This window comes from Gnatocerus cornutus, chromosome 4 (genome assembly GCF_029298725.1).
Source record: "Gnatocerus cornutus isolate USDA-ARS CGAHR chromosome 4, icGnaCorn1.1, whole genome shotgun sequence".
Taxonomy (NCBI): Eukaryota; Metazoa; Arthropoda; class Insecta; order Coleoptera; family Tenebrionidae; genus Gnatocerus; species Gnatocerus cornutus.
In genome coordinates, this window is record NC_142236.1 from 17,802,523 (window position 1) to 17,874,611 (window position 72,089).

The window sequence follows — 72,089 nt, forward strand, 5'->3', positions numbered from 1 at the left end:
ATTCAATGTTAATGTTTTGTTCAACGGAAAGTTTTAACATGTGTTGTGTTGAATTTTAAATTTTTAGTTTTTTCTCGAGTTTTCTTCAGTTGTAGTGTTGAAGTTTATTACGAACGGTTAAAGTTACACTGGACATCTTGTTTTGTTGTTGCAATAGAACTGAATTTATTTAATAATTAGCTCAGGAATGACCATATTTAATACCACGCCAAGATCGGTGAGTATTATTAATCTAAAATGTATATACAGATTTCATTTATTTATTAATTTGTAGAATTATTTACACTGGAGTCTAATAAAGAGACCAGTTATTCTCATTTTTACCATAGAAGTATCAACTTGCAACACTTTTATTTTTATTTAAAAATTATTTGGTAAATTTAACATTGTAAAACTTTAGTAAATATTACAAATAATTGTATTTTAGATACAATAGAAAAGATGCAACAACCATAATTAAAAGTTCAACACAATTCAAGAAACCTTTATGAAGAGTATGTGGAACCTTCAAAATTCAGCTCTTTTTAAGTGAAAACATTCCAACATCTTAAACATCAATGTTTGGGGACACTCTTGTGAAATTTTGCTTCTGCAATCGTCATTGAAACATACGAGTACGAGTACTACAAAAAAATAGGTATGCTTATGAATCGTTGTAATGTGTATTTATATGTTGGGTATTTATTATTATTTATTTATTCTTATTTATGTCTTTATGTATAATTGTATAATAAATATGTTACACTGAAATAGGGTTTTCAATTGAAATTAAATTATTACAACCAGTGGAAAAATACTCACAGTGGTTCGTGTCTTAACTAAGGTAGCTGGTTTGTGTCTTCGGGAATAAGTAAAACTTCTGTGACTGCTTTATAGATGTTGCCTCCGCGCGTCATTTCCGAAAATTTACTATAGAGTGGGCTATCTATTTATTTACTCCTTAATGATATTGAAAGATATTTGTTGTAGCAAAATAGTATGTCTACATGTATAGCGTTTAGAATGACTTATACTCCAATGATTTGCTTCACGAAGTGCAAAATGGTCATTCTAAGCGTGTTTGAAAACAATAGAATTTTTCTACGACAAACAATAAAAAACTGTTACAGAATTTCAATATCCTGGAATGGTCCAAAAACAAACTTTATTTTCTAAAATATAGTTTTAGTTACTAAAAACATGTAGAGACAACAACTAAGACCACAAAAAAAGAACTTCTTGTATTAGATTCAACTCTGCAAGCTTTTGGTGCAGACGGAAACTGAACAGTCGCATTAAACTGAGGACACTCTCTTGTCATCAATATTGTCTTCGAATCCGCCCATTGAAAAATAAAATCAGATTCCAAACTATCACAGTCAATTTGAAGCAAATAAATACTGCAATTCTCGGAGCAAAACTCGTGCGAAATATAAATTATCGGATTATCAAACAAACTAACTATTTCAAAATTATGATTATCAAAAACACGAATATTAACTGCTGAAATTTCGTTACAAATAATAGTTAACGAAATTCTTTTGCTTTGAAGAAAGGCAAAAACGCCCTCTTGTAGAAGCTTTATTCGGTTTAACATCACATCGAAAACCGCCAAAACCGGTAAATTGACAAAAGCTTCCGGATTTAACATCACAAGTTCGTTTTTGCCCAGCTGAAGAAAAGTCAGCTTGGTCAAATTGAAAAAAGCTTCTTTTTCCAGAACTTTTATTTTGTTCTCTTCTCAGTCAATCTTTGTCAGTTTTAGGTTACAAAAAGTACCTCTTCTAATTGCCCCAATGTCATTGAATTGTATAATCAAATCATTTTCGATGTGCATAAATTTTTCTGACAAGCATTCAATTTCCAGCTCTTTGACTTGAAAATTTACAATATAAAGATTGAAAATCTTAGTGGTTTCAAAAATGTTGCAACACAGTTTTGGTATGTTTTGGTCTCGAATGACAAAGTCTGTAAAGTTTAGAGCAACATTGACAATTTTTGATTTCCAAACTGTCAACGGGTTTTGAGTGTCCACGGAATTTACTGTAAAATCGACAAAGATGTCGTCGTTACAACAGGAATAGTGTTGAAATGTGTTGCAGGTGGTTAAAATCAGTAGACTAAACGAAGCCATTGTGGCACAAACTTGCCGTAAAAATGATAAAAATTTCTCTGGAAATGTAAGAAATTCATTTATAATTAAAGGTTCTTTGTGCAATGCATGGGAAATATTACCGAATGTCGTGTTATGTTTTTCTCGCTTTTCCATTTTCTTGGTTTATTTTTTGTCTGCATTTTAATTTAGTCCTTGAAATTTGAATTTTTTGAATTTTTAAACTCTCTTTAGGTTTTCAAACCATCAGATTCTTAGAAACTGACAAAAAGGAACCCAAGAACTACGCTAAATATCTGAAGAAAAACTTAAAATAGTTATTAAGGTTGAAAAATACAAAACTTCCTAAACGTGATAGTTGGCAATAGTGGTAATTCAATGGGCGTTTCAAAATCTAATGTCAAAAGTACAATTTCAAAGCTTGAAATTCGACTTGAATTTTACTTAGTGCGAGAAAAATTAAAGAAATTGATAATTTCTACCCTGAGAGGTATCGACTGGATTTTTAACACTTTCCTTAGGTAACTTAATAGTTATTTAAGCATTAAGAGCGGTAGGTGCGTTTTACCGATTGAGGGCAAATTGAGGGCAAATGTGTTGTCCGAAATCGGACGCACCTAACGCTCGTGATGCTTATGACGTTTTTTGCACGAGGGCATTAATTTGCATTGTTTTAAATAATAAAATTGGTGAAAAAAAAAGGCATTGCAGCTTTTAAAAGTTGCCTTTGATTCGTTGTTATGGATATACAATTTTGATTTCAAACAAGCTCCGCCATATTAAATTTTTGCTGGTTTCGGCGTCGTTTGCTTCAAAAAATCTAATTATATTATCTCCTGCATCAATAATGAGTGAAAGTGAAAGTGAAAACAACGAAAACATTGAATTAGAAGCTGCATGGAAGATTGGTTGCAGTGCGGTGATCCCAGAAAAGTCAAAAGATCGTTATCAAAATACTTACGATAACTTCAAGCAGTGGTGCAACAAAAAGAAGCTAAATGTGTTTAATGAAAAAGTGCTGCTGGCCTATTTCGTTTATCGCAACGAAAAGCTAAAATCTCCAGGCAGTTTGTGGTCGGAATATTCGATGCTGAAATGTACGATTTTCCTCAATAATTCTATCGATATTTCGAAGTATGCAACATTAATTGCCTTTCTTAAGAGAAAGACATCTGGGTGGAAATCAAAAAATTCGAAAATCTTCACTAAAGAAGATCTTTTAAAATTTTTGACTGAAGCACCAGTTAACGAATATTTAATTTTAAAGGTTAGTTGTGATTTCATTATTAAATATCTATTTTTAAATAATTTGTTTTATTAGGTCGCCATGATTTTTGGGATTGCGGGTGCTTGTAGACGAGAAGAGCTTTACAACATAAGAGTTACGGATATAGAAGATCAAGGATTGTTAATTATAGTTAAAATACCTTTCACTAAGACAAACACTTCAAGATGCTTTGCAGTTACCAATAGTAAAGATGAAATAATCGACTATCTCGAAATTTATCGTAAATATGCTCGTCTTCGCCCAAAGAATGCTGCTTGTGACAGATTCTTCATGAAATTCTTCAACGGAAAGTGCCACAATCAAGTTGATGGAAGAAATACCATTGGTTGTTGGCCATCAAAAGTTGCAAAATATTTAAATCTGAAAGATTCTTCTCTATACACTGGTCATGCATTTCGACGAAGCTCGGCAACACTTCTAGCTAATAAAGGCACAGAGGTTTTAGGACTAAAACGTCACGGAGGATGGCAATCGATGAAGGTGGCAGAATCATATGTTGAGGATTCTCTACAAAACAAAATCGAATGTGCCGAAAAAATTTTGCACGACGAGAGCTATAAGAGCATCAGAGAAATTCCCCAAAGCACATCAAATTCTGTTGATATTTCAACAAATGTTTCTTCACTCCTTACGGTACCTTCTACTTCTAGTGCTTATTGTTTAAGTAATACTAATTGTAATACAAGTAACGTCCCTGTTGTTTATAATAATTGTACTTTCAACATTAATACAAATAAACAATAATTTCTTAATCAACTTAGCCTTGCATTTACCGCCCATAACAAACAAAAATAGTTACCGATCAGTCGTCGGTAAATTTATTCTACTGCCTTCCTAGCAACCCTCGTAAATATGCAAAAATGCCCGATCGTGCAAAAAAGTATGTGAAACATTTATGAGTCAGTTATAAAATTGGTGTTTTTTTTGAGTCTACTATAATTTCTGTACTTTGCTTTCATACACTACAAATGTTTGAAATGTCTCAAAAGATCATCACAATCATAATTTACTCACCGTTAGGATCCAAGTATCTAACTAACGGTGGACCGCTTCTCGACACTCTTCGCGAAGTTGACGGTTCTTCAAGTTCCCCAACCTTGTTGGTTTTCTTCGACATCATTAGGTACCGCTTGTTGCTGCTCATCTGAGATTACCTCGGGTTTCTTTGGAGGCGGAGGAGGCATTAAACCGTCTTCGTCACTGGCCGACCAATCCGTAAAAAAGTATTATTCATTAAATAGAAAATTTTATTTTTAATCTCCGTATTTATAACTACCTTTGCTCGACCGGTGGTTATTAATGGTCCCCAGGTCGGTCTTACACGTTGAGCCGACAGCCGTTTTCATGAGTAGCATGGGTGATCCTTCAGCTTCTCGCCGCGAGACAACGCGGCGCAATAGCGCCGTTTTTTAATAATATGGTTACTTAAAGTTATCATATTATCAATAATACCTTAGTGTATTGTATTATCTAATCATCTCTAATTCTTTTTATTTTTACTAATTTTATTCGTTGCCTTTTATACGGTATGACAAAAATTTCCAACATATTTTATTTGTATTCCTAAATCATACATGTTATACGAATTATTATTTAAATACAGGTGTCCGGAAAATGGCAAACAAAAAAAAATAAAAAAAATCACACTCTGTTTTCGCAGTAGAACCAAAATAAAATTAGGAAGATGGCAACATTGCTGAACTGTTCCTCCAATAATAATAATTTAAATTTTAAGTATTCAAAGCCATAGTAACTTTGTTGGCGTTAGTCAAGTCGGCTCATAAACGTGTAATGTGAATATAGTTTCATGTGAACTAGAACGTGACACTGATGATCGACATTGTTGATTTAAAAATTTTGTTAACAGTTTTCAGCTATTTTTCACCGGATTGTTTTAGGATTTTTTTGCAAAACTAGTTGTTTAACACTGTTGTATTTTTAAAATAGGAATTATATTGAATTACAATGTTTATAAGTTTTTTAATGCTGTTTGAGACCAGGGGTGCGATTCTCGAAATGTGCTGATTTGATTTAGTGCACTAAATATCCATATTTAGTGTGAAAATTGTAAAAGTGTATTCTCGACGTTCTGTGAACATTTAGTGTACTGAACTTTCAGTTTGAAATTATTAGTGTGGGCGATAGTAGACTAAATTGCATGCTAATTTATTTAGATTGGCAAAATTTTTGATAAAGCAATGAAATTAGAAGAAGAATCTAGACGAAGGTCTTAACTTAGCTGTAGTAGCAGCAAATTTACATGAAACCGAAATATATAGAAAATTCCTTAAAAATGTGGAAGATAGAAAACTCCGCAAAACTTTTCGATTTACTGAAGACACATTTAATTTCAAGACCATGCAAATCCTAATCCAAAAATTGCTGTGGTTTTAGTGTTATCATGATATTTTTCTTCTGCAACAACATTGATTGGAAAAATCCTATTTCTTTAAAATCTAACACATTCTGTTTTACTGGATCATTTCGTTCTGTTGTCTGTTGGTGTTTAATTATGCCTTATTTTAAATTTTGAGCTAAGCTTTGCCACGCCTTTTTTCTTGTCTCCAAAGTTATTGGGCATTTTTTCATGTAAAGATAGACATAAACTTGTCTTGTACAAGAACCAAAAGTTGTTCAGAAAGTTTAGATGATTTCTTTTGGTTCTCAATAACACGCAAGTTATACTTTTTACCCTGCGCTAAAAGTTTGAATCCACGATGAGATTTTCTCATGAGATTATGGTTTCACGAGTCAAAAATCGTATCAAAAAGTAGCAAAAACTTTAAAATTTGTTCATTTTGCTGTGATTTCGTGTGGGGGACTTTAATGCTGCATTTATTTTTGTTGAACATTTGACTGGAAAGGTTAATTTTTTGAGAGTCAACCTGACATACTGTTTTTGTGATGTTGCCAAGATAATATTTAGACCGCACTAAAATATTAGTGCACTTTTTAGTTTGATGATGGAATACACTATTCTTGATACCACACTGATTTTCTCGTACTAAAAATTTAGTGCACTTTTATTGAAAATTTTAGTGCACTAAACTTTTAGTGTGATTAGTTATTAGGGCAGTTTTTAAATCTGAGAACGCCATCTATGAACGAATTATCAAAAGACCACCCATTCTTGGTACAATTGGCGCAATTTTTGAAATCTAGAGTTGCCATCTGGGAGCAAATAGTCGAAGGACCACCAATACTTCGCTTAATTTGGTGGCTCAACATGAAAGGTGCCGATGCATGCTTTCCCTACTGAATATCTCTCTATGCTGTGCTCAAGTCGCCCGTGTTTATACGAAGTTATCTTTCTATGCTGTGCCCACCCAGAGCCAACTATAGCTTACGAGCCTACGCCTAGGAATCGTGACGTCACATCAGTGGCCGTACCGCGCTTCGAAAAATGCATTGGTTTAAAGGGAAAGACGCCGTCCGTACTTCATAAAAAGGCCTCTAAAAACTTCCCACTTGTAAAACTTTTGTAAAATTTTATAAATTATGTTGATTTATAATGACAACAGCAAATTTTAAGAAAACAAGCATTTATTCAATCATACATACAATATATAAACCATATTTAAATGAGAAACCAATCCACCAGAGCAGATTTTAACAAATCTTTCATCAAAATGTTTAATACACACAACACTGCTCTTGTTAGGTACAAAGTTTTTTCTATTTATACACTGTATCCACTTATCTTTCAGAAGTTTATTCTTTGGAAATTGAAAAATCGACACTTTTTCACTTTTATTGTAATTACTTCTACAATTAGGTACACAGCAACTATTTGGCATTTTGATTAAAAAGGTATTACACCTATTATATGTATGTAGACAACAGAATAAGTAAATCAGTTAATTTACAACTTTGGTCACACACCTTGTTTGCCCTTTCGAAATGAAGCAAGTACTAAAAACATTTTTATGAACATATGGGAGTATTTATAAAACCCAGAGAAAATGATGGAAAGGGGTATTTTGTCATATTCTGGGAAAAACATTGAAGGAAGAAATTCCGAGATCCTTCTCAACCCAAAAGTCAGAAAAAGAGGTAAATCTTTAATATTATTCCGAGAAGATTTAATGTAAACATGAATGCTGAATACGTTTCCAGAAATAGAGAAAAATCTGGTCACATTTTTTTCCATTTTTTGTAGAACTAGGAAATAAAATTATTAGATAGGCATAAAAAAGCTTTGGGTCGATGGTCGATGTCCTTTTTAAGAAAAATACAATGGTTTTTGTATTTCATTATTGAAAGGGTGCAAAGTACCTAACAGTACCTAAATATGGGGCTGTTTGTTCCCCCTTGACCTGCCCTAAATCCGGCACTGCTATTTAAATGTCAACTTTCAGCATTTATTACACAAAAAAATTATTTGTAAGGTTTCTAGGAAAATCAAGCTTTTAAAACTATTAACCGTGTCCGCCCCAGTAAAAAGTCACAAAAAAAGAAGTAATTCCGTAATATTTTGAGAAGAACATTTAATGATCAGATTCTAAGAACATCCCAAAAATTGTCATTCCAAGCAAAACGCAATTTACAATGTACAAGTTTGTTAAAATGAAGAAAAAAGACCTCTCATTCCCATATTTCCATAAGCCGCAATGGTGACCGTTCGGCCACTGTGCTGACGTCACATCGGGTCTCCGGCCGCTAGGCGTAGGCTCGTAAGCTATAGTTGGCTCTGGCCCACCGCATGTTCCAGCGCTGGCGCTAGAAACTTCCAGAATCTTCTCGTAACAATATGCTCAAAACCTAAAAATTTTTAAGTCGAACTCTTTCGATTTTGAATTGTCTAACAGTTCTATTATTAAGAAAATGTCATCTAAAATACACTAATAAAAGTCGATTTTAAAAAATTATAATATGTATTTGCAAAAACCAGTTAAAGTCTAGCTATCAATAGAAAAAAACAAACTTGAAAATATTATTAGACCTTAACCAAGAAATGTAAAGAGCTAGAGAAACATAGATCCAAAATATTAATTGAATTCAAAAATAAAATTTCAAAAATCTGCAAATCTGAAAAATTAGACAATTTTGAAGAATTTTACAAAATTTTGTCGGCAAATCGACAATACATGTAGTTTGCTTGATCCCTACAAGATATTTTACTAGTGATTTTTCTGGTGGTTTTTTTAGGAATTTCAAAATTAATTTTTCCTTGTTTGTCTTTTAAAGATTCCCAAGTTGCCATGGAAATAGCTCAGTTATAAGAACAAATTATGAAAAATAGTATAAAAACCTTCTTTATAAAGCCATTAAGGCTCTCATCCATTATAAAACTCGCGGCTCTACTTTGCGTTAACAATACTTTCATTGTGAATCGCAAACGCGTTTTACAACAAAGAGAATTGTTTTTATTATAGCACGCAAAACAGTAACTTTTTTTGGTTGGCTATGTTGGCTATGTTGGCTATGTTGGCTATGTTATTATGCCGACACTCACACGTTAAATCAACATCTCAATGTTGATCATCATGATCACGAAAATGTGAATTTAGAGATAATAAATAATGAAAGAACCAGTGTTTCCTAGGAGAGTTATTAGTAAATGACCAGCGATTATGTTTGCTGAAAGTCGGATTGCAAGTGTTCCTGGTCGAATTACATTTCTGATTGTTTCAATACATATTATGAATGGTATTAAAACTGGTGGTGTTAATTGAGGCACTAAGTGTGCAAATATGTGAATTGTGTTGTTAATTCATCCAAATAGTATAAATGACAATCATAATGGTAGAGGTAAGGTTAAGGTTAAAGTTAAGGTCAAGGTTAAGGTAAACGTTGTAATACCTAATTATGCAAAAATAAGCAGAAAACGTCGATGATTATTTGAATTGAAATTTTGTCTTTTGTCACCAACCGAACCTTAATCAAAATTTTTTTTCAAATGTATTTTTTAATAGTATATTATGTCATAAAGAGTAAAAATGAAGCTTTGTATCCTGAGCCTGTTCATGTGTCTGCCAAACGTAGTGAGGGTAAACTTACCCGACCTTATCTAGTTTCGTGAATTTTCCCCTAAGATAATAGATAAAAAATAAAACAAACGACTTATTTGCTCACCACTGTGAACGGTCCACGGTTTTGAAGCGTTTTATTCGAAAATTAACGGACGAAATGCACATAGTAACTTTTGACCAACGTTCAACGGTTGTAACTAAAAGAATTAAAATTTAAAACTGAATTTGATAGGAAAAAAAACAACTCAAAAACAATAACTCAAGACATTTTTAAATGATTTTTATTTTCTTCCTTTTTTTTTTGTTTTTTAGGCCTTTACTTTTATCTAAAATGCAGTAATAAATTAATATCGTTTTAAGAAATGATAAGATTTGTAAAACCAGTTAATGTCACGCTACCAATAGAAGAAAGCAGACCTGTAAATCCTAATAGAGCTAAATGAAAAATGTAAAATTACAGAATTGTAGAATTCAAAAAACGAAATTTTAAAAGCCTACAAATTTGAAAAATTTGTAACTATGCAAAACCACAATACAAGTAGTTTGCTTGATCCTTACAAGATGTGATTTTTCTGGTGTTTTGTCCGCAATTTAAAAATTTAATTTTTCGAAAAAAAATCCATTCAAAACTATGTAAATCTTTTTGTGTCGATAATTCGTTTATATGTTTGAAACAAACTTAAGTTATAAAGTACTTATTTTCTGCAGAAATAGATAGACTTCGAGCTGTTGTTTCGATTAATACATCAGTCAAAAGGATAAAACGACGGTTTTGCTCTAAAAAAGTTGCTTAAAATCACCCCAAAAGACCTCTTATAAATCTATTTCGGTCACTATTTAGTTCATTTGCTTCTGAGAAAATTTACATTGTTTTTTACAGAATTTCACGCTGAAGCAAAATCCGTACTAAAAATTTTCGTAGGTCAATAAATAATTGAGTTTTTGGCAATTAAAACTTTGGGTTGTCGCCAGACAGCTAAAATTTTAAAGGCCGTTACAGAATGTTTCATCGAATTGAAGTGCAAGAGTATACTTTATTACTTACAATATTGTGAAGCACACTTTGCAAAACTGTGTCTTTATAACTATAGTTTTAGTTATTAAAAAACATGAAAAAAAACAACAATTAACATCCCAATAAAAGAACTTTTCGTGTTAGATCCAACCATGCAAGCTTGTGGTTTAAACACACTTCTATAAGTAACATTAAACTGAAGACACTTTCCAGTCGTCAATATCGTTTTTGATTCCGCCCATTGGAAAATAAAGTCAGACTCCAAACCATCACACTCAATTTGAAAAAACTCGATCTTGCAATTCACAGAGCAAAAATCGTGCGAAATGTAAATTAACGGATTATCAACCAGGCCAATAAGCTCAAAATTATGATTATCAAAAACTCCACGTGGTAACATTTCGATTTGATTGCTAGTTAGTTCCAGTTCAAATGAACTATTCAAAGGAACACCATCAAAAGCACGACTATCAATTGCTAATATTTCGTTACAAATGAAAGTTAAAACATTTCTTTTGCTTTGGAGGAAGGCGAAGACGCCTTTTTGGAGAAGCTTTATCTGATTTGAGAACACATTGAAATACTGCAAAACTGGTAAGTTGACAAAAGCTTTCTGATTTAACATCACAAGTTTGTTCTTGCCTAGCCGAAGTTCAGTCAGCTTGGTCAAGTTAACGAAAGCTCCATTTTCTAGAACTTTTATTTTATTTTCTTCTAAGTCAATCTTAGTCAGTTTGAGGTTACAAAAAGTGTTTCTTCTAATCGTACTAATATCATTGAGTCGTATTGTCAGAATGTTTTCGATATGTTTAAATTTTTCCGACAAGCATTCAATTTCTAGTTCTTTCACTTGACAATTTTCTATATAAATGCCGGAAATCTCAGTAGTATTAAAAATGTTGCAACACAGTTTGGGTATGATTTGGTCTCGAATGACAAAATGTGTAAATTTTGGAGCAACATTGACGATTTTTGATTCCCAAACAGTTCTTGACTTCCCGTCGTTGGAAACTGCTGAAAAATCGACGAAGATGTCGTTACAACAGAAATGGTGTTGAAATGTGCACCACATGGTTAATATCAGTAGACTGAACAAGGCCATTGTGGCACAAGAATGATGAAAATTTTCCTGAAAATGCAAAGAATTGATTTGTAATTAATGTTCTTTTGTGCAACGCGTGGAGAATTATTACCGAATGTCGTGTTACGTTATGTTTTTCTCGTTTTTCTGTGACCTCGACCTATTTGGTGTCTACATTTTAAAATCGTTAGTTTTTTTAGATTTTTAAAATTTGGATCCTCAATAATTGAGAAAAAGAAACGTAAGAACTAAATTAAAAAAATTGAAAAAACACTTCTTAAAAATAATTGTAAAAATCCGAAAAATTAAAAATAGTAAATTAAAATACAAGTTTCATAAAAGAAACTAAGAAAATGAACATCTAGAAGCCCATTTTTCTAAAACGGTTGAGTTAGTCAAATGTCAAATGTTATTCAAGTGTCACCTGTAATCGAGTGAATCAATTGACAAAACAGTGTTTTAAGGAGATTTTAAAGTATCGGTTAAAAGAGAAATAAACAACACTGTAATGTAATTCTTAAAGCACCGAGTCACCTCAAAACGACCAGAATTCTTCGATGGGTCTTAATTACGACGTTAACATTTTACATATATTTAATAAAATTGCGACTGGAAAGACAGTGAGTTAAATAATTTTAAGAAGTTCTGATGTCTGTTTTCTTCATTATTATTTACATTCGTGTTTATTGTATATTTTTTGGGTTTTTGTTCTAGTTATTCTATACAGGGTCTGGCAACACTTGTGTCCACCCCCAAAATCGTCTTTAATTTTAAAAACAAAATTTTGAAAATTTGTATACGCTCATAGTTGACAAAGCTCTAGAAGCCGACCCAAAAATTTATTTTTTAGCTAATTGTGAAGGTTTGTGAAATCAACCCCTAATTTAATTTTTTTTAATATAAGTGTGATAAAAATATCTCAGTTGATATTTTAGATTTAATGTGAATTGTATTCAAAATGTGAGGAAAAAATACTGTTTTATCAAGTTAGTTTCCAATTTCATTACGTCAAAATTGGGAACTACGTTTACACCGGTCTGTCAACATCTTGTGTCACAAATGACATCTATCCTTTGGTTCGTTTTACATGGTAACAAAAGTCTTACTTAGTGAAACTGTCGCTTTGTCGATGTTAATTAACGATTTCTGGTGTCCATAAAGTGCAACATGCCCGAGTTAATCAAAATTCACCTTCATATGAGTGAATGAAGTGACTTGTGAAATTTTGGTGTAAACGTAGTTTGTCACTGCACCGACAAAATGTTGAAAACTAACTTGATAAAACAGCGTTTTTTTCGCAAATTTTAAACACCGTTTGCAGTAGATTTAAAATAAAAACTCAAATATTTGTATTACAGTTATGTTGAAAAAAAATTGAATTCGCTAATATTACCGCAAAAACTCAAAAATTGCTAAAAATTATACTTTTTAGGCGTCGCGACGTCAAACAAACCGTGATATCAAAACAAATTTTTGTGTCAGCTTCTAGAGCTTTGTCAACTATAAGCGTATGCAAATTTTCAAAATTTTATCTTTAAAATTAAAGACGATTTTTGGGGTGGACACAAGTGTTGCCGGACCCTGTATAATATACAGGGTGCCCCAGGACTCCCGACCCAGAGAAAAAAGGCTTATAAAGGCAACAATTATAAACCAAAATTTCGAAACAAAAATGTTCTAGCTCAAAAAATAATCAAGTTGAGACAAAAAAACGGTAGCCAATCCGGAAGCTGAAAATAACTTGAAAATCGGTAACTATGGACACATACTATCGCCAATTGGTCAGTTAACATTACACTTCCGTTGCCTAGGAAATTTTACTCCATCTCTAGATTAAGCTTCCGGAATTTTATATTTTTGGCCGTGGCGTTGTCAAGTTATAATTTTTTCCGAAAATTCTTGAAGTTGCAGTGTCTGATCTAAAAATTGACAGCACCATTTCCTTTCGAGATATTAAGGTAAAACTTGACACGTTTAATAAATAACTAAACTATGCTTTTTCTCTTGATTTGATCAGAAATTAATTTTATGCTTAAATGTAAGAAATAGATAATTTTAATTTTCAGGATTTACAAATGGCCAGAACATTATTTTTTCAAATAAAATTCCCTGTAAATTCAGTGATACTGAAAGAAGCAAAAATTTTCGGATTCTAGCAGCTCGAAAAAAGTGTCAATATCTTGCATTAGTGCAAAAACAAGCATTATTTCTTAAAATATTTGGTTTTTAATTTTTTGAGTTTTAGTTACTAAACACATGCAGAGAGACAACAACTATGATCACATGAAAAGAAGTTAGACGACATCACTAAAAAATCAGGGAAAAATATTAGAACATCAGAGACCAATCAATAAAAAATCAGAGAAAATTAGACGAAATCCCAAGGAAATCAGGGGTATTTGGACAAAATTACAAGAAAATCTGAGGAAGTTAAACAAAAACACAAGGAAATTAAGAGAAGTTTTGCGTATTCCATTTTTGAAAAATATTGACTTCTGGGATTAACCATCCTGGAAAATCAGTCTTAGAAAATCACAATGAATCAGAGAAATTTGTTACGAAATCAGAAAAACTTAGACGAGATAAAAAAATCAAAGAAAGTTAAACGAAATCGCTGGAAAATTATTAGAACATCAGGACCATTCAATATAAAACCAGAGAATTTCAGACGAAATCACAAGGAAATCAGGAGTTAGGCGAAATCAAAAGGAAATCAGGGAAAATTAGCTTGAAAATAAGAGGAAGTTAAGTATGGTGTCATTTTTGAGAAGTGTTAACATCTTTGACAAGTCATGTCATCAATAAGAAATCACTAGACAATAAAGGAAAATCAACAAGATATCCGGGGCAATCAATAGGAAATCAGATAATATTACTTGAAAATCAGGAGTTAGACGCGACATCAAAAGAAAATCAGAGAAAATTAGACGAAATCACACGGAAATCAGGAGCAGTTAGACAAAATCACAAGACAACCAGCAACAAACTCAGGTGAACTTGTACAATTTTTCAAATATTTGAAGTTTGAAATTTATTTTGAAATGTTAAAAAATTACAAAAAATCTTGAAAATTTGTAAAATCTATAAAATCAAAGTAAAATACAAAAAATGAAAGAAACACAAGAGTGTATACATTTCAACGAACCAAATAGTTAAATAAAATCTACAAAAGATCGACAATTCTACTAAATTATGATATAAAAATTAAGTTCATATTACAACTGACAATATGAATGTATCGAGAGATCATCTAAAAACTCATCCTCAGTTGGCTTTGAAATTTCAAGTCATGTCTTTGATTGAAAGAACAGTCTTTTGTTTCTGTAAAATAATTTGACGTTGTCAAACTAGAAATTTTGTGAAAATTTTAATGAGCGATTTTGACAAGGCTGTCATGCTTGATTCATATTGCTAAAATATTTCTTATGAAAAACTAATCACAACACGCACTCTTGCTTTCCATTATTTGTATTTCAAGACAGTTTTTATTTTATAACCTTAAAATTGCCAGCTGTCAAAGTGAAATTAGGGACACGCTGTGGAATTCCAAAGGTAACTAAGGTTGAGTTTTTATTTCATCTCTCGATATTACAATGTAACTAAATAATTTCATTTCATTAATTTTATTGAGTAAGTTGATGAAGAACAGCGAAAAACGAGCCAGAACTATGCAAAATCTAACAATAATAATAATTAATTTGTACTAAATTAAAATTAATACAGGTACTCACTGTTACAAAGACCTCCAACGATAGTAAAAAAAGTTTCATAAATGACAATGTGATCGGCTTTTGAGAGTTCATAATAAAAATTACAAGATTCTTCTTCTTTGCTACATCTGCTCCTGTCCAATCCGATTTAAACGCCGAGTATGAGATTTGGTCGCTCTAAAAACAATAAAGCAAAATTAATAAAAACAAAAAAGTCTGACAAGAGAATAGTTGTTCAAATCTTTCAATAAAACCACCCGAGAGCAATGAATAATAGAATTATCAAACTTCAAAAGTTTTTGATAAAAATTCTCAAATTGCAAACTTTGGAAATCGCTAGTTCTGTCTCCATTGTTGGAGCGATCGAAATCCAATGGGATTTATTTAACGCAGAATTTAACGATAAATTCAATTTTTTTCGGAAAAATGCTGTATATTTGACAGATAGCAGAATTAGTTCATTTAAACTTTTGATAACTTTCTAGTTCTGACTCGATTATCTGAAGAGCTATCGAGATGCAATTAAACTCTTTTGACGAAGAATTTGCCAAAGAATTTAATAAATCTTTATTTATAAATCGGTAAACTTTGCTGAGTAACTAGTAAAAAGAAGAAAAAATTTCATTCTTACCTGAAACTGAAGTTGAGCTCCGAACCAACAATATTGGAAAATTTGAAATAAAATGAGGACCACAAAAGCTAGTGAAGAATAAAACTTCACACTAAACGGAGCAGCCTGTTCAAACAAATAGCCAAAAACTTCAATAACTATGAGGTAGTTCTTAACAGCGACAATCGAAACAATCCTATTCCAATTGACAGTCCGCTCAACATGAGTTGTCCGAAAATTATAAGACCAAACAGTTTGTTGGATTTTCTGACAACACTACAAGTCAAAGTCAAATGTAAAAAAATTGATAAGTGCTTGTACTTACGTCAAAATAAGTCTGTGGTGGACAACACACTTTAATAGATCTTCTCCGAAGTTGTCACTCTTCATATTCTTTAAGTTGGAGCAAAGAAGCTTGCACTGGGCGCTCAAGAAAGTCATTAGAGCAGCCAGAAACATATCAATATTCAGGGCGTAGGTTCCAACCAGAAAATTACTAAAGTCTTGGTGAAAATAAGTTATTCCATAAAATGGCAGTTTTGTGTAGTCGTAAGGATAATACTCCAAAAATGTTAACTTTCTCTCTTTTACCGTTCCATTAAAAAACGGTAAAAAAATAAAGAAACAAATGTTGAAGAAGAAAAACACTAGAAAAACGTTATAAAGAAAAGTCCACTCGCTTAGCTCCGGTTGCACTAAATCCACTTGTTCCTGAGACTGAGGCTGAAAAATCTTCGAATTTAATTGACTCACGAGCGTTTTTATCTCCGGCAAACGTCTGATGAAACAAACGACTTTGAAAAGAGCCAGTAGTTGTACGAAATACGGAAAAGCTTGTTCTGCTAAAAGCTCCAAATCTGAACTTAACAGAAAAACTGTGTACGTGAGCAAAACAATGTGAATTGTCAAGAAGAAGATTAAAACAACGAAAGCATAAACGCTGTATAAATCGAGCTTGTATTTCCCGTTTCCGGCGGGCCAGATGCCGGAGTATTTCAGTAGGAAAATGTTCATTTTGAAAAAGGTTTTCCAGTTGAACATGACACTGTCACTACGCGACATTAGACAGATTCTTGCAGTTTGAGAGCTTGAAGTAGACTGGTTCTACGATGATAGATTTCCATTATTTCAAGGGTTGGTGTATTATTATGAGTACAGCCTCTGTAATTTAATAATATGCAATCTTTAATTTTTATAAGCTTTATTATTGGTACATGTATAAATTATAGTGTTCCAGAATAGAAAAACGGAATTGCAAAAGTTTGAAGTCTTTAATTTAATGCAGTATACATAATTAATGTTATTGATTTTATTGAAAATATAATATTATGTAAAATGCGATAGCGATTTAGTAAATTTACTAAATGCATTCTACAATTAGTTGTACAAAATTCAATGGGAAATTTGAACAAATAAAAAAAATGAGGTTTGATAAATATGGTGGATGCGCCGGGATAACGTACAGAAACAATTATCGCATGAGAAATAATTGTACTGCAAATGTAGAAAGATTATTTTTCAAGTAGAATAACTTTTGAATTTTTAATCTAGAGTATGTTCTTTTATCTACAGGGGATTTTTAAAAAGCGGCAGCCGTTGTAGAAGTTTTATTTACGATCCGATTTCAAAAATAAAAAAAAATAATTAAATGACTTTTATCAAATTTTGACATTTAAACAATAGTTATTTGTGTACCAAGGCCAAAAAGTGCTTCTTTTTTGGCCGAGTCTTTTTTAATGGCCGAGGCGATAGCCGAGGCCAAAAAGAAGGCGAGGGCAAAATGGCACTTTTTAGTCGTGATACACACAAGATTTTTAGGCGACATCAATAAATTAATAAGTGAATTAATTTTTATTTATGATTTATTGATCTAATCATTTATAACAACTGAATAATTGTAAATATTTATGAATCCTTCAGAAAAGTTCATATTTTTTTTATTTACATTTGCAGTTTTCGGCTTGTGTAGCTTCACAATTTGTATGAATTAGGTTTGATGTGCTTTTGATGTTGTTGCAGCAGCATTGCTAGACATGCTCATTTTCAATAATTCAACACGTCTTTGTTGCACTTTACAACAGTTTTTCGTTTTGATTTTACCCAAATAATTATAAAATTGAGGGTAACGTCGGTCTCTTGATGTAATATGCAAAACTATGGATAGATGGCGCCACCATAAATCGGCCAAAAGTGTTTGCGGCCAAAAAAACTTACTTTTAGGCTGCTTTTGAGGCCTAAAAATTCCATTTTCAGTTTAAGTCGCCTAAAAACGTTTATTTTGCTTTAAGTAGGCCACTAAAGCTTTGGTTTATCCGCTAGCGTTATAAAAATTTATTTTAATCCACAAGCAAAATAAAAATTTTATTAGCAAAATAAAAATTTTATTTTGCTGTTTTAAAATCATGGCTATGATAACGCTTTGCTGCTCTTTCCATCCAAGAAACTTTTGATACGCTTTTTTATTAGCATCTCGACTCTTTAATGGAAGCAAGTTTTCCATTATTTTTTCGAAATTTTGCATTTTAAAAAAGTTTTGGATTTGCGTTTATTATTGGCAATATCGAGGATTTAACTTAATTTTGCCTAATGTCGCCTGTAATTAATAATATTTCATATGTTTTAAAAGTAATGAGATTTAGTTGTCATTGAAAAACAAAATTAATAGAAACGTAAAGCTTAGCTTGAACTACACACTCTACCCTCGTCAAAATTAATATCGAATTATCACTACAACCCTTATGTGTTTACCAAACCTGATATAAAATAAGTAAAAATACTATTTGTAGGAAACTCCATTTGAGTGCTTCTAATGACACAAAACCAACCCTAGACACTGAAAGTGACGTAATACTGCTTCCAACTGTCAGCAATTGTCAAGCGTATCATTCAAGCCAAGTCCTATGTTTTAAGGTAGTATGGTCGAGACAAATTGAGCTGAAGTTTGTTGCGGATACTTTTTGAATATTGCTAACTTCAGATCTTTCATGACAGTTGTAGTATTGGCAACGCTGCGAGCTGTCAACAACCTTCAAATTACATTTCCAGATTACATTTCTGTTTTTTAGTTGCTAAGATGTCTGATATAGTTACGTTTAAAGGCAGGTGGCAGAAACAAAAATTTGCGGAAAAAAAGACAAAAGTTTGAGTGCTTGCCGCAGTTCAAAAAATCGGTTATTGACAAAGGGGTGTGCAAATTTTTTGGAAAATACGATAAAGACCTTTATTGGAGGGCAACTAGTGCAGATTACGAAGTTAAAAAAAAACTTGTTTCTAATTTGGAAAATACGTTTGCGACAACTAGGCAGCGTTGCCACATTGACCTGTGAAGGCAGTTGAAGTGTCACTTTCGGATTTCTTTATTATTTTAAGAAAAAACTGTACGGTAAAAATTTATTTTGCTAATTCTGAGTGTCTTCTTAACATGTAGACAATATTATGGGAGATTTTTATAAAAATCCAAGGAAGCGTTAAAATTTCAACGGCAAAAACTAACTTTTTACATGTATTCTTATGACACCTTAACTTCGATTTTCTCGAAAACTAGATCGATTTATAATTTTAGGAAGTTGCTAGTGTACCTCTATTCTAAATTTTTGCAAAGTTTTATCAAAATCGTAAGAAAACCGTTACGTCGACATACTACCTTAACTGATGTTGTTTTTCAAAGACAGCTAAATAGTCAATTTTAGAGTTATATGCATGGTAGGTACGTCAATTTCTTCAAACAATACCATGAACCATCTCAAAAATTGTCTATTTTAACCATGTAGAGGTTATGACAAAAAATGATGAGAATATAAAACTGAATTCATTACACTTAACATTTACATGGGGTTCCATTTAAAACAACCAAGTTCTGGTCATTTGCAAATCCTGAAAATTAAAATCGTCAATTTTTTACATTTAAGCATAAAATTCATTTCTGGTTAAATCAAGAAAAAAGCATACGTGTCAAGTTTTATCTTCATATCTCAAAAGGCAATAGTGATGTCAATTTTTAAATCAGACACTGCAATTTTAAGAATTTTCGGAAAAAAAAATCATAACTTGACAACGCCACGACCAAAAATCTAAAGGTTAATAGTTTTGAATAGCTTACTAAATAACTCATTAAAATCCTGGACTAAAAGTGGTAGGTTGTGTTTAAAAAAAAAATTGAATGCGGCCCTGCAAAAATGGTGGTTATTAAGATATGCATTTTATTCAGACATACATATACTTATAATATATTATTTATATATAAAAATATAAAATAGTTATTTATAGAAGCGTCACAGAAGGACTACGCAAGCTTGACTCACCCAGTATATTTTAGGAGTTTACATTCAGATAAGTTATACAAGGTGTTTATAAATGATTCTAGTATCAAGGGTGGCTATGAAATGTCAAAGAAATTTGCCGCTCATTACAAATATGGGTTTCGATTTTTCAACTGACATTTGCAGTTAACTTCAAACATGGAGCAAAGTAAGTTTTGAGAAATAAACTGTTCTAGTTGTGGTTTAAAACCTGAAAATCCAAAAAATGGACACAAAACTGTAACTGAAACGTCATTGACGTAAATAACATTATAAATAATTTTCAAAATAGGCATATTCACTATGAAAACAAAGCGGCAAAATGGTGTACGACAAGAATCCCAGAGCCTCCCTTGATGCTAGAAACATTTATAAACACCTTGTACTTCATATAATGCATTCACGATCTTTTTAGACCGCAGCAAGCCATGGAAATCTAGAAACATGGTTGGTTGGTAGTCAATCTTTGTGAGCTAAAGTTTCCTGAAAATGATTGACATTCGTACTGTCGACTGGAGTTGTCACCTTGTTTTGGTAATAAATTGTGCCTAAAATTTTTCAATCCAGATCTACGCAAGCAAGTTGATAGCTCCCTCACATCATGTCTAGGTTAAAAGTTAAAATAAATAATGACCGAAACTTGCTAATCAATCGAAAGATAAGAACCCTGCAAAAAGGGTTGTGCGACCGTCAGTGCAAAAACTGAGCGGCCAAGTTGATAAGTCTATGCAATCACCTCAGGTACAGGATGATTAAAAGCAATTTTTCCACAACATCTAATATCTAACAACTAACAAAAAATAAGTACACCAAAGGTGACAGAATCACTTAAACAATTAACGAATTATGAAACAAAATTATGGTTATCAAAAACTCCACGTGGTAACTTTCTAATGTGATTACCAGTCAAATCCAAAAATTCAATTGTTCTGTTAATTGTGTAGAATTGCCATTCTTAACAAGTTAACAAACTATACTTTTCCTACGACAAACAATAAAAATTGTTACAGAATGTCAATAATCTATAGTAGTGCAAAAACAAACTTTAATGCATAAAATATAGTTTTAGTTACTAAAAACAAGTAGAGAGACAGCAATTATAGTCACATAAAATGAACTTTTTAAATAAGATTCAACTCTGCAAGCTTCTGGTTCAAACGCAATGCGATGAGTAGTACTAAACTGAGGACAAATTCCAGTCATCAACATTGTCTTTGATTCCGCCCATTGGAAAATAAAATCTGATTCCAAATCATCACACTCAGTTTGAAAAAACTGAATCTTGCAATTCTTGGAGCAAAAATCGTGCGAAATATAAATTAACGGATTATCAACCAGACTAAGTGATCCAAAATAATGATTAATGATAAAATAATGGTTACATTACAATGTGATTAGCAGTCAAATCCAAATACTCAACTGTTTGTTGACTGGAAGTCCATCAAAAACACGACTATCAATTGCTGATATTTCATTACACTTGAAACGTAATAAAACATTTTTATTGCCTTGAAGGAAGGCGAAGACGCCCTCTTGGAGAAGCTTTATCTGATTCGAGACCACAATGAAATCTATCAAAACCGGTAAATTGACAAACGCTTCTAGATTTAACATCACGAGTTTGTTCTTGGAAAGCTGAAGTTCAGTCATCTTGATCAAGTTAACAAAAGCTCCGTTTTCTTAAACTTTTATTTGGTTCTCTTCTAAGTCAATCTTTTTCACTTTGAGGTCACAAAAAGTGTTTTTTCTAATCGTACTAATATCATTGAATTGTATTACCAAATTATATTCGATGTGTTTAAATTTTTCTGACAAGCATTCAATTTCCAGCTCCTTGACTTGACAATTTTGAATATAAAGACTGGAAATCTTAGTGGTCTTGAAAATGTTGCAACACAGTTTGGGTATGTTTTGGTCTCGAATGGCGAAATGTGTGAAATTTGGAGCAACATTGACGATTTTTGATCCCCAAATTGTCAATGTGTTTTTCTCGTCCATGTGATGATTTGCTGTGAAATCGACGAAGATGTCGTTACAACAGAAATGGTGTTAAAATGTGCTACAGATAGTTAATATCACTAGACTGAACGAGGCCATTGTGGCACAAACTCACCGTAAGACTGATGAAAATTTTATAGGAAATGCAAGGAATTGATTTGTAATTAAATGTTCTTTTTCCTAATTTGTATCTTAAATATTCCCAAGTTGCTATGGAAACAAAGCTATTCTAACATTCCGTATCGAAATGGATATTCTAGCACTGAAAACGAATTGGAAAATAGCGAAAATAGCTCTGTTACAAGAACAAATTAGGAAAAATAATATAAAAACCTCGTTCATAAGGCCATTTAGGCACTCATCCATTATAAAACTCGCGGCTTTGCCGCTCGTTTTATAAACTTGGATTCGTGCCTAAAAAATTGCCTTATGAAACTCGGTGTTTTAATATACTATTGTGCAACGCGTGGACATCATTACCGAATGTCATGTGATGTTTGTCACGCTACTTTTTGCCTTCATTTTCTTCTTTTTTTTAATATACCTACCTACTTGTAGTCTGAGCATTGTATTTCAAATCATGAAATCATAAGGTAAAAACAATAATTATTGTTTCCTAATTTGCATTTTAAAGATTCCCAAGTTGCTAAGGAAACAAAGCTATTATAGCATTGCGTATCGAAATGGGACATTTTAGCACTGAAAATGAATGCGGAAATAGCGAAAATCGCTCTGTTACACAATTAAATTAGTAAAAATAGTATAAAAACCTCGTTTATAAGGCCATTGAGGCACTCATCCTTTATAAAATTTGCGGCTTTGCCGCTCGTTTTATAAATTTGGATTCATACCTTAAAAGTTGCCTTATGAAACTCGGTATTTTAATATACTATTTCGTTTTGTTCAATAATTGCTGCGAAATTAAGTTTTTTTATTAAATTAATACATACATACAATTTTTCAGATATAAGTTTGATTTATTTTTATTTTAAAATGATAATGTTAATGTACAAATTACAGAAAATCGTGAAAATTTGTAAAATTTATCAAATCAAAGTACAACATAAATAAAAGAAACACAAAAATGTACAAATTCTAACGAATCAAACATTTCAATTAAAGCTACAAAATATAGACAATTCTACTAACTCATGATATAAAAAAAAGTGTAAATTACAACTGACAATATGAATTTATTGCAACGTAACTAAATAATTTTATTTTATTTATTTTACTGAGTCGAATATTATTTTATTCCAGTCATAATGTGGGAGGTACAAACTGACTATTGTGTCCGAAAATTAAAATTTATGACATCTCCAAGTAGGTAGGAAAATGTGGACCCGAGCCTCTTCCAGGTATATTATTAGTTCGAGATGGTTCTTGATCCTTCCAACGTGTTTTTTACTGACGTTCTTGGCTATTTAATTTTTGTTTATTAATTTGAAAAAATTAAGGGAAAATTAAGTTTTTAAAATTTTACGATGAGACAAAAAAAACATTATTTTTATGTTAAAACATATCATTATGAAGTTTCTGAATTTGTGAAATTCATTATAAACATTTGTTTCTTTGTCTCGTTTTTTTTTTAGATCGGTACTATTTGCGCTCGTATTTGACATATGCAAAATTAAGTTTTAATCGCAATCCAATTTTGCTGTCAAATGAATGCACAAATAGTTAGAATCTTCTGTTTACCTATTTGGTCTTAATTCTGTAATTCTTAGAAAAAGTAGGTACTTTTGTAAGTGAAACATTAAAAAGTCGTTAAACTAAAAGACAGCAGGTAATAAAAATGGTTTTATTCCTAATTCTTTTCTTTTGGCGACCAAGAACATAATGTACAGTAGCGCAAATTACCACGATGATAACGCCAAATTTTACATATTCGAGGCTCCAAAAATTCACGGTTTTCTATGGACAAATTCTGTCGACCACACAGACAATTCGTTAGGTCGAAATGACTTTCTAGAACTCATCATAAACACTAATTATGACAGTAATGATTTTGATGCGGAATTAATTAATTTGTGGTTTTTCATAATTTTATTTTAGTTTTTTATATAATTTTTATCACTTTAGTTTAATTTTAAATTAGGATTAGAATTTTTTTATAATTATGTTATATAGGTACACATGTTTCAACATTAAAATGATGGTAATTTTTTCGGTCTCATTGTAAAATTTTGAAAACTTATTATCCCACGTTTCTGCCGTCTAACAAAATCTACTATTAAGTTATATGAAAGTAAATGAAAATCCCAAAAAAGACGTTTTTTTTTAACATGAGATGAGCCAAAATTATCTACTAACCGTACCATTAAGTTTTACAAATCGTTTTCATAACTTTGCGAGTTTTGAAGAAAAACTGAAAAACATGAAAGTTTGTAGGATAGAACTAGAAAAAAGCGTTTTTCAAGATTATCTTTGAATCTGGACCTGAGGGAGCAAAACGGACTTAAGATTTAAAATCAAAAGGTAATTTTACTTAAAAAATGCTTTTCCTTCTTTCAATACTAGTTAAATGTGTTTTTGCACATTATCCCGGCGCATCCACAATTTTAAACAAACTTCAAAAATTTTATTATTTGTTCTAATTTTCCGTTTAATTTTTTACAACTAATTTTAGAATACATTTAGTAAATGTAATAAATTGCTATCACATTATACAATCTCATAACTTTATATTTTCAATAAAATCAATAACATCATTTATTTATACTGTTTTAAATTAAAGACTTCAGACTTCTGTAATTCCGTTTTACAATTCCGAAACATTATCATTTATACACGCACCAATAATAAAGCTTATAAAAATTCAAAATTGCACATTACCAAATTACAGAGGCCGTATTCATAATAATACACCATCCCTTGAAATAAGGAAAATCTATTGACGTTGCACCAGTCTTCGCCAAGCTCTCAAACTGCAAGAATCTGTCTAATGTCGCGTAGTGACAGTGCCATGTTCAACTGGAAAACATTTTTTAAAATGAACATTTCCTTTCTAAAATACTCCGGAATCTGGCCCACCGGAAACGGGAAGTACAAGCTCGATTTATACAGCGTATACGCTTTCGTTTTTGTAATCTTCTTCTTGACAATTCACATTGTTTTGCTCACGTACACAGTTTTTCTGTTAAGTTCGGATTTGGAATTTTTAGCCGAACAAGCTTTTCCGTATTTCGTACAACTATTGGCTTTCTTCAAAGTGGTTTGTTTTATTAAACGTTTACCGGAAATAAAAGCGCTCGTGCATCAGTTCAACTTGGAGATTTTTCAACCTCAGTCTCAGGAACAAGTGGATTTAGTGCGACCGGGGCTAAACAAATGGACTGTTCTTTATAACTTTTTTTTTGCTTTTTACTTCTTTAATATTTGTTTCTTCATTCTTTTACCGATTTTTAATGGCACGATTAAAGCGAGAAAGTTAACATTTTTGGAGTATTATCCCTACGAGTACACTAAATTACGGTTTTATGTAATAACTTATTTTCATCAAGACTTCAGTAATTTTCTTCTTGGAACTTACGTTCTGAATATTGACATGTTTCTGGCTGCAATCATGACCTTCTTGAGCGCCCAGTGTAAGCTTCTTTGCTCCAACTTGAAGAATATTAAAAGTGACAACTTTAGAGAAGAACTTGTAAAGTGTGTTGTTCACCACAAACATATTTTGACGTAAGTACCTCTACTTATCTAAATTTTTACATTCTTTGACTTGTAGTGTTATCAGAAAATCCAACAAACTGTTTGGTCTTATAATTTTTGGACAACTCATGTTGAGCGGACTGTCAATTGGAATAGGATTGTTTCTATTGTCGCTGGTAAGAACAGAATAGTTATTGAAGTTTTGGTTATTTGTTCAAATAGGCTGCTCCGTTTAGTGTGAAGTTTTATTCTTCGCTGGCTTTTGTGACCTTCGTTTTGTTCCAAATTTTCCAATATTGTTGGTTCGGAGCTAAACTTCTGTTTCAGGTAAGAACAAAATTTTATTATTTTTTTACTAGTAACCGAGCAAAATTTAGCGATTTTTAAACAAAGATTTAGATACTTTGTTGGATTCTGCGTCAAATGAGTCTAATTACACCTCGATAGCTCTTCAGATAACCGAGCCAAAGGTTGCGTTTAAAGACGTTTGAAAGTTAGACAATTTCTAAAATATTCGAAGTGTAAATGCAAACGGTTTGGTCATTTGTGGATGTAAAGCTGTTTTAAATAAAGAGTTAGATTATTTGTTAGATTCTGCGCCAAAAGAGTCTAATTGCAATACGATAGCTCTTTAGATTACCGAGTCAGCGCTAGAGAGTTATCAAAAATTTGAATGAACTAATTCTGCTATCTGTCAAATGTAGGACAGCTTTCCGACAAAATTTAAATTCTTTGTTAGATTCTGCTTCGAATGAGTCCCATTGCTTCTCGATAGCTCTTCCAATAATGAAGCCTAAACTGGCGATTTTCAAAGTTTGCAATTTTGATAATTCTGATCAAAAAACTTCGACGTTTGGTATTTCAGATCTATTGAAAGATTCTCTTGCGAAACTTTTTTACCTTTATAATTTTTTACATTATTCTTTTCAGAGCGACCAAATCTCATACTCAGCGTTTAAATCGGATTGGACAGGAACGCAAATTGCAAACAAAAAGAATCTTATAATTTTTATTATAAACTCTCATAAGCCAATTACCTTGTCATTTATGAAACTTTTTTTATTATCATTGGAGGTCTTTGTTAGGGTGAGTACCTATACTAAATTTAATTTACTACAAATTATAATTCTTGTCATTATTTTTTTTAGATTTTGCATAGTTCAGGCTCGTTCTTTGCTGTTCTTCATCAACTTACTCAGTAAAATTAATAAAATCAAATTATTTAGTTACGTTGTAATACATTCATATTGTCAGTAGTAATTTGCACCTTATTTATAGGTATATCATAAGTTGTTTCATTTGTTGGAATTTATACATTCTTGTGCTTCTTTTATTTTTGTGTTTTACTTTGATTTCATAAATTTTACAAATTTTCAAAATTTTCTGTAAATTCTACATAAATTTCTTAACATTTTAAAATAAAATTCGATCAAACTTCAAATATCTGATAAATTGTATTTATTAATTTAATAAAAAAAACTTAGCGCAATGATTGAACAAAACAAAAAGGTCTTTTTTTTCTCTTATGACTTCACGATTTGAAAAACAATGCTTGGCCTATTAGTCGGTATAAAGAAGAAGAAAAGTAAGTCAAAAAATAGCGAGAAAAATATCACATAACACGACATTCAGTAATATTTCCCAAGCGCTGCACAAAAGAACATTTAATTACAAATCAATTTCTTACATTTCCTGGAAAATTGTCATCATTCTTAGGACAAGTTCAGTCTAATGATGATAACCATCTGCAGCACATTTCAGCACCATTTCTGTTGTAACGACATCTTCGTCGATTTCACTGTAAATCTCATAGACAAAAAAAACACATTGACAGATTAGGGATCAAAAATAGTCAATATTGCTCCAAACTTCACAGTTTTTGCCATTTGAAACCACAACATACCAAAACTGTGTTGCAACATTTTTAGAACCACTGAAATTTTCAATCTATATTGAAAACTGTCAAGCCAAAGAGCTGGAAATTAAATGCTTTTTGGAAAAATTTTAGCACATCAAAAATAAATTAGTTATACAATTCAATGACATAAAGATCATTAGAATTTTGCTGTCTTTCTATTGGATGCTGACTTGTCTCGATGAATACTTATATTATCAACTTATACACGGGGTGTTTGTTTTTATAGAGCAGTATCAACGCTTGTTTTGAGACCACCGAGTCCACCACAAATTCAGCGAAATAAACTCTGACCTCCACAATACAACTCGAGGATTCTTTTTCGCCCACATCGGCTGGCTCATGATGAGACGACACCCAGATTTAGTCAAAAATGGCCGTCAAGTTGATTGCAGCGACCTCTATGACGATCCAATAGTTGTTTTTCAAAAGTAAATCTAGTTAAAGTTGGTAGTACAGTTCACCAAACGCTCTAGTGCGGTTATGGCTTGAGTTTTTAAATCGTTTACAGCCACCTTACCGCAAGCCCCCATAAACATAATAACGCTCAAGAGGTTGGGTCTCATTTGCCTTGAAATAAACCGTAATAAATATTTTTATATATTTAATAATGAAAGAAGTGATCAAAACCGCCACTAACTGATTGAAGTAACATGAGAGCACAAAATTGCCTAATTTATATTTTTTAAATTTAAAAAAAATTAGAATTTGTTGGAAAACAAAATCTTGTGTCACACCATTCAAAAAAAGGTCGGTAGGTGACACCGCACCGGTGCTCTTATAGCCTTTGGTGAGCTGGTGTCGTGGGTCAGAGAGTCTGGGCGCCAAGAACTTAGTTGATTTGAAAGTAGCCAAGTCGCTCAATGCTACGCGGAAGTAAAATAAATGGTTTAATAAATTAGGCTTTAATAAAAATTATGAAATTAACAATTGGTGAAAATTGAGGTGATGTTGGTTAGTTAAATTTAAATGACAGGTTCGATACCGTGTCACAGCTGTGATTGGTTTACAGAATGACTATGTTAAAAAAGGTTAAATATTAAAAATAATAATGATCAGTTAAATTGGACTCAAGAAATAAATTAAATCAGATTACAGGCAAGCGAGACTCTCGATGGAGTCGATAAAAGCACGCTGTCGGCGACGTCGATAGTACGACTCAGGCGGTGACGCAATGAAACAATAATATCGCAAAAAAGGTACTTATCGCCGTCGGGAACGCTCCAGGTGCCTCGGTCGTCTGGTCCGGGCTGTATGTGGCCGCTCGGGGTGGTTGTTAGCGGGCGAGAAAGTCTCGGCTACTCCACGAGGTCGATCGGGGACTCAAGGCGACGGGCAAGGGTGTTGTAGGCGTACCGGCGAGAATCGGGTAGTCGTTCGTGCGAGAGTTGTAGGCGTCCGTGCGAGAGTTGTAGGCGTCCGTGCGAGAGTTGTAGGCGTCCGTGCGACCCTAATTTTCTAAATTAGTATCGTCAAGAAAAAACGTGAAATATTACCTCTCTGAGGGTGAACGATACCTAATGCGGTTCTGGGGTTCTTAACCGCAAATACGGGACTTCAAATAGTACTAGGAAGTGCTTAGACGGTAAAGATACGGTACTTTAAGGTAAGATACTACGTCTGCTTCCTTCGAAGCCCAAAACGGAAAAAAGAGTTAAAATACCACGAGGAATCGTAGGTGGCACTACCTGTGATTTCGGGGATGATAAGAAGATTCCGACCTCTGCGCGAGTACCGCGGGCGCTCTCAATGTCGCACTTGTCAAAGAGTCGTGATTGACAGGTTATGTTAGTTTGTTGTTGTTGGTGAATGTCCGCAATAAACGTAGGTTGGTAAGTGATACTGTTATCTAACATAGTAGTCGCGAGAGGGTTGATCTTGAAAACTAAAATGGTTGTTGTAGGGATTTAGAGAAAGGTACGGGAACCAGTCATGACGAATTCCTGGACTGGACAACATAAAGGGGCTTTAAACCACACCGAGTCGCCCTGGGTTCGGTGCGACGATACAAGAAGGAACGTGGGCTCTTAAATTCACTGGAAGGGTGCCGATACCTTCCAGAGGGACAGTTTGAAACGCTCAGGGGTGATCTGCGCCTCACCAACCCCTTCCTGGCGAACACACGAAATTTTTGGGGCAAAGGCTTGATCCAACTTCCCCTAGGATTGGAGCCGAAGAAAAGATAAAAAAGATAAACGCGATAATAGTAAGTTTTGAACTGTGGAGACTTACTAGACTATTATTCATTTTAGGTTGAACACTGATGTTGTCGTGTCAACGGTGGAAAAGTACCCAGGCATTTATGGGACTCCTAAATCGCCTCCCATACCAGCGGTGTTTCGCGTTTATCCCCTAATTCATAAAAATCTTAATAAATGACCTTGTTCTCATTTTAGAAACGTTACAATATGCGCCTTTTGTTCAAATGCTTACGGCTTATGGTTGATTAAGTTCCAGAATATAACGCTTTTTTATCACTGTCAGTTTGGCGTCGCGACGTCCAAGAAGTGAAATTTCGAGTTTTAGTGGAAACTTTAACAAAACTGTGATAAAAAAGTCTCTGTTTTAATTTTTAATTTTTTGAAAATTGTGTTTTAAATTTGAGAAAAAACGCTAGTTTTCAATATCATGACGAAACACTTGCAAACTACATTTATTCCAAATTTCACAAATCACTTCATTTATTCGTCGAGGTAATTTGCATTTGAGATCGTACGGCTTTTGTTACAATTTAAAGCGAACTAAAGGATCGTTTGGTGTATGCGTTTCCAATTTTGACTAATTTGATAAAAAAAAACATTTTTCCTTAAATTTTAAAAACAATTTGAATCAAATTTGAAATGGCAACTGACTTTAACACATTTATATGTAGGGGAGGGGGGGGGACATAATCGGAAATTTAACAATCAATTAGTCACGCATTCTAAAATAATAAGAATTAACAAAAAAATTTTTACTAAGTATCATAGACTAATGTATTACGAATGATTTTTAAGGTACTTTTTTTGATTACAATAAAAGACTTTTTGATTACAATAAAAGACTTACGCCATGTGAGCATTATTTTGAAAAATGAGATTGGATGTTTGGTTCTACTATGCCTCAAAAATCGCTAAAACTTACAAACTACATTTTTAAAGCGTCGCGACGACAACATTATTGGTAATCAAAAACAAATTTTTGCTTCCGGTTCTGTATAACAAATGCATAGGAATTTGAAATAGGTAGTTGTTCCTAGTACAGAAATCCTTATTAATATAAGAGGTTTTTTTTAACATTTTTCCTGTGGTCCAATAATGCAGTGCAAAGATGAAAATACAGTTCTATTATTTTCCCATTGCCATTTCCAAGAAAGAGCTATTATTTCACAAACAGCTGGACCTCTTGGTTGCGTCAAACTACCTGACTCCACCATAAATTTTGTGCTTGTGGAGAAGTACTAATTTCTGTGGTTTGCCGGCAATTACTGGTTGTAAATTACAAAATTTCAGCTTCGATTTAAAATCTAAAATTTTACGCTACGAATATTCGCTTAATTATTGGAATATTTTTTAAAACTTAGGACCGTTGTATTCAGAACGACTTGCTTTACAATCCGATTGGATTCATTTTTGATACAGCAACACAAACCGAAGTTACAGTCTTCAGCCAAAATTGATGCAGTGTAATTACCGTTCCAGAGGTGATATCAATAAAAAAAGTCATGCAGTTTGTAGATAACTACAAGGACAGTATATATTCTAAATTTCAGTTTTCTAGTCCAAACCGTTTTTGAGTTATGATGGCTCCAGTTTACATTGCATTGCCCATAAGGGTTTTAGGTAGCGACCGCGACACATTCTGGCGTCATTCGCCCAACCCGGGGTGCGCACAAGTTACTGAGCCAATTCAAGGGCTCTTAATTACAACATTAATGACTCCCAGTTACGTCATCATCATTATTACAAATGCCACATTTTTATTGTCTTACAGTTGGTGCATAATTTGTATCTATAATTTTCTATTCTGACCAGTAAAATAAAAACGCAAAATTTATGGGAAAACTACTTTTGTAGACATTCAAATTAAAATTTTAACATAGTTTTCAAAAGTTAACAAAACGTAATTTTTTTCTACAAATCACCGCGTTAGAAAGTAGAGATCTCAACGTTAATAACGACACATTACTTTAAAAAATCAAAATACCATTTTAAGTGTGACAAACCCAAACGGAGCCCCTAACATACGAGCGCCCGAAATGGAAAGGGTACTGCTGACGGGACGCGGGAAACGGGCAGTACCACCCGAGTAACGGAAGAGTGTACATCATTCATCGGCAAATTCGTTAATAAATCCATTATTCTAATTTTTGGTGCCGTTCTTTGAGCTCTGCAAGAAAATCCGTTACAGTGCAGCGGTGGGATTCACTACGTGCCATGACGCCACTTTTCGTAAGAACGTAAATTCAGCTATTGTGCTTAATTACACTGTGCTCGAATTGCAATCTTTTTTTCCTCAACAGGTTGGGCATCCCTGGGGTAAATCTTAATTAAGTATGTTAAATACAACAGTGCTTACCGTGTTTGATTGTTAGCTCGCGTTTTCAAAATTTTGCAATTTTAAAATTTTCCGTTTTAAAATTTTTGCTTTTTAATTTCGACTTTTTGGAATCTTTTAGAGCTTTCCTAAACCTTCGAGAACCTTGCATAGACGATGCGTGAACCTTCTAGAAGTTTTCAGCCAACCTCCTACTCCGTGGTCAGGTCAGGTGGTCAAAATTATAGAATTAAAGACCATAAGTGGAAAATGTGTGTCGACTTAAAAGTAGTGGCGTTTTTAAAAGGTATACAAACGGGTTATACCAAAAATATGTGCTATATGTGCTATATGTGCTGGCCCTTAAGGAAGGAATTTAGATTGCGTCAAAACAATATAATAAAAGTGCCTATCGAAAAAATTTGATTACCACAGCTTTACATCAAACTAGGAATTGTAAAAAAAAATATTAAAAATGCTTAAAAAGCATTAAACCCAGAAGGAAATGCATATAATGAATTGCAAATGACAAAAAAAAAAACAAAAACTAAGAGAAATCTGTTTTCTGCAAAAACTTTTAGTAAAGCCGATTTACCTCCTTGAATCTAGTTGTGTGCTAACAATTTTGTTAGTTTATGTGTGTCGCATTGATTTTCTATTATTTAAGTTCAATAAATAGTCAATAAATTTTAAAAATTGCGTTTTGATTGGGTCTAGTGTTAAAAATTGTCAAACTTAAATTATTCGCAAATGCGAGCTAACTTTTAAATAAAATTCATATTATTGGATTCAGCGTATGCGGCTGTGTTTGACCCACCAAGTGCACAGCTTGTTGCATTTTGCAGCTAGCACAGTGATTATTACTCAACATTATTTTGAGGAACGAACTTCAACATTCCCTTGAGAAACGAACCTCAAGAATTGACCCTTTTGAGGAACGAACCTCAAGACTTGACTTTATTGAGAAATGAACTCGACCGTCTTGAAGAGCGAACTTCAAGGTCTGACTCTTTTCGAGGACTGAACCTCGTCCGTTTTGAGGAACGAACCTCAAAAACTGACCTTTTTGAGGAACGAACCTCAAGAATTGACCATTTTAAGGAACGAACCATAATTAGAATTTAGTTGAGAATATGGGCAAGCACAAAAAGCGTCACATGGACTAATCCAGTTCAACCGATTGTGAGTCAAGTAATGAAGGGCATAGAACACACCAAAACAAGAGACTTCGACAAGAAAGGCATACAGAAAGTAATTTTCCGAGGTTTAAGGTCGTGGTGCCAAGATCTTCTCGCAGCGATGGCGAAAGAATAAGAGAACTCGAAGAAGTTGTCGACAGATTGTCAAGAGCAAGTAACCCATCGACAATCTCGTATAGAATGACCTCCGATGCTATTCCTGAGTTTGACCCAGCAATCAAAGCAATGACCATTACTAAATGGTTATGTAAAATTGAACAGCTTGGGCTATTAAATGACTGGTCTGAACTCATCATGATACAACACATGCAGAGTCGTCTGAAAGGCGTTGCAAGAAACTGGTACGATGACCTAACCACATACGATCATACTTGGGAAGAATGGAAAGTCTTACTGACGAGAACTTTTCCTGAGCACAAAGATTTTGCTCATTTGCTTGAGCTATGATGGACAGAATTTAAAGACATGACGAATCGTGGGCAAACTATTTCTTTGAGAAAATGGGACTGATTTGGGCATGCCAAATTTCTGATGTTAACGCCATATCATGTATCATTGACGGTATTGATGATACCATGATAACAACAGGCGCCAGAGCGGGACGTTACAGCAGTCTGGAGTTACTGTGTTCAGAGTTCCTTGCAGCTCTCCCATCCACTGAAAGATCCGATCGTTACAAATCAGATTTGAGAGGTAGACTTACTCAAAGGCGATTCGGCAACCCACAGAAGTTTTCGAGGGACAGAGTCTCAGCTTTTTATAAATCTGGAGATAAGAACAGAGCAGACAACAAAACCTCAGGCAGAACTGACAAATGCTTCAATTGTGGCGACGTTGGTAACGTGGCTCATCGGTGTCCAAAACCTAAGAAGAGATGTTCTAACTGCAGACTGCTAGGACATGTGACATCTGATTGTCCTGCTACGACGACGAAAGGAACGAACCTTAGCGTCGAGACAATTGGAGGCCATCCATGCTACAACATCGAGTGCTTCTTAAACAGATGATGTCGACGTCTACGTCATGAAGGATGACATTCAAAGCATTCTCGTCCTTCTTGGTCAGTCTTTCATCAACACCAACAATAGGGTGCTGCTTGTGAGAAACGACAAGATAAGGGTCGTCCCAGAGTCGCAAGATGTAACTCAAGCTTTCAACGCATTTCCTCGAAAGGTCAATGTAACCTTATGCGCGGTTGAGACAACAATCATTCCACCTAACTGCGCTGGGTATGTTTCTTTTTTCTGTAAGGAAGAACATCAGGGTGATGTATTTGTTGAGGGACGAGTAAGAACTCTACCTAACAGAGAACATTTTGTCACCCAATGTGTTGTGTCTGCACCGAAAGGGGTTGTGTCCATAATTAATACCTCAGATAACTAATCAAGTCAACAGCCAGCTGAGTGATGAAGAAAAGCTCGATCTGCTTAATTTACTCAACAGATTCAGACAGTGTTTCGCTCAAAATTAGAATGAATTAGGAAGATGTAAAAACGTAGAGATGGAGATTCACTTAAATGACGATCGTCCGGTGACATATCGACCTTACAAATTGGCATTTTCTGAAAGAACCAAACTTCAAGAGATTGTTAAAGAACTTGCGGACAACGAAATCGTGAGAGATAGCAATTCACCATACGCCAGTCCAATTCTACTTGTAAAGTCCGGAGAAACACGGCTATGTATTGACTATCGAGCTTTAAACGCAAAAACAATCAAGGACTGTTTTCCACTGCCAAGGACGGACGAACATCTGGACCGTATCTCTGGAAGTCGATATTTCGCAAGTTTGGACTTAGCATCTGGTTACCATCAGATTCCAACTGCTGCAGATTCCATCAAGAAAACGGAGAATATCTGAGAATGCCATTTGGCCTAATTAACGCTAAGACCGTCAATAAAGTCTTAGGTCCATTACGATACACCCAAGCTTTGGCCTACATAGACGATGTGCTGATACCATCAAAAGATTTTTAACAGCGGTCTTGAAGCATTGGAGAATGTTCTTGAGGCATTTGGAAACTTTGGTCTGACACTCAAGTTATCAAAGTGCTTCTTCTTTTAAAGAACAATTGAGTATTTGGGACACGAAGTAAGTCAAGATGGAGTCAAGCCCGGAACGAGAAAGATTAAGGCCGTGAAACAGTTTCCGAAACCAAAGAACGCTCATGAAATAAAGCAATTCATTGGGCTCGCCGGGTATTTTAGAAGATATGTCAAGAACTTCGCACAAATTGCAAGACCCCTGACAAAGCTCCCTCGAAAGGACGTAACTTTTGAGTGGGCAGAAAAACAAAAGAGAGCATTTGAAGAACTCAAGAAGCGGTTAATTGACCGGCCGATATTAGCAGAAATCAGCAGAAACTGAAGTATACACACGGACGCCTCCAAATGGGGAATAGGTGGAATCCTTATGCAAAGTCCTGACAAAGTTAACCTCCACCCAATTCAATACTACAGTCGACAGACGTCTAAAGAAGAACAACGATACCATTCTTATGAACTGGAAACACTGGCGGTAGTGTACAGCTTGAAACAATTCCGAGTCTACTTGTTGGAATTAAGATTTGTAGTCGTTATCGACTGTGATGCTCTCAGAACGACTTTTTCAAAACGAGACCTCTTACCACGAGTAGGAAGATGGTGGTTAGAAATTCAAGAAGATGACTTTTTTGTTGAATACAGACCAGGGACTAAAATGTGTCATGTAGACGCTCTCAGCCGAAACGCACTTGATGATCGAGTAGAAGTTGCTTACGTCGGGATTGATGTCTCCGACTCAGACTGGATACTGTCTACACTGTTAACTGACGAGACATGCAAGTATCTCAATGAGGTAATGAGGAGGAAACCGGTAGATAAAGGAGAAGCAAACATTCACTCGGAGTTCCAGTTAGATGACAACAGGGTGTATTTGGGTGTCCCAAATGGTTGGTCCCCAGACATGTTTGCAACCAGATTCAAAAATTCAACCACGATGACAAAGGGCATTTTGGAACAGAGAAAACTCTAGACACCATCAAAGACACCTACTGATTCCCAGGAATGAGGCGCTACATAAAGAAGTATGTAGCCAGTTGCCTGCAATGGCAGTATAAAAAGGGGAAGACCGGGATGAAGCCAGGATTTCTGAATTCAATAGAAAAGATTCCCGAACCCATGGACACAATACACATTGATCATCTTGGGCCTTTCGTACGAACCAAGAAGAAGAACAGCTACTTAGTGGTTGCTGTCGAAGGCTTTACTAAGTTTGTCTTCATGAAGCCTGTACAAAGTACAAAAGTTGGCCCAGTCATCCTATTCCTGAAGGGCATATTTGAAGTGTTTGGCGTCCCACGAAGGATTGTTTGCGACAGAGGTTCCGCTAGCCAAAAGTGTGGAATTAAGACGATATACACAGCGACGGCTACTCCCAGGGCATATGGCCAGGTGGAACGGTACAATCAGTGCCATAATGACGTCCATAAAAGACGAGGAACATTGGGACCAGACAGTCACTGAAGTCCAATTTGCTTTGAACAACAGCATTAATACTGCGACCGGTAAAAGTCCATACCAGTTGTTTCTGGGTTACAGACCTAGGGCAGCAAGTGATGCATTTGGCATTTGGCTGAAATGAGACGACAGGCTGCAGAAAGGATCAGCAGTGAACAGGCAAAACAGAAACGAATCTTTGACCAGAAAAGGACCAGGCCAATCGAGTACAAGGAAGGCGATCAGGTCCTGATCAGGAAACCAGCTCTTACCAACGACGGAAAAAGTAAGAAGACCCTGTCAAAATACCACGGACCATTTATAGTGGTCAAAGTATTATGACTGGAAAGTCAAAGCCTTTTGTCTGGGTTGTCTTGTTGTTGGGATTTTCTTCTCTTTTTGGTCACCCAGCCGAGAATGGACCCATATTATTTGCAGACTTACTAATTGCCGTTAAACGTTGGGTTATGAGGCAATTTAAAATTGGATTTATTTCTAATTATGGCTTGTCTCTAGGTAGCCTTAATCTGCAGGGGCGCAGATTGTAGTAGCGTGGCCGACGGTGACAAACCCAAACGGAGCCCCTAACATACGAGCGCCCGAAATGGAAGGAGTACTGCTGACAGGACGCGGGAAACGGGCAGTACCACCCGAGTAACGGAAGAGTGTTCATTATTCATTGGCAAATTCGTTAATAAATCCATTATTCTAATTTTTGGTGCCGTACTTTGAGCCCTACAAGAAAATCCCTTACATAAGTAAGTTTGAGTTAAACAATTATTACAGATTCTAAAGTTCTTCAAGATAATATCAGTGGTGCAACAAACAAAAAAAATACGAGAAAAAATTAGGTATGCAACATATTTTTTACTAGGTATTGTAAAATATTACTAGATTCGCTCCCAAAAATAAGTATTTTACGGATTCATTTAAGTCCTAAAATTTAGTCTATTTCTGTTGTTTTTTTTTTCTTGATGTGGCAACAATTAAACAACCATTTTAAAGACACAATGATATTGGGGCGTTATTAAAAAAATCGAATAAATATGTGAAATTTAAAATTTTCCACTCTAAATTTCCAGTTTGGTGTTACTGAAAATTAAAGAGTTAACACGACATTGTCTAAAGTAAACTTAATTTTTAATTTTACTTGCACGTGGATAAGATCAAAGGAAAACGCAAACCATAAAATTGTTTTGAAAATATATATTTGCGTTAAAAGGATTAGTTTAGACATACAGCGTCGCACGCCCTTCAAAATGTTGTCAATTTTAAATTAGTTTTTTTAGTAATGACGCAATAACACAAAATTCTAAAAACTTTCTTAGAATAAGAACAATTCGGTATTAACGAAATTTAATTTTAAACTTCGGTATGTACATAAATAAATATTAATTTTGTGCGACAATCTACCGCATCTCGTTATAACATTTTCTACTATTGTAGTCAAATTATATTGAAAATGTTTTACATAATCAGGTTCCTCCTCAGACAGCTACAAGGTTTCACACTCTAATAAATACTTGCATTGTTTTAAAAAAAAATAAATTTTAATGTCTACCAAGTTTATTCATAATATTACTCATTTTTTAAATTTGTGTTTGTTATTTTTAAATAACCTAAATTTTTTATGATTAAATTTTTTGTGTTCTTAGTCCGAACTAAGAACTTTTTAAAGCTCCCGTGGTTTAAATATTTACCTTTTTTACTACTAGCTTAAAAATGTATCATTATCTATGTTGCTTTTGACCCGAAAAGTTCATTTTCTCTCTGACTGGTCTACTAATGAATTCATCTACTTCTAGTTAATAATAAAAATAGTATTGTTTGTTGCCTATATGCAGCTGTTTGATATACGAATTAATGAACAAAAATTCTCGAAGAAAGAAAACGAACTCAAAGCCAAAACTTAGAAGGAAATGTTACATAAAAAAGTTGCTAAATTTAATGAGACCTACCTCCACTTAAAATATTCTGATGTATTTAAAAATCGCTCTGTATTCAGGATGTTCCAGAACTCACGCCTTGCTTTGGTTTACTACATTTTTATAACTGACGTCTAATGTCAATCTGACAAATAAAAACCATACAAAGGCAGTTTAAGTTTAGGACACACTGATGAGCTCTAGGAAACCAGCAAGTGAGAGAAACCGAAAGAAACACCGTTTACACACTCCACTTGGCTTTTTACTGTGTCAATTGTCCTTCCGCCGAGTCATTTGTTATTCAACGCTCGTCAACCAGTGGTCTTCAACCCTCTAGTCAATCCCTAAAGTACGCTGAGCCGTTTCTACACAACAAGTTCAAGGAGTCAACTGATTCATTAAAGTCTGTCATTCTAACGTCAATCAAGTTTACAGTTAAAGGGTTAATACAGATTTCAGATGACTAAAAATAGGGAACCCAACAAACGTATTCCTTTATCTACTTGTACAATCAAAATTGAATTTCACAAGCAAACAACAGAATGACATGTTCTCAAGCTATTAGAAAACAAATTGCTTTTAACTAAACAACTCAATATTCCGCAGGCTTCTGCAATTGTCTGTATAATTTTCAGGTTCTACAATGGCTCCAAATAGCTTTTTATCGCCAGAACCGACAGAACAAATTACTCAAAACCAACAAGACCCACAAATTTACTCTAATTATACAACACTTTGGGGATATTTCAAAACTCCATTAGTGTGGACTAATGTTGTCCCACTCCTTGTGGGGAATTTGTTTCCTTTTTATTTTTTTCTCCCGTTTCCATTTTACAACATCTATCAATGGAAAACATTCTGTTGGGGTAACTTTTAAAAAAACACTCATTTTCAATTTACCGTTTTCTTACCTTTTTAGCATTTGTATTTGGTTGGGCATCAGGTTTAGGGGTAACAGCAGGAGCCCATAGACTATGGTCTCACAAAGCCTATAAAGCCAGATTGCCGATGAAGATTATTTTATTGATATTGTTTGCCATGTCCGGACAGGTTCGTACCAAAATTTCTCGTCTGCGACTGTAAAAATCTTTTTTTTTTTTAGAGCAGTCTCTATGACTGGGTCCGAAACCACAGAGTTCACCACAAATTCAGTGAAACCGACGCTGATCCCCACAATATAAATCGAGGAGTCTTTTTTTCTCACTTCGGCTGGCTCATGATGAAAAAACACCCAGAAGTACTCAAAAAGGGCCGACACGTTGACTGTAGCGACATCTTGGAGGATCCACTTGTAGTGTTTCTTGAAAAGTAAGTCGTTCATATGGTTGGTAGCACTGCACCACCTTTGACATCTCAAATTTCTGTCTGTACCGGATATAATTTTAGGTATTATGTTCCTGTAATGTTGTTTTCCTGCTTCATTTTTCCAACGATGATCCCTTACTACTGTTGGAACGAAACACTTTATTGGTCCGTTGTGGTCTGCATTGCAAGATACTTTATCGGTCTGAATTGTGCTTGGTTGATAAACAGCGCTGCGCACAGGTTCGGAAACAGACCCTACAACAAGTGAGTGGAAATGTCAAAATAATATTGGCAGTACTGTCATCCGTTAAGTATCACAGTAGTACCAACACAATAACTAATCACTTATTAATCTTTTTTAGGGACATTCACCCCGCTGACAATATGTTGGTTGACTTTTGGACGTTGGGTGAAGGTTATCACAATTACCATCACACTTTTCCTTGGGACTATAAATCACCTGAATTGGGGTGTTATGGTTATAATCCTACAACTTTATTCATAAAAGTGTGCGCAAAATTGGGACTGGCGTACGATTTAAAGAGCCCATCGAAGGATTTAGTTCGAAAAACCATTTTGATGAAAGGAGACGGGTCGCTCAAAGTTTATTGATTAATTAAAGGGTTCCGTGAGTGGACACAAATTTTCTTTATTATACGATAATAATATATATTGTGTTTATTTGTTCTACAAATAACCCCTTGTACATTATTTTTTCTACTCCTGTTATAGTAATCTATAAATTACAAACGGTTGATCTTCTAAATAAATCCATGGTTACACACACTGGAATATTACCAGTGGGTAATATATATAATTACATAATAGTACAGAGGAATAGCAGTTGCTCATGATGAGTGGCTCCGAGTGAGAATTGCAAGCTACGCCCCCCGAAATTGCAGCACAAGCAGTTAGTGCAACTGATGATCTGATTCCGAAAAAGTCAAAAGAGCGGTACGAGTCGGTGTACAGCAAGTTCATGACCTGGCGTGCGGACAACGGAGTGGAATCTTTCTCCGAGAATATTTTACTTGCGTATTTTGGCAAGTTGAAACAAGATTTCAAACCTTCGTCCCTGTGGGCTTTTTATTCAATGTTAAGAACCATGTTAAGCATCAAACACGACGTAAATATTGCAAACTACCAGAAATTACGGGCATTCTTAAAGAGACAATCGGATGGATTTAAAAGTAAAAAATCAAAAATTCTAACGGCTCAAGAAATGAATACTTTTCTGAAGGATGCTCCTGATTTAGAACACCTGTTTATAAAAACAGTCCTGATTATTGGAATTACTGGGGCTTGCAGGACACAAGAACTGAACAAAATGAGATTCGCAGATATAGAAGATTTAGAATCAAACCTTATAGTAAAAATACCTGATAGCAAAACTAAAATATCTCGATCGTTTGTGATTTCAGGACAATTTTGTCACATTTGCAAGAAGTATATAAGTCTTCGGAAACAAATACAGGATCATAATATTTCTCAATTATTTTTAAATTATCAAAAAGGAAAAATGAGTAGGCAAGTGGTAGGAATAAATAAATTGGCTGATGTCCCGAAGAAAATAGCCCAATACTTAGGTTTGCTAACACTTGAACTCTATACTGGCCACTGCCTTAGAAGAACTTCTGCTACAATTTTGGTTGACGCTGGAGGTGACTTGTTTGCATTGAAAAGACACGGAGGATCTAAATCCTCTGCGGTTGCTGAAGGATATGTCGATAATTCAATGGCAAATAAGACTGCAACTTCCAAAAAAATACTGGAATTCGTCCGAATAGGACTGGCATAGGTTCAAGACGGGTTACCTTCTACATCCATGGCTACTTGCACTACATCTGTGAATTTCAGCGAAAAAGAAACTGCCACGGATGAAGCAGAAACGTCCACAAATTGTTTCGCGTTGAACTACTCAGCTAACTAAATCTCTTGCACCATTTATAATCAAAAATTGTTCTAACTTTACTTAATTTTAACAAATAAAAATTTCCAAGGTTGTTCATAATTTATGAAAATTGTTCTTTGTTGTTTTTTTGAGTTGATGCTTATTATAAATATTTTAATTGCCAATATTTAATAAAAATCATGTAAAATTCGACTTTAGTTGTAATTTATCGAAACAAAAATTAGAAGGTTGCGGGAAAGGGAGTCGTAGAAAAAGTATAGTACGCAACTCGGGGGTAAGGCCAATTACGCTCTCATGGAATTATTGCGCTCGGATTTGCCTCGCGCACAATTTTTCCCTTCGTGAGTAATTGGCTTCTTACCCCACACGTTGCGTAATATACTATTACAATTAGGTTTATCATTTTAGAAGACCTCATCACTGTAGTAGGGTAGTGGCGGTTTCACTCCACAAATCCGGTACTACTTTACTACTCCTAATTAGAATGTTCCAAATATTAAATTTTACTGTTTTACTCTTACAGTAAACCCTCAACATTCGCAGGGGTTCCGTTCCAATTTTTATTCGCGAATGTCAAATTCGCAAATGTTAAGTCAATTGACTTGTGTAAATGGAAAGAAAAAGAAAAACATCATGTAAACTAAAAAATTAAATTGTATTAGAAAAAAACTATAACATGTAATTGGTTATATAACGTATATAATCATATTTTTCGAATTTGCTGTTTTAATAGGTCCATTAGAGTACTCAATTTGGAGTCGTTTATAAGTATATAAAGTCCATTTTTGCTTAAAAACAATTGTCAAAGTGTTGTCATGTTGGTAAAATGAGTCACTAGTTATTTTATGTGTATTAGGTTGGCAATGTAAAAAGACAATTGTCAGTTGTACGCCAACCATTTTGTCGTAAACGCGCTTGCGCTACAAATTCTTTTTTTTTTTAATTTAAAATTCAAAGTTTACACAGAGTCCGGCAACACTAGTGTCCACCCTCAAAATCGTCTTTAATTTTAAAGATAAAATTTTGGAAATTTATACGCTTATAGTTGACAAAGCTCTAGAAGCTGACGCAAAAATTTGTTTTTTATCACGGTTTGGTTGGCGTCGCGACGCATAAGAAGTATAATTTTTAGCGAATTTTGAGTTTTTGCGGAAATATTCGCGAATTCAATTTTTTTCCAACATAACTGTAATACAAATATCTGAGTTTTTATTTTAAATCTAATGCAAATTGTGTCTAAAATTTGCGAAAAAAACGTTGTTTTATCAAGTTAGTTTTCAAAATTATGACAGTGTAGCGACAAATTACGTTTACACCAAAATTTCACAAGTCACTTCATTCACTTTTATAAAGGTTAATTTTGATTAACACGGGCATGTTGCACTTATGGACACTAGAAATCGTTAATTATCATCGACAAAGCGACAATTTCACCAAGTAAGACTTTTGTTACAATCTAAAGCGAGCCAAAGAATAGATGTCATTTGTGACACAAGATGTTGACAGATGTGTGTAAACGTAGTTCCCCGTTTTGACGTAATGAAATTGGAAACTAACTTGATAAAACTGCACTTTTTTATCAAATTTTGAAGACAATTTGCATTGAATCTAAAATAACAACTGAGATATTTTTAACATATTTATATTGAAAAAGAATTAAATTAGGGGTTGATATCACAAACCCTTTCAATTACCTAAAAATTACAAAACTATCAGTGATAAAAAACAAATTTTTGCATCAGCTTCTAGAACTTTGTCAACTGTGAGGGTATGCAAATTTTCAAAATTTTATCTTTAAAATTAAAGACGATTTTGGGGGTGGACACAAGTGTTGCCGGACCCTGTATAAGTGGACGAAAACACGGTTCCGAAGAAAATTTTGGATCATTAAAGGGAAAAAAAACGGTGAAGCTTATTTTACCAAATGTGTCAGATGCATCCGATTTAAAGAACAAACAACGAATCAGTTGATGAGCCAACTTCGTTGTGACAGCATCAGCACCATTCCAGCACACTGGCATTACGTTCAAGTTAGAGCCACAAAGGTAGGAGTTCATAAATCTTATAAAGGGTACATCGCAATCTTCGTATGTCTTTCCGCAAAGGCTATGCATTTGAAAATCTTAAGTGACATGACTTCGGAAACATTTTTGGCAGCATACCGAAGATTTGTGTTTAAAAGAAGACAGTGTGCGCATATCTACAGTGATAATAGCACAACCTTCGTCGGGACAAACATAATGTTAGAAGATGAAGTACGAAAGATGACACAAAGATCCGACGTTCACGATGAAGATGAAGACCAACGATTGGAACTCAACACCAGTTGCTTCTCATTTCAGAGGAATTTGGGAAGCTGGTGTCAAATCTATAAAGTACCATCTTAAGAGAATGATTGGATATTCAACACTAACTTATGAAGAACTAAGCACTTTAAGAACGCAAATGTACCCAATTGCTGTCTTAACTCCAGCACACATTCTGATTGGGGTTGATCACCCCACCAAGTCCAATATGTGACTATGAAGATTGGAATTTATAGGAGTTGGTGCCGAAAATGAAACGATACTTTTGGAAAATTTGGTCATCGGAATATTTGAATTTGCTGCAGCAGCGCTACAAATGGAAAACAGAACAAGAACACATGAACAATGTAGATTTGGTTATCGTAAAAGAAGACAACATAAATCCCAGCAAATGACCAATTGCAAGAATCAATGATGATGATGGAATTGTTCGGGTAGTGACCCTTGAAAAACCAGAAAAAACGACGATCAAACGCGCAATTGATAATTTAATTCCCTTCCCAAAAAAAGGCGAGGAGAAGCAACCAAGAAAAACAGCATCTGTTCCCGTGGTGGCAAGTTTCTCGAGATCAGTGGTGGTAAATTTGACAAAGTCAAAACATCTCAAACCGCATTCTCAACCTCATGAGCTCATAGACGCCACCGACAATTTGTAAGATCTTCAAGAATCGGAAACTCAAATTAAAGAAGAACTTGATGAAGCCAACTAGAGGAACATCAGCCAACAACAAACGGAGTAGTACTTAGTAATTATAGTTGTTGTAGGTCTTTGGGTGGTACAAAAACTGATAAATTGTCGGAAAGTTTCAAAAATACCAAAGAGGAACACTAACAACGAGACAATAGAGCTGCAACCACTCCGCCTGGACCATCAAGTCTCTACCAAAGATGCCGCCTCCAAAGATGTTTAACCATGAGTTAAACAGATGATTTTTGGTAATCTATGAGGGCCAAGTAATTCGGAAAATGTCACAACAGACCGGGTCACTTGGTCAGAGGTAACCAAGCATACTGTTGTAACATAATTAGCATAATGTGAACAATAGTTTAGAATCTCAGTAGTCAAATCAATTATTAATTGTGTATATTATTGTGAATAGTTTTGGTAATAAATTTAGTATTGAACTTTTAACCCCGAGTTCGTTAATCACTCCTGTTTGATCATAACAGTGAAGTATTGCCCATGAGACGTGAGACTGCGTCTGTGACCGAACAATTGGATTTCTTGTCGTTTTGTACAAATTTTGTTTCAACTGCAGCTTTTCTGACATTCGAAAATTTCCGACCACTCGCCATAACCTCAAACTTGATCTAGGGTGATTTTAATATCGGTGTTCCGAAACAACATGTTTTAAAGTGGTACAGTTTCAAGGTTCCTAAAATTAACAGGTTTGCTACAAAATTTTGAGCCAATAGGAGCAGGTCTCTTGAACTGCCGCGAATACGTCATTGGAAAGCTCTTTTAAATTCCAATTGATTTTTTTTCATTGCTATTATTATTTAAAACAGCAATATTTAACACTCTGATGCTTCTACAAGAACTTTGTTAAACAACATTGACGATCAACAATGTTTTTACACCCCAAAACAATTAACAGAACTTTCTTGTGACGTCATATATGGTCACACGTCCCTATCAACCAAAAGAGGGTGGAGTTTCATTAATTTAGGAACCTTGGTACAGTTTGGTCTTTGAATGAATTTTGACATTGACAATTGTTTAAAAAAAATGGACTTTATAAAAGAACTCAAAGTAAGAAATTTTGTTTTTTAAGAATTGGCAGAACTAATTAATCTAGCTGTCACCTGTTTCCTGTCAAGTTCTTGGCAATTTGGATTTTACGATTCGTGTTTAATAAATTGCTGCGTGAATAAAAAATGTATCAATATAATTGAATTGTCCTTTGCGGCCAACAATAATTGTACCTAAATATAATAATAGATGTGAATACTGGCTGTGAGGTTAGGTTACGTTAAGTCAAAATTCAGTGATAGTGAAGCTCAATAAATGTCAAATTTTAAATTAAATTTGAAAATTAAGTGGCAAGTCGTGGTTACAAAACCATTACCAATCGTGTAATACGAAAACTCTTAAAATTGGAAAATTTAATTTTTTGATTAAAAAAGGGTGCAAATTCGAAAAAATAGTATAAAGGACTTGTTTTATAATGGCATTGGTGCACTCGTCCCATACAAAACTCGCCTACGACTCGTTGTGTGTACACCGGGAACTCGTGCACCAAATTGGCCATTATAAAACACGTTCTTTAATATACTATTTTTATTATGCCTGCATCATTATCTTAAATTAAAACACGCAGAAGCGTGCAAAAAGGGGTCCTTAAAACACTAAAGCTTTAAAGTTGTCTAGGTAACAAGGAATAGTGAAATTTCAGGACCAATTTTTATTTATAATATAAATAAACATAAAAATTACAATTTCTATTGTTTGAAATTTCAAAGCCCGCCGTTTTAAGCTGGTTACTGTTGTTTGTTGCTTCTAATTCATAACTAGTAGAAGCTTTTTTATTTTCATTCTTCTGTTGGACGTCCATAGCTCTTGATGAAGTTGATTTAGCAACCTATGTGTTCAGAACACCAACAATGCGTTTGGAAACAACTATTTTGTTTGAAGTGGATTTTTCAATATAGCCACTAGCCACACTCGAAGATTTCCATCCCACCTGACGTTTCAACTTATCGATGCTCATACCACTGTTTGCCATAATCGTATGAAGTTCGTCAAAAAAGTATGACCAGTATATTTTTAAGCGTCGGAAAGATTCAGAATTAATCGCAGTTCTGCATGTTCTGCTAGCCTTTTAATATCTTCACTCATTTTCTGAACGGATTTTTACCTTTTGAAAAACTATTTCGGTCAATATCTAGTTTATTTGACCAGCAAATTATGATTGTGGTTTATTTTACACAGAATTTCAGGCTCCAAATTTGTCTCAAAATTGTCGTACGTCAACAATTTTGAGTGTTCGTCAGAGAATCAAAGTTTTGAAAATCCGAAAATCGGTGGTCCATACGAATTGAAAGCTACGACTGATAAAAAGATGCGATTTTTTTATCGTTGTTTTTTTCTGCTTTTGTTGTTTAGAATCTGCTCACAGATATCAAATATTCAATGGTAAATTTTTTGGAAAAAAAAATACTCAAACCATAAAAAATTGAATTTTTCGATTTTCGGTCAAATTTTGTAATCTCACCGATTTAAAATTTAACTAGATGATAGACATCGAGCTGGTTTTTGGATTGACTTATAATTCAAAAGAATTAAGCGTCGTTTTTCGAAGATTATCTAAAAAAAACTTCTAAAAATACAGGGTGTCCCAAAAGGTGCGCACTAACTTCTCATAAAATGTTTTCTTGAATTTTTTACACAAAAATTTTGCTTTAAAAATTGTGTTCATTAATGTAGTTTTCGAACTACATATCAATAAGTCTGACCAATGAGAGATCTTCTTAAATTAGTGTGGCAAGGTATTTTTGCGTTGCTATGTAATGTGTAAAAATAATTTTACCTAAACATTTGAGTGGACCACTTTTATCGTAAAATTTTTTGACATTTGATAAGTGTTATTTAAATTGTCAAAATGTTGTATTCTGTGGGTGAATATTGTGACATGTACGCAGTGTTGGGCGGTTGTAATGGAAATTTTACCGCTGCAAGTAGAGAATATGCAGAACTTTACCCTCAAAGACTAGATCGTTGTCTAAGGGAAACAGGACAAATACGTCCACGATATGAAATTGGTCGTCCTAGAAGTACAAGAACGCCCGAACTGGAAGAAGCTATTTTGGAACATGTTGAGAATTTTCCTGGCCAAAGTATTCGTGGTATATCAAGAGTATTTGGAGTGAACAGTAGTCTGGTTATCACTACACAAGAGTCCATGCATTAGAAGAAGGGGATTATGAACCTCGTGTACAATATTGTCAGTGGCTTCTGCAGCACAATGATTACTTTATAAATCAAATTCTTTGGTCTGATGAAGCAACATTTACACGGGAAGGAATTTTTAATATGCATAACAATCATTATTGGGCAATCGAAAATCCGCACGTTTTTGGAAGTATCAGGCATCAGCGTAAATTTGGAATCAATTTGTGGGCAGGCATAATTGGCAATAGACTAATTGGACCTTTTGTTATATCAAATCGTATGAACCATCAACATTTATTACATTTTTTTAATAATGAACTAGAAGATCAGTTGGATGAATTGCCACTAGCTTTACGAATAAACATGTGGTTTCAAGTGGATGGCGTTCCTATTCATTTTGCTGTTCTAGTTCGAAGGTGGTTGAATGAAAATTTTGGCAATCGTTGGACTGGTCGAGGTGGACATGTTTATTGGCCGGCTCGATCGTCTGATTTAACTCCGTTGGATTTTTTTCTTTGGGGACATTTTAAAAATGAAGTGTATTTTACTGCACTAGAACTACTCAACAGAGTGAGAATTGCTACTGATTCTGTTACACCAGAAATGTTAAGCGTGTTCAAGGGAACATAAGAAGACGTGCAAACGCTTGCATTAATGCAAGCGGCCATAACTTTGAACACCTTTTATAATAATTAATTAATTATTATTACTTTGTGATGTCCATGTTGATAGGTTTTTTGTTTAAGTATTATTTATCGTACAATCTTTATGTTTGCCTTTAGTTGTTCAATGTGTTGCAAATAAACATCTACCTACTTATTTTTTTCTTGTTTGCATAAAACTGATTTTAAAACTAAACAAAAGCTTTTTCAAAATTTTTCCGACTTTTTGATAACAATAATAATTTAGGAGAAATCGTCGAGTAATTGTGACAGTAATCACAGTTCATTTCTACAGTGGACCAGACAAATTACATGAGAAGTTAGTGAACACGTTGGATAGCAACTAAAATATTAAGTTAGGTTACCTTTTACTTCTTTTATGAATGGCAGCATTTCATTGGTCAAGTTTAGAGCCCTACTATTTGGAAACTATTCATCGAAACAAAATTATGTTTTCAGTTTTGAGGATGGCAATAATTCAGCTGTCGTATCTTGAGAATTTAGTGCGAACCTTTTGGGACATCCTGTATATTTCGGTCAATATTTAATGTATTTGTTAAAGAAACTTTCATTTTTCGCAGAATTTTACGCTAAATCTAAATCCGTGCACGTCAACAAATAAGTGAGTTATGGCCGATTAAAATCTCCGGGTGTCGTCAAAAAGCTAAAATTTTGAAGGTCGTTATACAGGTCTATCAGAACTAGCGGATCAAAATGAAACGATGTATTCACAATCTTCTGGGAATAATTGGAAAAATGTTTAAAAAAATCCATTTTTAATAGTGATCAGAAAATGAACAATTTAAACTAACCAATCGTGTTGCTGATGCTAAGTTACCTGAAAATTAGCTTTTCCTGCTTTATTTGTAACTATGGATGCATCTTAAATATTTTTGCATTGTTGTTACACTGACGTAATTTTTTAGGTGACGTCTTCTCATAAAAATTGACAAGTTTATTTTGAGACCAACAAAATGAAATAATAAACTCAAACTTAAAATTAACAGAATCCGAAAAACAAATTAGTAAATAAATACAGAAATAACAAGAATGAATGAATTAGCGGTATAAATTTGAAAAAATAGGTAAATAGTTTTTAAAGTAAATGTTCAAAATTTCTTCCTTCCACTTGAATGCACAGAGCAGCTTTTCTCAGTAGACTTGCCCTAGCATTACTGACCATTTCAGCTGTTATTGAAGCAAATGCTTTTTGAATGCGGTTTCTTAACACGTTAATATTTTCAGGCATATTTCGGTACACCAAATTCTTGACGTGTCCCCAAAGGATTTTTCCTTTTTTTTTAGATTTTTAGATTTTTATCTAAGGGCGTAAAGTCTGGCGACCTGGGGGGCCAACGTCTTGGGCCTCCGCGGCCTATCCATGCATTAGGAAATCTAACATCTAAATGGTTTCTAGTTACATTTGCAAAATGTGCTGGGCATCCATCATGTTGGAACCAAATATTATTAATGTCAACATTTCTTAATCTTTGTAGAGGAATATTGTCTAGCAGCATGTCAACTAAAAAATTTGTATAAATTTGGCTGTTGAGTCTGGCGGGAAATTCGTACGGGCCAACCTGAAAGAATGTGATGTTTTATAATTGCGTATAACTTGTTCTCAAAACAATTTACTATGGCGTTTCCAAAAATTCCACCCCAAAGATTGACAGATCATCGTTCCTGGGGATTACTTTGCCTGAAGACGTGCGGATTATCTCGCCCCCAAACATGAAAATTTCTTTGATTAAAAAATCCATTATTAAAATTACAATTTTTTACAAACACCAAATTTTTACAAAAAATGCTGACACGCGTTTCGATAGCAATGCTATCATCATCAAAGCAATGATTAAACTAAATAATAATTAATATTAAATTAAATAAAATAATTTTAATAATTAATTTAATAATATATTTTAAATGTAAAGATTGTGATCAGAAATATATTGGGCAAACAAGAAGGTCAATTTTAAAAAGGTTCAAAGAGCATCATCAAGCTCATCTCAAATTTGGACGGTTTGAAAAATCAAGCGTTGCCCAACATGTTTTTGACAATGACCACCACATTGATGAAAGTTGTCTTCGTTTAATTAAAAATGTAAATAATTGTAAATTTCTAAACATTTATGAAAGTCTAGAAATATTTAGGAACAAAAATGTAATAATGAACTTAGACAACGGCCCCGACTCCTCCTCCCTTTACTCGCTTGTACCTGCGCCAAAGGGTGCGCGTCGACAAGCTTTTAGTATATAAGGACGAATTATTTGTTAGTTTTTAGTTTAATCATCGCTCTGATGATGATAGCATTGCTATCGAAACGCGCGTCAGCATTTTTTGTAAAAATTTGGTGTTTGGAAAAAATTGTAATTTTAATAATTTGTCAACACCAATAATTGATCCAATAAATTTTCTTTGAAAAATCCATCTTTTTGAAAGCAAGATTCGTCTGTAAACAATACGTTTTTGACGAAGTTCTCATTTGCTTTATGTTCCCGCAAAAGCCAAGTACAAAACTCCACTCTTAGAGGATAATCTTCCGGCGTAAGACATTGCACTTTAGTATAATGGAATGGGTGCATTCGTTTGTCTTTAAGAATACGTTGAACAGAAGAGGTGGACATTTCAAGATTTCTGACCACAATACTAATGCTCGTTTCAGGTTCCTCTTTAAAAATCTCAATAACCGCTTCCTAGTTTTCCACGGTTCTCGCAGTTCTTGGGGCACCCCCAACCTCCCTTCTGCATACTTTTAAATTACCAGATTCTCTTCCTCTCTGTACTAATCTTAAAATAACATTTCGGCTAGGCTGTTCCCTATTTGAAAAACGAAGTGCGTATTCCTGGACAGTAGCTGTTGCACTGCGATTACACTCTCCATATAACAAGACCATATCAAAGTATTCTTTCGGAGTAAACATAATTAATTATTAAATACAATGAAACCACAAATCAACGTTTGGAATGACTTTCTAATTGTCAGAAATACTTTGTTATGACATAACAGTCAATTATTTTTTGCAACAATTAAATATGTTTCTAGGGTAGTCTTAGAAACATATCTACGTAAGTCTTAGAAACATATCTACGACTAGCTATACAACTTTCGTCCTTGTCTGTTGCACGCATTCACTGGACGCAATGTATACCTATCTCTCTCGCCAGGATGGAGAGTTTTTGATTGGCTAATTTTAAAATTTGACAACAGATTGACAACAATCATAATGTGTGACAGTTCAAAGCAAAATGAGTAATCCAACGTACTGTAACACAACAAGTTCTCTCAGCACCCGACGTCGCGTACTACAGACGACAGAAAGTGAGTTCAAAGAGGAATTTTTGGCTCAAGACGCATTTGAACAAATTTGTGCGAGAATTGTCGAAACAGATTTTGTAATAAGTGTAGATTAGATGTGGTACAAATAGGGGCTAACTAGTGAAATAAAAATCAATGGAATATTACAACTGGCATGTTTCTGAACTAAATCGTCGTCTGTGGAGAAATTGAGAAGCAAAATATGAAAATTAACCACAGACTACAAAGTGCAAAGAAAGTGAATTATTGTGTGATTAGCAGATGATTTATAATTGAAACGGAAGTCACTAAACATACGGAGAGGAAGAAAAACATGGATTTTGACGAAGAGAGAGAGAGAAAAGATCAAGATTCAATTGAAAGAAATATCCTAGTTAATAAAAATCCAAGGTGTACCTAACTAAATTAGATGAATGGAGAAATGTTTAAAGTATTGAAGAAAAATACATGAAAGCAGTAAAAAAATACATTAAAAAGGGACAAATAGATTGTTGAGAACATCAAAAGAATATGAAGCTCAGAACTGGTTAACAAAATAATAGACAGCTCTAACGACAAGTAAGAACAGAAAGAAGAACACGCTAGGAAACCTGTGACATTGTAGCAAATAAGATTCTGTTTAAGATTTGGACAGAGGCAAAAAGGTTGACAATGAGTAGAAAGAAGTGAGTAAAAGAATATCGTGGCAGATCGAGAGAAGACTGCGCTTTTTTCTTACACTCGGACGAGGAACAAAATCAAATTGATGTAAATAGTGGCAAATATATCTTAAAAGAGACTTTCTGCATTTTCTTCTTTAGAAGTCTGGGTCTAATGTAAAGTTTTCTATGTTCTTACAATTAATCTAGGCTGTTTGAATTAGCTTCTCCATTTTGCCAGGTTTCTGGTGTCAGACTAGAAAAGTGTTGTAGTCACACGTTGGTAATTCTGATTTTGTCATTAGTGTTTGACCTTAAACCTATTGAAAACTATGTTATGCACACTGAGAATTGTATCAATATCGTTTAATTGTGGAGCTATAAATGATCGGTTTTACCGCATTCATATTGTGAGAGTCTCCACTTGATGTAGAAGAGCTTCGGCCTATTAAGGAATGAAAGTTTCAACATTAAAAGACAGCAAAACGAAATCAAACTAGTGATGAAAGAACCTTGTCACAAAATTTAGCAACATACAAGAGAAATAACGTCTAAAACCTTTAAATTCACAAAACTTTGCATTCAAAGTTCTTTACTGACATTAGCTATGACAATTTGGATTTGCCATTTGAAATTCGAGTAACGATATACGTCATGATCTGTGATTGGTTCCATCCTGACGAGAGAGACAATACTGCATAAGCGTATCAGCGATAGGAATCAGTGCAATAGGTAGAGACCGAAATAAAAATTCTTGTTGCACATGTTTTGTGTAACGTATGTCCAAATTTCCATATGGTAACCGGATCTATTATTTTCCAAATCTCTGGTTTTAAGGTAATTTTACATCTACAACACGACTGGTCAATTAAAACCGTTCTTATTTTAAAATCCAACAAAGATGGATTTTTTTAAACAATTTTCTCTTAATCTACACAAGATCAATTATCCATGGGATGATTTTGATCCGCCAGTTCTGATAGACCCTGTATATAGCACGTTGCATGGAATTGAAGTGCAAAAACATAGAACTACTTTATTACTCAAAATATTATAAAACATACATTGTAAAAATATGTTTTGTAACAATTAGTTTTAGTTATTAAAAATATACAAAGAGACAACAGTTAAGATTACAAAAAAAGAACTTCTTGGATTAGACCCAACTCTGCAAGCTTTTGGATCAAACGCAGTTCGATCAGTTGCATTGAACTGAAGACACTTTCCAGTCGCCAACATCGTCTTCGATTCCGCCCATTGAAAAATAAAATCAGATTCCAAACCATCACACTCAATTTGAAGCAACTGGATATTGCAATTCTCGGAGCAAAAATCGTGCGAAATGTAAATTAGCGGATTATCAACCACACCAACAAGTGCAAAATTATGATTATCAAAAACTCCACGTGGTAACATTCCGATTTGATTGCTAGTCAGATCCAGTTCAAATGAACTATTCAAAGGAACACCATCAAAAGCACGACTATCAATCGCTGATATTTTGTTACAAATAAAACTTAAAACATTTTTTTTGCTTTGAAGGAAAGAGAAGACGCCCTCTTGGAGAAGCTTTATCTGATTTGAGGATACACTGAGATACTGCAAAATTGGTAAATTGACAAAAGCTTCCGGATTTAACATCACAAGTGTGTTTTTGGAAAGCTCAAGTTTAATCAGCTTGGTCAAGTTAACAAAAGCTCCTTCTTCTAGAACTCTTATTTTATTCTCTTCTAAGTCAATTTTAGTCAGTTTAAGGTCACGAAATGTGTTTCTTCTGATCGTACTAATATCGTTGAGTTGTATTGTCAGAATGTTTTTGATATGTTTGAATTTTTCCGACAAGCATTCAATTTCCAGTTCTTTAATTTGACAATTTTCTATATAAATGCTGGAAATCTGAGTAGTATTAAAAATGTTGCAACACAGTTTGGGTATAGTTTGGTCTCGAATGGCAAAATGTGTAAAGTTTGGAGCAACATTTACGATTTTTGATTCCCAAACTGTCTTTGTCTTCCCGTCGTTGGAAACTGCTGAGAAATCGATAAGGATGTCGTTACAACAGAAATGGTGTTGAAATGAGCTGCAGATAATTAATACCAGTAGACTGAACGAGGCCATTGTGGCACCAACTCACCGTAAGAATGATGAAAATTTTCTTGGAAATGCAAGGAATTGATTTGTAATTAAATGTTCTTTTGTGCAACGCGTGGAGAATATTATCGAATGTCGTGTTATGTGATATTTTTCTCTATAGTCTGTGTCCTCGGCTTATTTTTTGTCTACATTTTAAAAGTTGTTTAGTTCTTGAAGTCAGTCGTTAGATTTTATAAAATTCTTCTAAACTGTTTTAAGATTTTGAAAATTCTGATCCTCAAAAACTGGAATTAAATTAAAAAATTGAGGAAGAATTTCTTAATAGTTATTTATTATACAAGACGCTAAAGGACCACTTTAACCATCGATTGAAGATAGTTAATACACGAGTGGCGCAGCCACGAGTGGATTAACTTCACGAGATGGTTAAAGATCCTTTCTTGTCGTGTATAATACACAATTTTTTTCTATAGCAGTTTTTAAAGAAAAACTAATTTAAATTTATTAATTAAAAAAATATACCCAATGTTGGTTGTTACGGAACTGTTGCTGTAAACAAATTTTTCATTTTGAAAAATCCCGAAAACTACCATGTGCGAGATTGAATTAGAACTCCCTGCAGACGTAGAGGAAGAAACTGCAACTGCTGTAATTAAGCTGTTGCCCGAAAAATCTCGCCTAATATACGAAAAAGAATACAACACTTTTCAAAGATGGAGAAGTGAAAAAAGTATTAGTGGTCTTAACGAAAAGGTGCTCCTTGCACATTTTTCTCAAAAGTCGAAAAAAGTCAAACCTTCAAGTTTATGGTGTTATTAAGGCGAGTGCCAAGACTCGTCGCTGGTCAGAATTCGAGCTGAGCTGTCACATCGGGAAGGTTGTCAAGCGGTACCTCTGTTTACAACACCCCTTACTGTGCTATCGTAAAGTGATTGTAAAATGATAAATGCTTATTTTGCCTCTGTCTGGTAGAAATACTTCTTCATGGGTAAAATAATATGAATCAAAAAAATTTATTTTAAAATTGTAAGTACATTAGTACGTTGTTCAAAAAATAATTTAACTAGTCAAATAATAAATAGATTAAAGTATTATTTAATATTAGAATGCCAAACAGAAATTTTCTAAAAAAAACTAAACTTATCTGTTTTATGTTTAATTTTATTTGTTTTCAAATAGATACGTATTTGGTAAGAAGGTATACTCAAAAGATATAAAATTCATAGTATAATAATGTGTATAATATGTACATGTTAGTAAGTATTTATAAGAAAAGTGGTATTTACATAATTGGTTTGACAATTAACTAATACATAGGTAATACAAACTCAATGACGGCAGATCGGAATAGACAATCTTTGTTTCCTAGAGTCAATTAATTCCAGCAACATGTGATCAAAATAAAACTTAATCAATTTTGGTTCCATTTTTTTTCCAAAAAGTTGTGTCTTCATAAATATATTCATATTTGATATCACTTTCTTGTCCAAACCAAACACCCAGAATACACATTTTTTTTCGTGTTATTCTTAACTGCCCTTGGATTTGGTAATACCAATTATGATTTGAATTTACAATGTATGTTCCATTTTTTTCTAGTTACCAGAAGTCAACCTTTTTATTCTCCCAAAAAAAATTTATATTGTTTTCAAAGGAACAAGATTTAGTGGGTTTTTCATAAGTAATATAACGAGTGGGCTCGAAATTGTCGGAAATTTTTCCGACAGACGAGTAGTTTTTTCGACGATCAATTGCACGAGTGAGCGAAGCGAACGAGTGCCAATTGTCCGGAGAAACAAACTACGAGTACTGGAGGAAAAATTTCCCACAATTTCGAGCTCCCGAGTTATATTCGTCATGAGAATTAAACGAACTGACAAGCAACTGACAGCTCACCGCGTGGAATTGTCACTCTCGCGTGGTATTTCCGCTGAAAATTTCACTAGTGAAAATTTCCAAAAAAAGTTTGCTCTGATTGGTTTATTTGAAAAAATAAATGTCTTATTGGTCGAATCTATGGTGAGTTGAATTCTCAGTAAAAGTTGAACCGGCCGGCGGCAAAATGAAAGAAATTGTCATCACCTAGTAAAACTCCGGTCAGTTTCTTAGATAAACTCTAATCCAATATTGCAAACATCAGGTAAATTGCATCCGGTCAGGTCGCTCCATAGAGTCATACCATTCAAAACAATTTTGTTTCATTCAACATTTTTTATTCATTGATGAACTTTTAAATTCTAGTGAAATAAGAAAAAAATAAACATAAATAATAAAATATGTAATAAGAAAAATAATAATAAATTACTATTTTATTAAATTTCATTTTCTAAATTTTACGTCCAACACCGTGAAATAGTCGAGAAATTAATTCGTGTGTCATTGAAAGACTTTAGTTGAAAACATGACTATAAATTAAATGAATTTTCATACTACATAGTTGTTTCTATAATTTCATACATCAAGCATTATGAAACTTCGATGTGCTTGTACTTATTAGCACTTTTAATAGCGCTCTTCTAATTGTAACCATTTTATTATCCTCTGTGCGAAACAAGCAGGTAAAAATTTTAGAAGAAATCCCTTGATTTACAACTTCCAAAGCTGGTCAAGAAACCGCAAATGAGGGTTCGGTTATAAATCACCATAGTCGTAAATTATCTGCAAAGCTCAGAGCTTCGATTGAAAATTTTTTAGTTTATCTCACTCATAACTAGACCAATTTTAATGATATCGATTTAAATTTAGCGGGAAAGTGATTTTGAAAGTATTCTTTACTAATTCTAAGTTTAAAAATTCACAAAAATCGGACATAAACTTCTATTCGTAAAACTACCCCTAAATTATCGAATTTTCAAGTCCTTTAACTTTTAAATTAAATGTTTTTTCCAATGTTTGATTCTTAGTTTTAGAAGAAAATATGAATACAAGCAGTTGAGAATAAGAACGAAACTGATACATGAAAAAATAAGCGAAATATTTAGACGATACTTTACATGGGATTCTCCATAAGAAAAATGTCTTGGCACTCGCCTTAACTCTATACTAAAATGTGTAGGGTAACCCTCACTCTAAAGTTGAGATGTTCGAGTTCGAGCGTGTACGTACTTTCAAAATTATCTCCTTCCGAACCGTACTTTTTTCGCTTCTTTTGCCCCGCTAGAAAAATCGACGAGTTTCCAAACTAACAAAGTGGCCAATTTTCGTCCTCTTTGGCCGTTTGGTTTTCGAGAAATAAATTTTTAAAACTCTGGGTACGAGTTCTGTGTTTTCTGGATCATCGCCGTACGTCGGTTTCGTGGGGACAAAACCATGACCATTAAGTCGAGAGACTCAGTCATAAGCATCTCAAAAGGGTCTGATTTTTTGTACACACAACATGTACGGTAGCGGTTTTTTTTGTCTCGGCACTTATTTAAATCGGTCCGAGCAACGAAAAAAACATTAGCGGAGATTGATTTATTTAATCGAGTTCGACTTATTTTTAATACAGGATCTTTTTGACCATCAAGATGTGTTTTGGGTATGTATGCGTAACTTACACTTGAAAATCTTTAAGCATGTTTCGAAACCCCTCTTTTCAAGCGCGTATTCATTGTTTAATTACAGATCATCATTTGATGGACAAACATTTGTTGATACTCTGTATAAAAAATTTGCATAAATACCAAGTATCTAACAGGCTCTTTTTAGGGGTACTTATGCAAAAGTGAACAGATAAATAAAATGGACGCAACGAGTATCGAATTTTATTACGACTCGGTCGATTTTTAATCGTTCGGCGGCAGTAGATATTAGAGAGATAAAAAATGCAAGTGTGTAAGGCTTAATTGCGGGAACTCATTACACAAAAGATGTAAAAGATAAGAAAATTTAAGAATCTGCTAATTTACCCGTTTAATGCTTTTGTATAGTGAGTACTGCAATTAAGCCATAAAATCACTATTTGGTACCTGCTGTTGTAACTGTAACTTGACAACGGAGCTTCAAATACTGCCCGAGTGTTATGACCAGTATTTTTTACCTCTCTTCTTGGGATCTGAAGTGGTATCTAAACAAACTGCCCCTTCCGGGTGACGAAGACTTTATTACTTAAAGCATAATCAAAGAAACGAACGTGTAATCAATTTCGACTTTCTAAATTTTAATCCATTCCCAAACTACTACTACTAGCGTTTCGAAACAATACGATTTTTCATTAATTTTTCGCATATTGGGATATTTCTCGAAACAGTTACCGATGGAAATTTTATTGCAAGCGTGTGATTTTGGCACGGGGAGAAGTTACAAAAAAAACATATCTACAAATAAATCCTAACTTATTCTGTTCTGATGATATAAATTAAATATTCTTCATAATTTAATTATTAGTTCTAAATCGGCGTCACCCCATTCCCTTTCACACAATTAAAAAAACGACCATCACACAGCGATAGTCGCGATAAACAAAAATGAATTTGACTAAAACAATAAATTAACAAGGGATTAAGAAGTCCTGATGGTCGTTTTATTGTAGTTTAACAAAAAAAGAAAAACGAACCGTTCATCATAAATACCCCAAAACGTAAGTACGTACCAATTACGACTTGGCCGACATTTAATCGTTCTAAAGCAGTAAATAATAGATATTAGAGAGACTAAAAATGCAAATGTGTATGATTTAATTAACGTACTTATTACACAAAAGGAGTACACCATCACAGTACTTGAGTTTTGTTATTTATGAGTATTTATAAGTACCGACATCCACTTCACACCTTTTCTCACCAGAAAAAAAACGACCATCAGACAGGGATAGTCGGGTGGCTCATTTTACCGGTATTTTTCATCAATAACAAAATCTGCTATTTGGTAGTTTGGTACTATTGTGTAGTGAGTACTCCAATTAAGACTTAAAGTCACTGTTCAAGCAGAGATAAGGAGGAGGTATATAAGGATTTGTTAAAATAATGTTCACTATAAATGAACCGATAAATAAATATGAATTCGAAGAAAACAATAAATTCACAAGGAATGAAGAATGCGAAATTTCTGAAGAATGGGACCGGACATCCTGAAAATAGTTTTATTTTAATCTAACAAAAAAAAACAGAACCTTAAATACCCCAAAAAGTACGTCTATAATTAAACAATGTTTAAATACATAAAATATTGTTTTCCTCGGGAGAAACGGCACTTATAGTCTAAGAGCTGGCAACGTTTTTGAGAGAGAATTTCAGGTAGGCCAGTTTTTAGATATGCTTTCTCTCTCACTCTCCCGGACATGATCCGGGCTACCTGGCTGGCGGTAGTGGTTGCGCTCATCAGTGCGCATCGTACCTGTACAGGTAAAATATCAATTTTTCAAATAATTTCAAGAAGTTTTCTTTTTTTTTTATTATTTTTATTGAACTGTCAGCAACATAAATCTATTATTGCCAGGCACTTTTATTGTTGTTTAAGCTATACCAGACGCCAATTTTGAATTAAAAAAAAATTTTTTTCAAAATATTTTAGTATGGCTGAAATTTTAATATGATCTTATTTAAGTCACTAAAAACCCAAAATTAATTTGCCAAGCAATAATTCGATTGTTAATCTACGGCCAGATCGATCTAAACGTGATAAGTGATTGGGCATGTTGGAAGAGTGCAGACAATCACGCGTTAGTTGCGCAAGCGAGATAGACGACAGCAGCTGTTTGTAGTCAAGATGGCGTCAGTTTAGTCACATTGGTGTTTACGTTGCCGGTATTTTTAATGTTTTTAACAAAATTGTGTTACAATGGTTAATGAAAAATTAAAGTGTGTTTTTTGTAAAGACAGAGATGGAAAAATAATAAGTTTTGTGGAAGAAAAATTAAAAAAGTGTAAAGAAGTTTTACAAATACGTGTAAATTTTAAACTGAAATATAATAGTGTACAGTTACCAGAGCAAGTTAATGACACTGATGGATATCATAGAAATTGTTACAACAGTTTTACAGCTCTCATGGCGAAATATCGAAATTTATCTGAAATTAATTTCTCATCAACAGTAGATCTTCCCAGCTCATCTAGTTCAACTCCGACATTAACTACAGTAGTAGATCTTCCCAGCCCATCTAGCTCAACTCCGATATTAACTACAGCAGTAGATGTTAATGAAACTTTTCCAGATAATACGTCTACAAATTCACAAACAGAAGTTAATATCCAAGAAATTGACAATTCCAATGTAGTTATTGAGCCTGATAGCGTGGTAAATAAAGAAACAAATTCAAATATCACACGAGCTTGTTTTTTTTGTGGAAAAGATCGCAAGCAAGCAAAAGGTAAACAACAGGCTTTACACTCCTCGAATGATGCCAAAATTTATAAAAAAATAGCAGAGTGGATGACAAAATTAAATAATCAAGAGTTGTTAAACAAAATAGAAAATTTACAGGCAAAAAGTGAAATTGTTTTTTATCATCATTCGTGTGAATTGGGATATTTAAATGATTATAATAAAGTTATTGCTGATAATCCACAAACTTCCTGGCATGACAATCGAAGTATCCATCAGAACATTTTCAAAAAAATTGTATCATTAATAGAGGAAGAAGTTATCAACAAGAAAAATTGTTTGCTCTTATCTTCTCTTTGTGATACATACAATGATGAATTAAAGCTTCAGTCTCAGTCAGATTTAAATTTTATGACAAATCATTATCTTGAGGAGAAAATATTGAAACAATTTAAAAAATCAATTAAAATTATTTCAAAAAATAAAAAAAAAGTTATCATGCATAAAGATTGTAGTTTATTAGAAGATAATGATTTGACGAGACTCGAGGAAAATGAGCTTATTGATAAAGTTGCATTAATGCTACGGAACACAATTTTACAAATGGATAAATTAGAATTACCTACAAAAATCAAGCCACTTGATTTAATCAATGGTGAATGTACTATTCCTGAAAAACTCGATCGATTTTTTAAAACATTGATTGGAAGCAAGGATATTCGTCGCCGAAATGGTATAAACTGTAATCGATTAACCAACTCAATCGCCTCTGATACTATTTTTTGTGTGACCAATGGTACTATTAAACCATCAAAACATATAACTCTAGGCATGACGGTTAAAAGTCTTACAAGTAGTAGAAAAATCATAAACATTCTTAATCGTCTTGGACATTGCTGTAACTACACCACACTGGAGGAGCTCGAAACTGAAGCTACTTATTCATCTGTACATCGCACTGAAATTTGTCCACCTGATATTACTCAGAAATCATCGTTATGCACTGGTGTCGCCTTCGACAACTTTGACAGATACGTAGATACACTTAATGGCAAAGAAACTTTGCATGATACCGTTGGTATAATCTACCAAAATATTGATAATGATGCTCTTGATGAAATTGATATCGATTCTAGAAGTGACCAGTCTGACATGTTACCACCACCAGTGAAAAGAAGACGAACCTTTGAAGCCATTGTTCCTGAACTTGTTCCGATATTTGCCCGTTTGGAAATGTTAGATCGATTAACACCTGTTGAAAACATACAGCAATATATTCCGAGTACTTTATCATTAGTACAAACTATAGATTTATTACATATGGTTTCACTCTTTTTCCATGTACCAAATACTCCAATGTGGACGGGATTTAATTCTAGAATAATAAAGGATAATACTCCAAAACAAAAAGTATCCTACCTCACTCCGATCAATTTTTCACCAACGGAGACATCAGTAGTGAAGTTGACAATGACACAGGCTCAAAAAGTTGGCGTGGAATGTGACCAAAAATACGTCCAAGTAACATATGATTTGGCCATTGCTAAAATAGCTCTCAAAATTCAGGCGACAGAAAGTCCTAAATTTGATAATCTCTTCATACATCTAGGCTCATTTCATCTGATGATGGCATTTTTTAAAGCGATTGGAGTATTTATCAATGAGTGTGGATTATCACATATGATGGTTGAAAGTAAGATTATAGCATCAGGCTCGGTAAACGGCATCATTGAAGGAAAACATTTTAACCGGTGTAAACGTCTGCATCCGTTGATGGCTGTAGGTTTGCAAATTTTACATTTTGACCAATACTTAAAAACCAAACAAGTGGAACACAGTTTCTTAAAAGAACAAATCTTTGATGATCTTTTACAATATCAAGATAATGAAATTTCCATTTCCGATTCAACTACGACTGCTGAACTATTACCTAATCAGGTGTTATCCAGACTGCTCTCTTCGTATCAAAAATTCGTAGACAAAACTAGACAAGGTGATCATGGAAAAACTGCTCAGTTCTACATGACCTACACCCAACTAGTTAATTATTACATCACTTTATCAAGGAGCATTCGCATGGGTGATTTTGAAATGTTCAAGCATATAATTCCAAAAATCACTAATTTATTTTTTATAGTTAATCAGCCAAACTACGCTAGATGGTGTGTAAAATATTATGACAATTTGCAGAATGTTGACGACACACACCCAGGACTAGAAGAGGACTTCAAATCTGGATGTTTTGGTATTAAAAGAACAGATAAATCTTTTTCAAGAATACCGATAGATCTTACGCTGGAGCAGACAATCAACGTCGATGCAGCTAAACGTCTCAGCGGTATTGCACATTTTACAAATTCAATAGCTGCACGTCAACGCTGGGCAAAAAGTCATAGTATTAGGGCTGCTTTGATCTCACATGTTCTCGATGTTTGTGGATTAAGATATTTGCAAGACATTACCGCAGACTTACAACCTAATCGGATTAAAATTTTTGAAAAACAACTTGTTCATTTTATTGATATTTTGGAAAAAAACTGTAATCCGTTCGATTCAGATTTGAACAAAGATAATCTTTACAATATAGCTAGTGGAAAGCCAGTCTCTGAACATATAGCTGAGTTTCTCCTGAACATCGAAGAAAGTGGTGATGAGTTAAGAAAGCAGTTCATTAATGAATGTGCTGTCGATGGATCTAGATTTGACAAACCAATAAAAAAAAATCAAGTACTCAACTTCGCTGAGGCTCCAAAGAAAAAAAAATTAACACTCGGAAATAAAGTTGTGGAGCTGAGAATGCAAAGGGATTTATTTGGAAGAATGTTGGGGATATCCTTAACTCATAAAGTGGATATTGAGAAAGTTTTAACATTTCCACTGACACCAGTGCCAACATCAATGTGCCACGCAGATGGCAGTATTTGTAAAACTGACAAATCTCAATTAGTTAAATTAATTGAGAAGAAAATCGGTAATAATGTCGATAAGCCACCTTCGTGTTTTAATATAGCTATTTTGGATGGTTTCTTCATGCTACACCTAATGAAAGAAGTACCTGTAACCTTCGACGGTTTATCAAAAAAATTTTTGAGTATGATACTACGATTTAAATCTAATCGTGTCGATATTGTCTTCGATCAATATTTTACACCATCAATCAAAGATTTTGAACGCACACGTCGGGATGAATTGATGAGCCAAGTTACAATCGGACCCAATCAAATTCGTCCGCATAATTTTGTGGCCGAACTGAAAAATATAAATTTTAAAGAAGCCCTTGTTAATTTTTTTATTGACCATTGGGCTGGTGATGAAATGGCTCCGATAATTGGAAATAAAATAATTTATTTGAATTTCAACAAGTGCTATTCCTACCGGGTTCAAAATAATAAAGTAATTAAGACTGTGGAAGATTCATTGTCTTGCGAAGAACATGAAGAGGCGGATTCCAGAATAATATATCACATTTGCCAAATAAATGTTGATGCCGAAGTCATGATACGTTGCTCAGACACAGATATTTTAATAATACTTCTTGGTAACATGGAACATTTGAATGCATCACTAAAACTCTGGATAAATTTGGGTGTCGGGAATCACGAACGATTTATAAGCGTCAATCGAATATACGAAATTTTGGGGAATTGTGAAGAATTGTGAAGAATTGTTGGAAGAGACATTGAAGATCTTGGAAAAGTTAATTTGTCATATTTACGGAGCTCGTGATTCTTGGAACGTCAATGAAACTCGGTTTCAATTGTTTACAAACACTTACCGCGCCAAAAAATCAGACGATAATTTCGAAAAAAAATTTCGTAATTTTGACCCATCAAGCCTACCACCATGTAAAGCTGAATTATATCAGCATTTTCTGCGAGTTCGTTATGTAACAAAGTTTTGGAGAAATGCATACTTGAAACATCCAACATCTCTATCACCTCAAGCTTCCGGCTGGACCATAAATGACGGCAAATACGATTTTGCCTGGTTTGTTGGGGAGCAATTACCATCATTAGTTGCTGACATTATTATTAAAGGTAAAAATTAAAAATAAAATATTTATAAATTTCTTTGCCGAAAAATTATAAAATTTTTCATTCTATTACAGATAATAATGTATTACAAGACGATAACAATTCAAAAGATGATGATGACAATGAAAATGACAGCAGTGATGAAGATGATGATGATGATTATGAAGATGCCTCCGTTTTTTGTGATACAATTATTGATTAAAAAATCAAGCCTTAATTTTCATGTAACCATAAAATTTTTGGTTTCTTTTCATACTCATTTTGTACAACAATAAATTATTACTTTGATACCGTATTAATCCACACATTAATTCAATAGTTTTCAATCTTTTCACTGTAATTTATTTGACAACTATTTATAGACCATGCAAAATAACACCACCTCACTTATCACGTTTAGGTCGATCTGGCCGTAGGTTTACAATCGAATTATTGCTTGGCAAATTAATTTTGGGTTTTTAGTGGCTTAAATAAGATCATATTAAAATTTCAGCCATACTAAAATATTTTGAAAAAAATTTTTTTTTAATTCAAAATTGGCGTCTGGTATAGCTTAAACAACAATAAAAGTGCCTGGCAATAATAGATTTATGTTGCTGACAGTTCAATAAAAATAATAAAAAAAAAAGAAAACTTCTTGAAATTATTTGAAAAATTGATATTTTACCTGTACAGGTACGATGCGCACTGATGAGCGCAACCACTACCGCCAGCCAGGTAGCCCGGATCATGCCTGGGAGAGTGAGAGAGAAAGCATATCTAAAAACTGGCCTACCTGAAATTCTTGTTTTTTTCACGTTGCCAGCTCTCGTACTATTATTAAAATCAGTCCGAGCTGTGAAGAAAACATAATCTGACATTAATTAATTACGGATCCGTACTCTCAATTTACAAAAAAATACGATTTTTCACGCATGTTTCGGATACAATTATTTGCTTTGAGTGTGCTAAATGAGTTCTTTAGGTCCCTATTTCGGTAAAAAAAGAATGTTTTGAAAGGTAACTGGGGAATTCCATGAAAAATTATCAACAGCATTTTTTCTTCATAAACTGAGAATCTATTGTGTGATTGTTCAAACAGTTCAAGAAAAAGCGCAAATAAACCTTTTTTGCAAACAGCCGGTCTGCTTATCGAGAGTCACTAGAAAACCAGGGGCAGTTCGAGGAAATCACTAAAAATCAGGAAAAAATATTAGAACATCGGGGGCCAATCATTAGAAAATCAGAAAAAATTACTAGGAAATCAGGGTAAATTAGACGAAATCCCACGAAAATCAGGGGAATTTGGACGAAATTACAAGAAAATCCGAGAATGTTAATCGAAAACACAAGGAAATCAAGGGAAGTTTGTCGTATGCCATTTTTGAAAAATATTAACTTCTAGGATTAATCTTCCTGGAAAATCAGTGTGTTAGTCTTAGGAAATCACTATCAGAGGAATTCGTTACGAAATCAGGGAAACTTTGACGCAATACAAAAAAATAAACAAAGTTAGACGAAATCGATGGAAAATTATTAGAACATCAGGTTCATTCAATAAAAAAATAGGAAATGTCAGACGAAATCACAAGGAAATCAGGGGAAGTTAGGCGAAATCAAAAAGAAATCAGGGGAAATTAGCGAGAAAATAAAAGAAAGTTAAGTGTGTGCCATTTTTGACAAGTTTCTGACAAGTTATGTCATCAATAAGAAATCACTAGATAGACAATAAGGGAAAATTATTAAGATATCAACAGGAAATCAGATAGTAATATGTACTTGAAAATCAGGAGTTAGACACCGCATCAAAAAAAAATCAAGGGAAGTTAGACGAAATCACACGGAAATCAGGGGAAGGTAGACAAAATCACAAGAAAATCAGCGACAAAATCAGGTGAACTCAGCCACTGGTCAATACCAATTTATGAATGAATAAACATAAAAAAACAGGTCGTTTCCAAACAATAGGTCCCAAAATATAAATTATTGTAGCCCATTTATAATATTGTTGAAACCTCAAAATGTTCTAAAGTTTTTTGACTCGACCATTTTTCTGTATGTCCGTTTTAAATATGACAGCAAACATCCTGAATGTGTATAATAATTCTTATTATCGAAGATATTCAAATGCAATGTTTATTTGGGAATTACCGAATTTACAGGCGATTTCTGTTAAGTCATAAAATGGTTGGGACCCATGACAGGTGCCAGAGCTTCTCAAACGCAAAACCGACCGTAAAAGATTAGACAAATTTTGTAACTTCAATCATCCCCGTTAACATCATCGCTACGTCAACATTCTATTTATTTATAATTTTTTTATTTCTTCGATTAAATAGAAATTTAGTAAGAGAGCGAACTCTGTTATTCTTCAAAATCTTTTTTGAACCAGTTTTGTTAATGGTGCTCTATTATCGATGGTTTGTTGTTTTCCTTTTCCAACCCCTGTTATCAGATGTTGTAAACGAAGATCGACAACACTTAGCCGAGAGTCGTACCGCATCACATTCACACAAGAAAATCGTAAGTTGGGTAATTAGGAGCTGATTATTACTGATTTACAACAGCCTCATTTTATGGCTTAAAGGACACCAACTTAGAAATCGCCTGTATTCTTAGAAACTCACCAATTTATATAAATTCGCGAGATTTTGTTGTATCTTTTTTCTTGGTATGACGTGTTACCCAAATGAGAGACTATGCCGTGTGTCATATATTTTTTCTTCTTTTATTGTAATAGCATTTGCAATGGGTTCAGAAACCACGAAATGCGCAGCCTGTCTGATTTATGAATTTTCTGCGTGGTACTGTTAAATTTTTAATAGCGAAGCCCGTTGGTTTTTAAAACCTCTTATTCTTTTTTTGATTCTAAAAATTTTCAGAAAAATCCAAATTTTGCCATGCGTAATTATTTGTATCAGAATTTTAAAAAACGAAAACCACAAAATATGAAGTTCTCTTCACACTTTCTTTGCTAAATGTTAAATGACAAAATGCAATTAACTAGGTGGCTCTCAGAATTCTGTATCAGTTTTTTTGGGAACCTAATTTTTCCGAGGCCATCTTTGTTTCATATTATAACAAATAAACAATCTCAAATTAAAATTCAACGCCACGGAAAAGCGAAGTTCACGAAAAAAGCGACATCTTCAGAATTCCGAGGGCCACCTAGTTACTCAATGCTAAAAAGCACATTGTTGGTAAATGAAAACTGCAACATTTCAAGGTAAGATGTTTTTAAAATAGTGTCAACATAATGTCATAATAACTTTCAGATATTGCAAACTAATTTCACTACTAAAGAAGCAAAGTGAAGGCTAAAAGCCCAAGAAATCCAAGATCTTTGAGCCAAATGAGAATATTAAATTCTTGGTAGATGCGTCAGATGATGACTATTTATTAGCAAAGGTAGTAGATTTATTGGATAGGATAAAATGTAAAATTGGGTTTTAACTTACAGGTTGTTGCTGTAATGGCTTTGCACGGGGCTTGCAGATCAGATGAATTGTACAAGTTACAAGTTTCCAACATTGAGGATCGACAGTCAGTAATTATTGTTTCACTTATTGACACTAAAACCAAGAAAGATCGGTCGTTTTGTGTAACCGATAAAGAATGTGGAGTTAGTTTTTTGGAAATCGTACGAAAATATTCAAGCTTGCGTCCTAAAAACGTTCCTCACAAATTCTTCGTCAACTACAGACAGAAAACGTGTAAAAAGTGACAAATTCAGACACGACTTCGTCATCTGTAGAGATAACCCACGACGAAATCATGAATGCAAGTTTTATTTCAAAAATATTAAACGTCTGAGGAAACGAGAATTGCACCATTAATGTTACCATTACTTTAAATTAATGTAAAAATTATAGCTATTAAGACAACTAGTCTTTTAAAGAGAGTTTAAAAATCGAGTTCGTAGTTAAAATCCGAATGAGCGGAGCGAGCGAGGATTTTATAGAACGAGATTTTTTCTAACACTAATGCTTGTTTTATGAAAAATCTTCTTTGATTAAAAAATTCTTAGTTGTAGCAACATGTGTCAAAGTGTGGTGGGTAAAGGGTGCGGTGGTAGGTTTCCTATACTAACAGTAAACAAATTGTGAAAAATAGTATATTATAATACAAGTTTATAAGCAAGCCTTTAAAACACGCACGACGAGTTTAAGAGCACGACGCGTCAGCCGGAGTGCGTTAAACGGCGTAAGTGTTTTAAAGGCGCTTATAAACGAGTGTTATACGCTATTTTTTATTATACCTATCCATTTACAATCCTTAAGGAGCATTGAAAAATTGTGAATTCATCCAATAAAATTATCAAAGGTTGTTTGTGAATCGTTTTCGTAGAGACGGTTAGCAAGCAATTGTTTGTTTACGTTGTTAAGCACATTTTTTCACGTTTGTAAAAATCCGTTCAGAAAATGAGTGAAGATATTAAAAGGCTAGCAAAACATGCAGAACAAGAAATATACTGGTCATGTTTTCCGACTAACTTCATACGATTATGGCAAACAGTGGTGGCATCGATAAGTTGAAACGTCAGGTGAGATGGAAATCTTCGAGTGTGGCTAGTGGCTGCATTGAAGAATCCACTTTAAACAAAATAGTTGTTTCCAAACGCATTGCTGCTGTTCTGATCACATCGGTTGCTAAATCAACTTCTTCAAAAGCTATGGACGTCCAACAGAAGAATGAAAATGAAAAAACTTCTTCTAGTTATGATTTAGAAACAACAAACAACAGTAACCAGCTTAAAGCGGCGGGCTTGGAAATTTCAAACAATAGTAATTGTAATTTTCATGTTTATATTATAAATAAAAATTGGTCCTGACATTTCACGATTTCTTGTTAACTAGACGACTTTAAAGCTTTAGTGTCATAAAGACCCCTTTTTGCACGCTTTTGCGTGTTTTAATTTAGGATTATGATACAGGTATAATAAAAAACAATTTGCATCGGTTAAAATGTGCGAGAGTGTTCCTCAAAAAATTAAGGAAAAAGGTAAGGAATTACGGGGCAATTTGTTACCTGCAAAATCAAAACCCGCCTACTAGAAAGTGTATCATTCATTTCATGACTGGAAAAATAAGAATGGCATCACGGAAGTAACGGAATATGTCATTTTGACATTCCTGGATATGAGGGTAAGTGCGTAAATAGAAATGGAACATTTTTTAAAAACTAACACATTTACTTTTTAGCCACAAAAGTTGTCACCTCATTGTGGCCAGAGTATTCTATGCTCAAGGCTACACTAAAAGCCAAAGACAACATACAAATTGACAAGTTTGGTGCTGTTATTCCGTTATTAAAAAATTTAAATGTTGGTTATTGCAGTAGAAAGTCCAAGGTCTTGACACAAGAGGAAATTAGAACATTTTTACAACAAGCGGATGAAGGGGAATATTTATTTGTCAAAGTAAGGAATAAATTATACTTAGACATAAATTTTATGAAATTTTTCAGGTTGCACTGATCTTCGGAGTTGCTGGAGCCTGTAGAAAAGCCGAATTGGCCGCTATGGAATTCAGTGACGTACATGATTGTGGTGACACAATAAATGTCATTATTTCGGATTCTAAAACCCATAAGGAACGACGATTCACCATTGTTGTGAAGGTTTTGGGGTTAATCCCATCGAATTATATAGACGTTGTAATGGCACGATTTGAATTTAAAAGTACCGCCGCCGCGGGGCGGAAGTGACATCGCCACCCGCCCGCCTAGCGGAAGATACGGAAAGGGATGTTGACCAGTGGAGATCACTTCCGCCTTGTACTCCAAACAGAGCAGGTCGTCTTTGTTGTAGTGGTGGCGCCATTATTGAAAAACAATTCTTTTGTAGTGACTTCGCGCTACTGCTTTTGTTTTTTTTGTGCATTGTTTTGTTTCTTTTAGTTTTGTTTTGCATGCGTTAACATTTAGTGTTTTTTTTATTAAATTGTAAACGTTAGTGTAAGTTAAGTGGGTAAAAGGTTGCCGGTAAGCTAACGCTGAAAAGGTATGTGAAATGTTTATTTGTTTTTCGGTCGGGAAAGCTTTGGTTGTTAGCAGGTTTCTGGGAGGTTTTCGTGTTCAAATGTTAAGGGAAATGGGGTTGAAGCGTGGGTGGTACTCCCAGGAAACTTGTTACTTTCTCTTGTATTTGTAATTATGTAATTAAATACTTAATGTTGGGGGGGCGCATGTCGGTTTTCGAGGACTTTTCCAAATTTGCATGTTTCAGAATGGGCGTGGGGAAAAAGCGCGCCAATTCTGGCGCGTCGCTTTGGTTTGGGGGCGCCATTTTGAGCGCGTCCTAAAACGTTGTTGTAATTTTTTTATTTTTGTAACGAAAATAGTGTCAATGCGCTCCGCCCCACCCTCTGCCTAGGCACCACCGTCGCCTTCTCGGACATAACGGCCAAAGACCCCACTCCACCACCCTCACGATTCATTGGTCCAGCTCAGCGCTGTATTGTAACGGTCACCCGCAACCCTCTATAAGATGCACCGCCACCAACAACGAGCACTTGTTTCTTGATCTTTCAATAAGACTTTTCTTTGAGAGCGGTGCACCGGCAGCGGTCCCAATCCCAAAAGAACAAGCGAGAAAGACTCCTGCGGAGACAGAGCACCGGCTAGCGGTCCTGACCCCAAAGGCAATTTACTGTAATAATTATATTCCTTGTAAATAAAGACATTTAAAACTTAACAGAGTTTAGTTGTTATATTTTCTATATTTTCTGACAAGTCGTAATGTGTCGTACGATGTCGCGATTCAAAAATTCTTGTTCTTTTTTTGTCGTTCAAGAAATGAAGAAAGAAGAAGAAGGCCCAAGTCGTCATGTATGTCTTGTCTGTTTTAGTCGATACCACGCGGGATTTTGGTTTAGGTAATTTATCGTAATGATCCACGGTCGATGTTAGAGTGTGATTGCTAAAACCGTCTTTTGTTTCCCGCGAGAGTGAGTATGTGGAG

General features: G+C 34.0%; 3 protein-coding genes and 2 long non-coding RNA genes across 5 annotated transcripts; all 5 read left to right on the top strand.

Annotated features, from left to right (window-relative positions):
- The first annotated feature begins 29,065 nt into the window (after positions 1-29,065).
- On the top strand, positions 29,066-29,656 carry LOC148176500 (uncharacterized). Its single transcript, XR_015769946.1, has 3 exons — positions 29,066-29,236; positions 29,309-29,462; positions 29,534-29,656. It is a non-coding gene; the product is annotated as an uncharacterized LOC148176500 (long non-coding RNA).
- Positions 29,657-29,709: 53 nt separating this feature from the next.
- Positions 29,710-30,029, top strand: LOC148176501 (uncharacterized). Its single transcript, XR_015770054.1, has 2 exons — positions 29,710-29,836; positions 29,883-30,029. It is a non-coding gene; the product is annotated as an uncharacterized LOC148176501 (long non-coding RNA).
- A 3,495-nt stretch (positions 30,030-33,524) lies between these two features.
- On the top strand, positions 33,525-34,351 carry LOC148176502 (uncharacterized). Its single transcript, XM_088034504.1, is given in 2 exon segments — positions 33,525-33,783; positions 33,786-34,351. Coding segments are annotated over 2 exon segments (825 nt in total).
- Positions 34,352-39,387: 5,036 nt separating this feature from the next.
- LOC148176503 (acyl-CoA Delta(11) desaturase-like) lies at positions 39,388-40,663 on the top strand. The gene is made up of 5 exons (XM_088034505.1): positions 39,388-39,612; positions 39,666-39,796; positions 39,849-40,054; positions 40,133-40,315; positions 40,414-40,663. Exons 1-5 carry the CDS (start codon positions 39,390-39,392, stop codon positions 40,661-40,663), a joined length of 993 nt encoding a protein of 330 aa, XP_087890631.1. The 5' UTR covers positions 39,388-39,389.
- Positions 40,664-60,370: 19,707 nt separating this feature from the next.
- On the top strand, positions 60,371-65,444 carry LOC148176504 (uncharacterized). Its single transcript, XM_088034659.1, is given in 3 exon segments — positions 60,371-64,771; positions 64,773-65,152; positions 65,224-65,444. Coding segments are annotated over 3 exon segments (4,647 nt in total). The 5' UTR covers positions 60,371-60,632; the 3' UTR covers positions 65,352-65,444.
- Positions 65,445-72,089: the final 6,645 nt, after the last annotated feature.

What these genes read in the sequence shown, in the direction of transcription:
- LOC148176503 (XM_088034505.1), top strand. Translation starts at nt 39,390, where the DNA reads ATGGCTCCAAATAGCTTTTTATCGCCAGAACCGACAGAACAAATTACT. An exon ending in TGTTTGCCATGTCCGGACAG is followed by an intron (nt 39,797 to 39,848) that starts GTTCGTACCAAA and finishes TTTTTTTTTTAG; the next exon opens with AGCAGTCTCTATGACTGGGT. An exon ending in GGAAACAGACCCTACAACAA is followed by an intron (nt 40,316 to 40,413) that starts GTGAGTGGAAAT and finishes AATCTTTTTTAG; the next exon opens with GGACATTCACCCCGCTGACA.